Below are 60,948 nucleotides of genomic sequence, written 5' to 3' on the forward strand. Positions count from 1 at the left end.
CCTCTTTTAACCTGTTCTTGATAAAGAAACCCTTTTCTTGGAGATGTCAGAGATTGATTGGCTGTTACAGTACTCAGTGCTGCTCTGAAAGCTAAAAACAGAAGATGGATCACCTCTATTGGAAACCCATGGAGGTAACAAGCAGTCAAATATGCTGAAATTGAACTTGCCAATATCATAAAGCCAAGACCAAATGTGTTAGCATCATTAAAATATTTTCTTGCACAAATGCTATTGGCAGAGCATCTGCAAATCTAATGCAAACTTCTCTGTAAATATTCAGGGCTGGATTTTTAAAACTTGAGCTTGCTAAAAATTTTTGTGAGTTGTAGGGATAGCAATGGCAAAGCAATACAAATAGAATATCAAGCCCTGCTACTTACACTGGCTTTAATAGTGATCATGCAGTTCAACTCTTGATATGGTTACAAAATATTTTGCACAGTTGTCTCATGATTTTGAATATTGCAGTGCCTTTGCTGGGCAAAGGCCAGTACATTTTAAATTATAGTTGCTCCTTTATATGCAGTTAAGTTTTAACAATGCACACTGAAATTAATTACCATTAAAGCATCAATTTATTCACATTAAAGCCCTTATTAACAATGCCTTCCCATATAAACTAGGAATTTCCTTCTTGCTATTAAATTTCATGTTATATCCTTTTATATTTTTCCTCAAATGATGTAGAACACATGGTCTTAATGGCTATAGAGTTAGCCATTGAATTTAGCTGTACATACTAAGAATGTATATTTTGTACCAATCTGTAACCCTCTATAGTTTGACAAACACAGAAATCTTTTTTGCTTGAGAAAATGCAAACAATTGGCTTTTTAAAGGCCCCTTATATGTCTTTCTGCAAGTGACAGATTTATATCTTAAAGCACTTCATTATTCATATGATGTTTAAGCATAAGAACCATTCTATGGAAGTAATTACCTAAATTAGCACTTGCTCAAATGTTTGCATGAATGTAATTTTAATTAGGAGAGCATTGCATGCAGGAGATAGGTGACAGATAGTTTGCCTTGCACCAGTCTCTCATTTCTTCCTCATCTCTGCACCTAAGGGTTGGGCTTTGTGTTGGTATATGGATGTTCAAAAAATCTGACATTGCCTGTGTGCACTAGGTGCCAACACATGGGAAGTGAGGTTGCTCTCCTGGCCAGCATCAATTCTATGGGATAGGGAGATGATGTGAATGACCCTACTTTTTATTTTTCATGTGTGAAACTCCTGAAGTTTACAAATTCCCTGAAAACAAAATACGGGTAGGGGTTCCAGAGTAAATTTCTTTTACAGTTGTCAGCTTTAAGTTTTACATGTACCTGAATTTTCAGAATAATATTCTGGTCTCCTTAGAAAACATAGGAGATAGGCTAATTGTCCAGGTTGGCTGTTGTTTGTCTCTGCCCAGACACGCGTAGGATGGTTCTGTTGGAGATCGGGCTTCAAAGGACGAGTCTGGACTCTCTGATTTTTGGTCTTCAGAGTTGTTTATTATATCTACATAATTTTCTCTCTGCCAAGCTGGGGTCTGACCAGCAAGGCAACCAAAGGCACTCTGACCGCCCACGGGGCAGTCATGTCTTTTTATAGTAAGAACTACGTAAACCATATTTACCTGTCATTCCCAATACCTTTCACCTTTATTAACAAGTGCACCTTCACCATGAACCAACCCACAGTGCCAACATCACACAGAAGATGGATGACAAGAAGAAGAAAGAAGAACCACGAGACAGGCCCTGATTCCTCCATCTTGTCTCCATAACCCCCCTGTACCAAAACCTTAAAACCTATGTTTCACCCTATAAATATATTGTTTCTGCACCATTCAAACCTGAGTGACTCCCTTGTCCTCATACACAGGTGGCATATCCCTAGAAGGGTCAAAATCAAGCCACCAAGCGCTTTTGGCAACATTCCAGGACCTCTGAGCCCCCCAGGGGTTCTCTCGGTAGCTCTGGATGTCCGGAGTGATGTGCTGAATTCCCACAGCTAATGGCTTCAAAAGGGATAGGATCTCACCTGTACTACTCCAGTTCAAATAGAAATTCTTCTGTGCTTCAATATTTAATATTTTAAAAATAGGTTTCAGTAATTGCATATTAAAATTAAATATACTCTAACATTTCAGTCCTCTCTGTAGAAGAAGTTAATTTAAAGAATAATTATAAGTGTGAGTTTCCACTTTTTTATACATAATTTGATATCAGTGGGAATATTAAAAATAGCTTTTCTCATATTTGCAGATGTCCTGTGAGCATGTACTCTTCATGACAATCTATAGTAGTTATGGATATTTGTGGATACGTTTTTTCTCTGAGGTCCTACTCCTGAAGTTTTAATGTATTACCAAAAATACTTTTCCCCTTTAATTTGCCTTCAAGCTCCAGTTGTCATGTGTGCCTATTGGCAAGCATTTCTTTTGTTATGCCCACCAACTGTAACAGGCTTATGTGTGGATTAGCTGTGTCTCAGCTGTAAAATTAATTCAGGAGCACAGCCTGCTGTTCCAAACGAAGCCGTAACAGAAGGAAATGCTGTTTCCACGGGTTTGTCTTTTAAAGATTTGTATAATTGGTTAATGCTGTTTTGTCTTTTTGTTTTTTGGAGACAATTAATCAATACTTTGTCATGTGTAACTTTTATTTTCTATTTTCAGTACATTGCAATATACAAACAGCAAAGTCAGATGATCGTGTCCTCTAGTATGCAAGGAACCAGAGAGCCCTAATTAACTGATCTTATTGTATAGCAGATTTAGCAATTAATTTTGAGTCACACACCCATGAACCGAAGACTTCAGTTTTCAGCCTTCTGGATTCTTAAAAATTTAAATCAGTTTTTGCAGAATAAATGTATATTTTTTTGCCACTCTCAGTAGAACAGAAGGCAGATGGCTCGGTGCCTAAAGCCCTGCTTTTGTACTCAGGCGCTGCAGGCTCTGTCCTTCGGCCAGCGTTGCTGCCTGAATGTGCAAAGTCACCGCAAGGTGTGGGGAGAGAGTAGAGACTTCCTTTATGGATACTTTATGCACCAGATACATTTTTTTGGACACACCGAGCCTGTGCTCAGTTTTGTCAGGTATTGCTCTTAGCTGGGGAAAACCCTCCCTGCCCAAAGCAGTGAGGAGCCTTTCAGCTGTAACAGGCTGCGTAAGCACCCGGAGCCAATTTCAGTGCAAAACCCAAGAGATGAGTCTGAAGTACTTTGGACTTGCAGAGTTGAACAATTTGGTGCTCTGTGGACAACCAAGCTGAAGCAACACAACCTAGTGGCAGAGTGCAAATGCTTTCCTCCAGCCGAAGCCGTGGAAAGCTAAGCTTTGAACACAAACAGGACTGACTGTGCCAGAGCCAATTTAGTGCAGAATTAAAGCAGCTCAAGGCTTTAAATGGCTAAAGATTACCACTGAGTAAATTGTTTCACTCCTTTTCCTTCTACCAGTGCCCAAGCTAGTTCCTCGTGCAAGTTTCTAGGAAAATAGAAGGCAAATGCTTTGCAAAGGAATATAGCTGGACTGTGAAGGTTCTTTCTATCTATTTGTTATGACAGGGACCATTTTTACACACACAAAATGCAAAATAGATAGTACTTGCCTTTAGAGGCACTTCCCCAATTATTAAGTAAGTTTTCCTCCTTTGCCCAGCTAAGAAGTGCTGTATTTTTTCCTATGGTTCTTCCTCCATTTATCATATAGCTTGTACTAGGGCAGAAGGCAGGAACCAGCACACTCCTGGAGCGAACCCCACCATCTAACCACTTTTCTGTTGTGATGTGGAGGCCCTTTTAGTACACTGGATCTACAATTTTTGGAAAAGTTGCTCTCACTTTTGACCAATCCAGCCTGACTATCTTTATGTCTGCATAGCCTTGAGCAGTAATCTCCATTAGGAATAGTCCAGATTGCTTTTCCCTGCTATTCTGTGAAAAGAAAAAAAAAACAAAAAACCACTGAGTAGCTATTCCATGCCTTCTTTAACTGAGTTGCTACAAATAATCACTTGAAAGAAAACAAGGGAACCTACAGATTGCCCTCCAGAACTAACTCAAATAAAATACAGAATTGCAGAAGGCTACATGGGAAAGAAGGGACTGTCTAATGTATGGGGGAGGTTAATTATGTGGAGGGACAGGGGATACTCAAAGCTCTTCATGCTTCCTGAGGCAGGAATTGAGAGAGGAAACAGAGTGGAGTGGAGGAAGGAAGATAAGAGGGACTTCCAGGAGGACACAAAGGAGTGGACTGAACTGTGGTGTTTAGTTTCTTATAAAAGAAAAAAAAGGCGAATGGCTGTCCAGGTGATAATTTAATGGAAGCTAGCAACTTCATGAAGAAATCTTCATGCTAAAGCCAAAGTATGAGTTAAACTTCCTCCCACTTGCTATTTTGTGCCATCTTGCATTGTTTTCAATCTCCTCATGTTCAACCAGGCTATATTTAGCCCTGTGAGTTAATAAAATGAAGACATGCTCTTAGTCTAGCTCAGATTCCTGATACTCAAGTAAACCCCAGTCCCTAGGACTGAAACAACTGTATAGTGATCATTGACAGCAGGGCTCAAGGTCATTTAAAAACAGCACAGGGTACTCTAAAGTGAGTTATTAGAACCAGGCATCTTTTCAGGTGCTCATTAAGTATAAGTAAAAATAATTTTGGCAAGTATACATGTAGCTCAAGAGACTTGACTGGGTCTCACTTGCACAGGAGGAAAGTCCTAAAGCTTTCACACAAATGCATTCACACACACCTTATGTAAGATAAACCAGGGAAAACTGATTTATGCTCTGTAGTCTCCCTCAGGCCCTGACCCAAATCTTTAAACCACATGTCACAAAAACAAAAGCTTCACTTTATCGGACTAGCATTGACAAAAAGGGAAACTTTTGCCTGTAATGAAGGCCTCAATTTCTGTTCTCAATATGAGGACTCTGGTGGCATGGCTATATCTGCCAGAAGAGGAGAGAAATGTTTCTTCTCTCTACAGTGCTCAGATTGGGTGGTGTTGGACTAAACCCCAGGCTTCTGTCATCTGGCTCCTAAAATCCTGTCACTGTCTTTGCACATTGCACAGTACAAGGTGTAGCTTCTTGCAGATCTTCAAGAGATAGAAGAGCTGAATGGGTGAAAAATCTTTATTTTTCTACAAATATTGCATCTTCCCAACGCCACTGTGTGGGTACAGCTATATCACAAGCATCTCTGTAAAAGGGATGTAAGATGGCTTAAATGAGAGAGATATGACCTTATTGAAGGATCTCATGTATATGTCAGAATTTCATTTGTGGCCTTAGTTTTTACTATGTGTAGGTGGAAAGAAAAATACATTTTTTAGGCTTCTACATTTATTATTATTTATTAGCTCAAGCCCTGAATTACACTAACAGAGCTCATCTTTCACAAAAGAATGAAGCTTTTTCTCTGACAATCTGTCATGATTATTTCTTGAAATAATTATTATCTCTATAGTGATGGGTTTTGTAAATTCACCACGCAGTATTTCTGACATACATTCTATAAATTGCTGAGATTGAAGTGTCCAGGGCATAAAGATTTTGCTGCCAACATTAAATTGACAAAGGGCAACAAATAAAAATGTAAAACTGCACAACAATTCTGCAATCTTTCATTACAGAAATAGGCAATCCATCTCTTTTATTCCTGTTTAACTTCTGATATCTGCTGCTAAGAGGATAGTTTAATCCCAGGATTTTTTTTCAGTGAGATTATGGAAGGTACATCAAAGAGAAACTATAACTTTAAAGAGTAATTTAAGACAGGTTGGATGACTTCAAACTGCATTAGGAAGAACCATTCATGTTAGGACAAAGGCTCTGTGTTTCCTCACTGAAAGGCTGGGAAACAAAAGGGTTTCACTGTTTCTGAAGGACTCATTTTACTTTTTTGCAGTTCTTGCATTCAGACTTTCTGTTCTTCTGTCCTCTTTGCAAACAGCATGAGAAATACTTTTAGGTAACAGAATCTCATTTTTATAACTCTTCCAGTTACAGCCCTTAAATATTTCAGTGGATCAGCTAAGACAATTCCATGCAGAACTGGGCATGGTCTATTCCTGGCCAGTCTATTTTCTGCATATGCAACAAAAATCATAATGTGGGTTTTAAGGTCAACCCCAGCTCCCACTTTGACCTGCTCAAAGAACTGTTTCAGAAGGTATAGAGACACTCTCTTCCAGAAGGACTGAGTCCCACATCAAGAAGGAAAAATTAAGAATGTGTCTTCCAGCAACTCCATTTTTCAATCACTTGAATTAACTTTCAACACTGTGCAGGTAGTCTGGGAGAACTCTGTGTCCAACAATATTTTAAATAGAAATTATTGAAATGAAGAATTAACTGCATGCATGAATTCCATTGAACCTCTCTGGACTGAGACAAATCTACCAGTTAGATGCACTCAAAGGTAAATTTTTGCTTATTTCTAGTATAAAAATAATGATTAAGCTACAAGTTTTTAGTTTCCACATAAAATATGATTAGACTAGGAGTTCACTTTTCCTTAGTGAAAAAGTATTTGCCCCTTCCCTCTCCTTTATCTTGTGTCAACAATACTCTCCCAACAATATAATTCTCCTGGGAAAGGACTGGTTGCACAAATTAAGAACTGGATAGAAATTCAAAGCTTTCAGTTTGCTGACAAGTTTTCCACTAAAGAAAATGATAAGTAACTTTCAGTGTAAACATTGTTCTGCAGCAAACTAATTTAATGGACCTTTTAGGTAGCTGCCAATCATCAGATGTCACACTGTAGGTGTGCAATGTGCTATGAAACATATCTGCATATATATACAGATCTGCCTAAATTGTCAATTAAAACATTGCACTGATTCAAAAGCTTCATATAAACTTAATAAAACTTAATAATAAACTAAATAAAACTTAATGAAGCATAAGATTCTTTGCCTTTATGATACATTATTCATTATATATTTTTAAATTAATTGCTTTGGTCTTCAATAAGTAAAAATTATGTTCACTTGTAGACCAATATGCAATATAATATCTTAGAAATTAATTGCATAGGAACAATTTTTTATGAGATTCTACCCATAGCTTAACATTTTTCCTACTCTTTTCTCCTACAATGGTCCATGAATCATCAGAAGGAAGATTTAATCTGACATAGGATTGACCAGGAACAAAATGTGAAGCAAGAAACAAACTCTCAATCTGTGAATTTCTAACTGTGTTTAGTTGGTTCATTTTCTGGGCATGTAGCAAGCTGGACACACCAAGCCTGTCCTCAGTTGAATTTCTCTACATTTCTCTACATTAAAATAAATTCTACAAATATTTTTATATTAAAGTTTTCCTTTAAAACATTTTTTAACTCTACATTTTCTGTTGGTGGATGTTCCCTTCTTGATCCATATTAGATGGAGCCTTTATTACCCTCAGCTGTTCTTTGCTTTCCTGTGCTACTCCCCACCTCTCTACTGAACAGCTTCTAGGAGCCCAGCCTAGCTTACCTTAATCAAAACCAGCTGGATTTATAGAAACTTCTTTCTTCTTTCTGATTACTTGATCTAAAGTAACTGACTTTGGTCATCCTGAGTTGGGAATTCACACACTTTCTTTTACTGGGTGGGGGAGCAAGGGGTAATCTACCATAAAGGGCACTGAACAACCGAAGGTGGAAATTTCTTTAGCAAATACATAAGCTGCTGATCTGTAAATCAGAGGATCCAGACACATGTAGGAGCTTACAGTAATGTTTCAACACTGAATCAACATTCAGAATTGATCTAGCTGGAAAAAAAACATCTTATACCACTGGGCTTCAAGTGAAGGAGGAGCAAGAACAAAAGAAAATAAAGGCAAAAGATTAGAAGACAAGATCAGGCTGACCTTGTCCCTGTCTTCATTCTCTTCAGTCTTGGATCTGGGTACACACTGAGCTCCTTCAGTAAGGTTCATGTGTGCTTTTAGCCACAACACTCACATAGAAATACCAACAATCAGAGGGATCAAAGGACAAAAGGAGGCAGTGGAAGACAGTGACAGTGAGTTAAAGCTCCAGAATGCCTTGCTATTATCTCCCTGGCAGTGGCCACTCTTCCTCTACTGCAGAATGATAGCACAAAATAAAGATGTTTCATTCCTCTGATAAGCATATTATGAAAAGAGGCTGATTATAATTTTCACTAAAAAATATTATGTAAGAGCACTGTTTCCTTGACTACTCAGTCAGCAGAATGGTCACCAAAGCTGCATAACATTGCTCTTTCCTGGGTCAGGTAATATAATAAGATGAAAATGAATAATACCTTTTCAATATGAATTTTAGACAACATTCAAAAATACTAGAATTAATGAAATCTTTGAAATCTTTTGAACTCAGCAGTGGCTGATTATTTAATAAGTCTCAGAAGACAAATCAATGTAATGCAAGAATTGCTGATATTAATCATTTAGCTCCAACAATCCAGCAGATTTTTTTTATGGTCAGAGCATTAAAACAGTTGATGAGTTGAAGCTGCAATGAATAGGGATTGCAATAAAGCATTCACCTTTAAATGGAAATTCAAGAAACAGGTAAATTTGTAGTAGAACACTGTCTAATTTCAAAGAAAATATTTGGTGTGTTAGAATGACATCTAGTGACTAGTTCAGGATCTAATGCTGAATTATAAAAATAGAAACAAAGAATTAATTTCATATTCTGATTCTTTATTTGCTGCCCCCTAATGAAAGACATAAATATAATGAACAGTAAATCTATCCAGAGAGAGTAAAACTTGAAAGAATATCAAGTTAAATTAGGGTTAAAGGCAAACAGTGCATTAATGTAAGGGGGAAAAGCAATAAAAAGACTTCATGTTTTGGAGATCCTAGGAATTCAAAATTATGATTGCATCCCACGCTTCAATCTGAACTTATTCTTCAGGAAATAAAAATTTTTATTTTGTATGGAACAAATACAGTGAAAAAATTTGTTAAAAGCCCTTGAAAATAAGTTTCTGATCAGAAATGTAAACTCACCTGCATTGTGAAAAAGGTTTGACAGAAGCCCAAAATATACCTTTGGAATGATAATCAGCAGCCTTCCTCCATTCAACATAGTCCAGCTACTGACTCACAGAGCACAGCACAACAGGGAAAGAGTTCAAAAGGTACCTTATGCTCATTCAATATTCACATATTTAATCATTCCTAACAAGATGCAAACATTTTCATTCCATGTCTAATGCTGTGAACACAACCTCTTAAGAAAGAAAAATTTTAGATACAAATGGAATGGTAGTGAGATAAAAAGTAATTTCTGTGGTGAAAAGTGGAGACTAGAAGTAATTTTTAACCTTACTGTTGATTTTTATTATTTTCATTAAGTATATGATTTCATTAAGTATATAATTGCCTGAAAAACATTAAACTGTGCTCTTTTCACTGAAAACTGTGAGTACATTCATTAGATTGAGATTATTTTCTTTCTCTGGTGACAAATACACATCAGACCAGTGTTCCTAAATAAGGAGAATGCTTCCTTTATAGGACAGGACACCTGCCAGAGGTTTCCTCTGACAGTAAGCTTCATTTCACAAGGAAAGTTAACTCTTTAATTGCAGTGTTTCAAAGCAAACTGTGAGGATACAATGGACACAGAATCATTACACATATATCTTTCTCAATCTGTAAAGAGCTGAAAGAAGTGAGGTACAAATGTCAGTCATGATCATCTAGAGGTCACTGTTCTGCGTTTTAGTGCTCACGACAGTACAAGGGAAAGGATATGCAAGAGAGGTGTTGCTTTCAGATTCATAGAGCACTTGTACTCTGATTCATAATGAAAATGTCTTGGGGATAAATTTCTAATGCATAGGAAAATATGCTGAAGTTGTGGAAGACCATGAGGATTGGTTTTGTGTTCCCCAGATAGTTTATTGTAATTTTAGGTAATGTTGTTCTAACTTCAAACTTGGAAGGACTCAACTATACAGCTACATCTGATGTTGCTAAAGTAACTAAAGTTTAGTACTTTGCCCCGAAATTGGTAAACTCTGTAGCATCTAGATTTTACCTGGGATCTTTCTTAGTGAGTGAAATATGTGTTTTGCTCTGGATCTTCCAAGTCTTTTGATAATGTATCATTGCTCTTGTCCTATGATAAATTTCAACCTCTCATTATTTGTTTAAGATGTGGAGATATTACCAGTTGCTACAGTGTTTTTGGTACTGGAATTTCTGCAGCTTTGTATCTGATGTGGCTCACCAATCAAGAGTATCCTCACTGTTCCCAGCCCTTTCTTAGTAGATTTATCTGGGAGCAATTTGTGGAACACAACCCCATAAAAACCTTGGAAAAACATTATGTTTCTGAACCCCATTTTGTGTCAGGATCCTAGCTACTTGGCACTGGAAACGGTTGGATTATTTAGGGCATCCTCAGGAAAACTTGGTTACACATCTATTGACCTTCATAGTGCAAAATTATTTATTTAGAGACTATATGTGTTTTAGGGTTAGGCAGTGATTGAGATTCTAAACTCTCATCATGTTTGCACCCTGGCAGGGCTGCTGGAACAGTATGATATAAAGTTCCTTTGGCAGATCCAACCTCTATTATTTCTATACCTCAAATTTCCGTCTGTGGAGGAGGGAGGGTTTTAAAATGTAGGGCTACCAAGGATAAATATATTGAATAACAGGATACACATATACAGCAAGGCTGGGGAGACAATATGTGCTTCAGATAGAGGACATTCTGTGCAGTCAGTGCACACAAAATTGTTTTTCACCCTTATTAATTTCCTAATTGACAGCATTGAACACTGCAATGTATGAGAGACAAAGAATTTACAAATGAATAGGCAGGAACACAGAAAATGAGATTTGAACTGGAAGTCTGGAAAGAATATATTGTTATTATGTGTGTTTTAATGTTTGGTTTGATTCACTTTGTGTGAACATTTCTTGCAAGGGAACCAGTTGCAGAAAAGGTCAGAAAATGTCAGTGTCAGATAGTAAGGGTCTGTCCTGACAGGTTTCAGAGAAAAAATAGTGTTCTGTGTTAAAGGCATGGGCAGAAAACCCCTTAAAATTTCAATGAAAATATCCTAGATAAGTTTCTGTTCTGCAAATCTAAAGCTGAACTTAATGAAAAATGTTTCCCACGGGATATTAAAACTTCATGATACAGATCCTGATGAAATCAAGAGTTTTTGTAAAGCTTTTAAAAATAGTTACTACACACTGCCCTCCAAACAGTTTGTTCTGCAACAGCCCAATATGTCTACACAAATTCTAAAATGTATTTTCAGCATTTGCATGCACTGGTTGGCTCCTGTAGAGGTTTCATTTGGATAACAAACACAAAGAAATTAGTAGAGTAACACTATGAAAACACAGAGGCAAAAGAACACCCCAACATTTTGCTCATCTACCCACCTAATTGCATGATCCTTCAGCTCCCTGCAGCACTCAGCCTTGTGCTGATAACAACCCAACAGTGTATCACACTCCATTTTACAGTAAGAAATGTTTTAAATAAAAATTACACTTGGGTATGTATGCAATTGGTATAATGTCTTTTGAGGAATTAATCTCTGGCTAATCACGGTGTCTGGAAACTGCACTGGCAAAAAGCGTGCTGTGTTGTTACTGTGTCTAGAAGAATTCCATGAAGTTTTCTGGTTCCTCAGCTAATCCTTTTCTGCAGTACAAGCAAGGGCATATGAAGAAGCTTGACTTTAGCCCAATTTCAGTCATGTGATGATGGCATCAAAACGAGATGAGGAAACACCTGCACCACAGATCACACTTGGGGATGTTCCAAGGGCCCTTTGAGTGCAAACCTTTCCTGCAGTTCATCAGCTGCGTGTATTGCCCCCCTTAACTCAGAGCCCTGACCTGTTTCCCTGACAGGCAGGACTGCTCAGGGACATCACCCATCTGCTGCACCTTGCTAGGAGAGAGCAGCAGAGGGCTGCACCCCTGCACAGCAGCAGCACGGGGTAAGGTGCAGGTGTGGGCAGGGGGGAATCTAAGAACACAGACAGCACCAAAGCTTTCTTTAAGCTTGTGAAGCCCGACAAGTCTTCAGCAGCCAGAGAGAACTGATTCTTTATTTCAGCCATGATCCCTTCTTTAGAAAGAATGCTGGAGTTAATCACAGAACTATGGGATTATTTAGGTTGGAAAAGACCTCTAAGATGATTGAGTCCAACCACTAACCCGGCACTGCCAAGTGCGCCACTAAACCATGTCTCCACGTGCCAAATCCACACATCTTTTAAATACCTACAGGAATGGTGACTCCAGCACTTCCCTGGACAGCCTGTTCCAATGCTTGACCACCCTTTCAGTGAATTCTAAACTTTTCTTGGTGCAACTTGAGGCCATTCCCTCTCACTCTATTGCTTGCTACTTGAGACAAGAGGCTGACCCCAGACTCCCTTCAGGTACTTATAGAGAGTGATAATACACTTTATAAAAAAGGATTCTGAGAGTAGTTCCTAAAAAACATGCAAATGTGACTTATAATAGAAGAGATTCTATATTTATCTGTTTTGATTTTATGTTTGTTTGTTTTCCTCAGACAGATACAAATTACTGAGGTTTGAAGAGAGTACAATATAATCCAGGAGGTTCATATTAATAAATCCTGAGTTGCTGGCATAGTGTGGGTCTCTGCTCTCTGCAGTGCCTTGCTGAAATCAGCTAGACTATGTGTGGGTGTACAAAGCTAAAATTAGGGGGTTTTGACTGTCACAAAAAGCAAAGCGAGTGAGTGGGTTTGTCCCAATTGCCTGCAGATAATTCATTATGAGTATTTACTTCCTTTAACCAAAGTCTGGAGTAAGTGTAGGATTTTATTGGAAATTTTTCTGACAGTTCATGTCAAGCACTGTTTTATTGTTTATTTTAGTCTTCTTACATTGCTAGATTTTTTTTTTTAATAAGCTGGAAGGAAATGAATGACCTGGATTAATTTTTATTCTCTGACCATGGAAAATATTTATTGCCAGAACATTGTACTAAAGTAGAAGATTGCTAATATCCTGGGCTTATGCATATTAAAAAAATTTGCATATTCTTTGTATTTTACAGGAGAACAAGATCAACTACATCCCACCACAGTACTGCAAAGCTATTCTGCTATACAGGCAGGCAAGTTGCCTAGCTGCAGCTGTCTTAAATCATGACTTGACAGTTTTTTAACTCAGGTGGGAGCTGTTTGAAACCTTGCACAAAAAGTGAAATAAGGTAATAAGCATCACATGCTAGGCTGTACTTTATGTTCAGCACCTCAAACAGTTTGAAGCAAGTAATATGTGATTTTCTAGTTCCCATGTCAAGTAAAAATACTGTAACTGAATCTTCTTAGAAAGCACCTGTCTTCATTAATTTCAGCCAGCACATGCAGGTTTGTCAGTTACCTACAGGTATACTCTAATCAGAACCACATTGAGCTGCTTCCAGAGATCCTTCTTATTTTCCATTCTTGATCCATGATTTTGGACAGATTTTTTGTGACTGTAATTCAGGGTTTCTCACGGTGTTTATACCTGTAGGTACAGCAAATAAATAAGAAGAAGTATAATTTATCTCTTCTTTTTTCCTCCTTTAATCTGTCTAGGTATGTTGTGGCATTTCTTAACAGAAATACAGATGTAGAACCTGTCATTTTCTATGAAGTGTGTTCACCTTTCCATATGTGATTTTTAAGTCAGATTGGTTTTATTGAAAACTAGTGGGATCCAAAGTGACTGGGAATTCAACATGTTTTATTTCCATATAATGACTAAGAGCAATCCTTGTGCAAGGTTGTATCATTTAGATAGATGTATCAAGATCTGTGAGCCATCTACTTAAAGAGAATCACTGGAGCTGGCAGCTTTCCTTAAATCTGATAATGGAATTAGCTCTTGTACTGCCTTTGACAGGTACTAAATGAGCAAACTTCATCTGGGAAATATTGATTCTCTTGTGTACTATGGATATAATGGAGGTAAGGCTAAATTCCCTTGTTTTGGTAAGTGGAGTGAACTGTTCTAAATGTAATATTCCCAGTTTCAAAGAGAATATTTGGCAAAGAGAAATGTACTTTTAGTAAAGCAAGCAACACCTTGCACTACTGCTGGTATCTCATATCTACCCTGCTATGTCAGATGGAATTGGAGGATGTTTCCCCGCGGAGCGTGAGCAGGAGCCCATCTCCAGCTCACTCCCTGCTCTAATGGAGAGGGAATGAAGGGAGGATGTATTCTTTTCTTTAGAATTGGAAGTAATTCCACAGAAATTAATGGAGCTTCCCAGCACAAGATAAATGTGAAAGAACCTGGCCTAGTGGTTATAAATTAACTGTAAGTGGAATTCAGAGAGAGAGTTTTGTGCCATAAGAAGACAAATAAAATGTATTCTACTTGACTGGCTGAGAACAAAAATGAATCAAATTATTAATGAATACTGCAGACCAAGAAATAAGATCTGCTTCAGTGCCTCTTTCTTTCCTCTTCTGCTGCTTTCCACTGATTGAGGTTATTGAGAAAGCTAACTCATATGATCTCCTTTTCCATGCAAGTGATCAGGAGAGTCCTTTCATACACAAATTATAATTTCTGTAACCTGGAAGCAAAGAACATCCTAAATACTTATTTTAAATAAGCTCCAAATTATGAGTCTAATTCTTTAAAAAGAAACGACAACATTCTAATTAAAAACTTGTGTCTTTTTGTTCTAGTAAATTTCTAGGGTAATTTCAGGTGATGCTGAAAGTCTGAACGTTGTGTGGTGTATGCCAGACATTGTACTCCACTAATAACCAGCACTCAGCCTGATGGGAATAGGGAAACACAAGAGACTGTGAATCAGTGCTTCTAAAAATAGCCCTGGCTACCCCTTTCCTCCTCAAAAGAAATATAAAACCTTGAAAAAGATGAGGCTGAGAGCAAGGTGAAGTAGCTGAATGGAGAAAAGCAGCTTTTGCAAAAACACACCACTTTTCTAGAAGTGGTTCTTTTCTGCCTGCCTTGCTTGCAGTAAAATAAGTAGCCTGTGCTGATTTAGTTGCTGGAGTAGTGTTGAAAAGGAAAGAGAAGTCATATAAACCTAGAAAGATGTAGAAAACCATAGAAAATAAAAAATTCTTTTTTAGCTGGAATTGGTTTATATAGAAAATTTTCTCTGCAGTGATCTGGTGCTCTCCTCTATGAGATAATGCTGAGGAACAACTCTTGCTCCAGATGGGCATCCTTAGCTGAAGTTCATTTTTTGTCTCATAGACATTGAGGGTTGATTACTATGGGATATACTCCTTCTGAGTGACCATTCAAGCTCAGGACACACTGAAGTCTTACTTCCCTATGAACAGATGAGCATATACAATTACATTTAAGATCTTTCACTGTGTTACCATCTTAAAATGCATCTTATAAAATTTTGTCAGTTAAAAAAATAATTTTCTCTTTTATTTCAAGGCTACAGTTGATCAGTCTTTGATGTGATTTTGCTCTTCCTAATATGTGAGGGTGTGTTTGTCCATATACCATTCAGCTTGTGCAATACTTCCTCTTCATTCCATGTGTGCCTAATTGCTCACTGGCCACTGACTGAAGAGGGGAGGAAGATTGTGCAAGCAGGGTAACAAAACTTGGTTCCCTTCCCAAAGTCAGCTGAAAGGGACTTTCCTTCAGAGGTTAAATATACCCACTTCACATAGAGGGAGTTATTACTTCTCCACAGCTCCTTTTGCTTATTTACACTTGGAAATTACAAATGAGTAGGAATATATTTTTTATGGAACCTAATTCTGTAGCTATTTCAGGAATTTGAAAATACCCTCAAGCAAGCATGTTAAAACCCCTAATTTTCCTAATGCCCCAGTTGTGTAACCAGTGTGTCATCTTTTGCTATGTGTAATACCTTTGTAAAAATGTTTTGAACGAGTGGCTTACAAGTCCCTTTATAAATGATGCTCAATCTTCTAAGCAGGGAGAATGATTTTTTTGTTCTTCCTGAATTTGCAGAAAGGGCAACCAAATTAAACACACATGATTGAGAGATGGTATTGCTGTTCTTCTCAGTTTCCATGGATGATTAGAGGAGAGTTATCTGATCCGTTTCACAGCTGGAAAATGCTAGAAATGCCAGTGTTACATTTTCATTACAGGGTTAATCTGAATAACTGGTTAAACTGAGTGAAAAACAGGTTTATGACCTCAGTGATCTTCTGAACTATCCACAGACTCACCCACCCTGTTGCCTGGGGCAATACTGGGGACCCCGAATCTGAAGGAGTTTACAGCTTGTTTCGGAGGACTGTTGACTCCTCACAAATACTACACCTTCAAAACCAGCAGCACTCTAAACTTTGAACCTGGGGAACCCAGATAGTCTAAACCAGAAGCTTTTCAGTGCCCAATAGCCAAGTTTTGGACAACATGCAAGCAACATCCCAGATTAACTTCCTAGACAAGAAAGGTATTAGTACATTTGGCACTGTGCCTTAAAACCGCAGAGGGATTTTCTCAATTACTGGAATTGCCACTGGAACATTAATTGCACATTCCACTTTCATATAATAACCAGTGTTTTTGCTGTTCATTACCTTGGCCATCAAGGTTTATGTGCCATTTTGAAATCTCCGCTCTTGTGCCCATTGTGTTACACACTTCAGTAGTGCTGGGGCTCAGGTTAAACATTGCACCATCACTACCTTTCAAAAGCTTCATTTAACAACAAAGGTCTGAAAAAAACATAGCACCTGCTTGAGCCAGTGCTTTTCTCAATCTGTAGTCCCAATGCCACAGGTGAATTTTTTTCACAGGAATTCACCTGCCAATCAAAGTGCCCAGAGTGTTTTTGCCACACTTTCCACATTTGGGCATACACCTTACCTACTTTTAAATTAAAAGTTTACCTGTGTCTTCTTTGAAGCTGAGATAAACACAATCCTTGTCAAACTCAAGCATGCAGAAACTTTTCAAAAAAAAAAAAAAAGGTCTCACCTTTCAGAAAAGTATAACAATTACCTGAAAAGTAGGGAATTCATTTGTAGTGCTATTGCTTTTACATATAAAGAGCTCCCACACAACATGGAGCATCTTTGTTTCTAGAATTAAATCCAGAAAGAAATTATTGGATAACCATATTATTTGTATTTAGGGAATTTCCTTCAATCTATGTTTTAGGAAAAAGGAGCAAGCCCCATTTATTTGAAAAGGGGGTTGTACAGCACTGAGAACAATATGCTTTGTCAGTTGATAGCATTTTTTTTAAGCAACAAAAAGGAAGAATGAATTTACATGTGGGCTATTTTTTGAATACTTTATATACTTCTGATCTGCTCTGCCTTTTCTATTTGTAAAATAGAAATAACATTCCTTTGGTTTTCAGCTGTCTACAATGGTGTTTTCTTCATGACAGGATTTTGCTGAACAATTTTTGGGAGATTCTCCTCCCTCTGAATGGTGCTGAAAAGGGCTTTTTAAAAAAAAATAAAGAAGATACACAAGAGAAACCACAGGACAGTATGTATAGTTCTTTTCTGAAAGGAAAAAGAAGGTTACAATACTTGGGACTTATTTAACTTCCTTTTGACACCAAAAGGCATCAATAAGGTCCTTCACATTACACAAAAATTCAAGACAAATTCTATTTCCTGCATTGCATATGAAAATGACTATTTCAATGAGAATTCAATTTCCTTTTAATAATAATATAATAAATGTGATAAGCTGAGAAATTGGTCTTTTCCGTCCCTAACATTGTGAAGTACAAAAAACCAGACTTGTAGATTTGGGGCTAACCTAGGGAATTTTGTCACTTGCTTACTTCTCAGTGTACACAGTATCTCCAGCTACTCTCTTGATTTTTGCTAAAAACAAATATACGTGTGGGTGGATGTAGAAGTATATTTTAATGTAATGACAACCCAGTGGCAAATAAGGTAAGTGTTCTAAAAGTTGCATAAGGATACATGGAATTGGGATTAGCAACGTGATTCTAATAAATATTTATGAAGCATAATTTTTCAGTCAGCCTACAAGGCAACCTGCATCATTCTTTTGCAAATGAATTCAAATGACATACTTTCCTACTGTCTTAAATTACAATATTTCACAGGACTCTAACCATCCAAACCATGTATTAGAGATTTTTAAAGAAAAAAATCTGGCCTACATCTTATTTAATAAAATAAGAAAAAATATGGTCCTGCAATTTTAACTAATGATTTATCCATTATCTCCTAATAATTTTCCTTTGGGGTATTTTTTTTCTATGTATTAAAATAAGGACAGACTACAAAAGGATATTTGACATACAGCTAATGTAGAAGGTCCAAACTTTTAGGTCAGTTATCTGTTATTGGAATTAATTTTTTAGGTTTGTTTATTACTCATAACAGCACCTTTCTAGTTAAAGATTGAAATTTCTGTTCTAGGAAGAGTAATCAAAATTAGTTACCTAGGTTACAATGGTTCATTATACGTGGAACCAAAATGACATTTTGCGTTGAGTCATTAACAAGTGAGACTTGCTGCAAATAACTGCCACAGAGTATTCTAAGTGTGTCTTTTATGCTTTAGTCACCTTGTATTTTATTAAAGAGTGTGTTGAGGTTCTGAAGAGTGACCTATGACAACAAACTCAATGTTCTTTCACAGGATCTCTGCAACATCTAATTGAAATGGAACCAAATACATGTGGCAAATAAAACATGCTTTTAGAAATGATTCTGCAGTATGGGAATAGGTGGTAAATGCCATCTGAAAGCAAACAGTGGAGAAGTTGGGATCAGAAGAAGATGCTGTGAAAGAAAATCCTCATTTTATTGATAGAGCTGGCTCTACAATGAACTTCAGTCATTGTGCAGCCATTGCCAACTATTGCGCATAAACTTATTTTAGCCAATTTTAGTTTCCCTTCATCCTTACCTTGGTCTTTCAGAAGGGTCTGATATTCTCTGGCCATGTATTAGAAAAGTAAAAATTTCAGATGTAAAAATTTAAATTCTGAAGATACAATTAAATTCCTAATATTGCAATAAGTTGTCTGGGCTTGGCAGTGTGCAGAAAGACAGAGAGAGAGAAAAACTCCAAAACATTTCTTGAAGATTGCTTATTCATTCTAAGTTAGATATTTAAAATATTTCAAGATTCTACATGGAGAAATATGAAACTTCATTTCCCTGTTCATGGAAGAGGCAAATAGCATATACATGATTTGCATTTATGCAAGCTGAATTAAAATAATCTTTAAATTCAATACTTCTCTCTCAGTCTGTCTCTCCTGTTGACCTACATGGTGTAAGGTAATGGAGACAGACTGCTGGCTTCACATTGATTATTCACTACTAAATAATTTCTAGCTTTAGCTTTAGCATCCTGGCGAAATGAGGTACTTCTCTCTCCTTCTATTCTATTTTCAGCTCTCCAGTAAAAAGAAGGCTTTATTTTCTATATTTTCACTGCTTTTGTACTTATCATGCAATATTTCAATCTAAGAAAACAGTCTCTTTACACAGACTGAAAGCTGGATATCATATTTATCATCGATGATAAATGCTCTTTTTATCTCTGCTGGAAAATACAGCAGTATGTTAACAAGATGTTATTTCAGAATCCACCCTCATTTTGCTCCACAATACCTTTTCTTTCCTTTTCTCTTCCTAAAATGTGTAGTCTCTATCACAGGTTTTGTTCTTTCTCACTGGGAAGCATTCTGTAATAAAGATTATTAAATTTGCTCCTACCTTCTTTTTATTTTAAAAGGTTATTCCCTTTTGTTCAGACCTTATGACATTTTATTATTTTACAAACTGAGGCAACAGCAAATATTGACCCTTGCTAAAGAGTGAATTTCTGTTTGTCTTCTATAATCTGCTGAATAGGCTGATTGATCTTTGTGTTACTGGAACTCTGACACTGCACAGCAGCCAAGAAATTCTCAACAGTGGTTTCTGGTTTCCTGTCAGGAAAGCTGAAGCCATATGTCTAGGAAATGTCCCAAAATGCAATGTTTTCAGAAAAAATTTCAACACTTAGCATATAATTTAGGAAATGACAGCTAAACAGCATCTAATAAAGCATTCAGAAATGTAACTTAATGCTGTGCCCATCTCCGTGTGTGTTACAGCAATGAAATTACATTCATTTTGCAGATCAGAATCTGGTGTCCTGCAAAAGGACTCAGGGAAGGCTAAATTACCCATTCAAGGATTAACTAATTACCCTATAATTAATGTCTGAGGAATAGATTGAAAGCTTTGTTGAATCATGAAGATGTGACAGTTGTAATTCAAACTTTGATTTTCACAGTTCCGCAGCACTTCAGGTTTGCTTATTGGGAACACAAGTCCAGATTTAATTGCTTTTTAACAAAACAAAACAAAACAACCAAAAAAACATAGTTGAATTCTGCCTGGGATTTATTTTAATAAAATAAAAAGAAAAATCCTGATTAATTTTTGACTTTTTGATGGGATGGTGGTGAAATCATTAAAGGGAAACCCTTAAGCGTTTCTTAGTTCTGAAAATTTGTATGATTAAGAAGTAAAGGATAACTTTAAGAAGTAGTAGCTTCTCCGAGTTCACTGCCACAGATAAGACTGTATTCCTGGCAGGAAAAAGTTGATTGGGGAGTAGGATTTAAAAGAAAAAAGATAATAATCTGAGATCAATATTTTTGTTTCATCCACTCTCACATGTGCCTTTTAATGACTGGAATATAATCTTGTCAGAGAACAAAGAACTGAATCTGAAAGACTGAGATGTTTCTGGACATTTCAACCATTATCTGAGACCTAAAGTCTGTCCACTATAAAGGCAATGGGCTGAATGAACACTCACTATCACCTAACTGCTCCTGCAGCAACAAAAATTGTTTCCAGGAAAAAGAAAATTCAGAGAGCAAAAGCACATGCAGAAAAAAATCTGCTCTCTTTCTACTTCCCACCACTGAAATGTCTGAAGCCATCTGTCCTTCTCTTGCCTGGACAGGCCATCTGGAGCAGAATAGATGAGACTTAAATCACCAGCAAGGCTCACATGCTCACTTCATACCCTTGTAAGGAAATCAAATGCATTACGAGTGAAAATTGAGGGTTGAGAATTCCAAAACTTATAAAGAACCCTGCCCTTATTGTCAGTTTATTTCAGTGACAACCTCCTTATTTCCCCATTAGTGTAATGCAGTCCTGTTTTTAAAGAGAGATAGCAGTATGTAGAAGTTTTCATAGCAATAGATATCTTAATAAAGGTTTGGAAACATGGTCAAGACTAATTAAAAAGCAGGATGGGTTCAGAAAGAGTAAAAGGGAAGAAGGTCTTCTCTTGTCTATGGTTGTGATACTAGTAGAGCAACCACCTTACAGCACTCTGCTCTAACCAGAAATCCTAAGCACAAACAAAAACATACTATCAAAAGAGTCAGAATATTCTCCTGAATTAAAAACTAAGCATTGAAAAACTATTAATTTTAATTTTAATTTTAATAATGTAACTATTTAATGTCACTGCATCATTGGCATTTCTGTATCAGGTACAGGAAGTTCCTCTGTTATTTTATGGAAGTTTGGAAAACTAACCACAGTTTTTTCTGAAAAGTCATTGTACTTCCTCAGACTCAGGCAAGAGATAATTGCATCTGCAGAGCTTAGCAGAATTGATACTTAGACCTGTAAATGCCTGCACCCTATTACTGTGCATGGCTCTCACTAAGGTGATTGAGCAGACCTGCAAATCTAGAGGAAAGAATAGTCAGAGTGTCAAGAAAATGTATTAATTGAAGAGGCAAGTCTAAACATCAAGGGTTTTTTTTTAATAGACAAAAGAAGAAAATTGAAAGTGGAGAGGGACAAACACTTTTGTGACAGGGATTTGGAGATTTTCTTCTGCTGCTCCCCATTCCTTAGAAAAAACTGACACCACTTTTCTTTCTCTGCATCACTCTGCCATGCAGACTTGGGTATACCCATAGACTTGGAAGAAGGAGCAGTCATTTGACACAAAGATGACCCAAGACTAAGTGTTTAATCATGAATTTGAGCTTTGGCACCTAAACCAATTTCTAAACAGCAAAATGCACTGATGTTGCTGGGATTTTTTTTCAGCTGTAAAACCATGAGGATGGCAGGCCTGAACTTTAGCCACAGCTTCCCTTTCTAAGATGCTCTTTCACAAACAACCTCATCTTTTAAAGTGATTGTTTAGACATTGTTTTGTTGTGTCTGCTGAACTTAATTGTTCAATCTGAACTGTAGTCTTTAACCTCTATTTAAGTTCAGTAAAACTGTAATAATTATAAACTTGGGTAATACAGACTTTTAGTTGCTGATCCTTTCAAAGAAAAATATTTAAAATGAGCCTAGGACCAATCTAATCACAGAAGTCACAACATGGTTGATGGGTTCTAAGAGCATAAATAATACTGCAAAAAATTCTTTGAGGTACTTAATCCTGCTTCAAAATGCAGAACTTCATCCCTATATTTCTGCTCCTGGGAGCAGGCTGTCTGATAACTTCCACTGAAATTTGGGCTCTCCATATTCCAGATTTGTGGGGCAGACTCATGACATAGTTCCTCTCTATGGAAAGATCTCAATCATGCCCAAGCCAGTAAATATTTCACACATTTTTGTTCAGAGCTAAAACATCATGAAACTCTATTCCATTAACCAAATGTTTATTTGCTTGATTATATTGCTGTGATTGTTTAGGCTACAAAATGTTGAAATGCCCTAAATGGCCTAGCTCACAGCACTCTTCCAGACACAGAAGTTATTTCAAGAGGTGGGTGGACACATTTGCTTCTCCGTGACTCAATTTCTGCGATCAGCACGCTGGGAGTTACTAGAACCAGAAATGCAGGCCAAACCATTGAATCCATCAGTAATTATTAAATGTACCCCCTCTGGCTTTGATTATTTTTTCTCAAAATTTAATTTTTCAGTGCATGACAATATGCTTCTTTTTGTGTGCTTTAAACTTGCAGTCTGATCATTTGTTTGGAGGATTCCCAGTTTCTGCATTTGGAGAAAAAAAAAAAAAGAATAATCACACCCAAACTGCCTTATCCTAGCTGTTAGTTTCCAAAATGAAGTATCCTGACCCATTTAGTTTTCTTCATACAAAAGCCACCCACAGAGCTGCCTATCTTTATTTCACTTCTTGTTGTACTTTTCCAACTGTACTTTTTGAAGGTGCAATTATCAGAACTGCAACCATGAACTTATCTATTAAAAAATGGAAGTCTTTTTTATAAAACACTTAAAAAGTACATTTCTCACTTAATTCCTGATCTGTAAAGGAAACCTGTGTGCACACAAACAACATAAATTCTCTGCAGGACTGCAACTGGAATGCAAATATATTTTCTGGATATTTTCATCTCTCCTTTCTGCAAATCCCCTACACCTCTGAACAGCCCTGAACAGCCCTGGAAATTTGATAGTTTAGTGTTGACTCTTAAAGCATTTGGGTCATTTAAACTCTTTCTAGACTTAGCTGAACATAAGGAGCTCTAAAATCATCATCTAAGAATTTTGAACTAGGCCAAACCAAATGCAGGAATAACTAAAATGATCATATGATTTACAGGAAATTAAAGCCAGAAAGTATTTTCTGTTGAACCACAAACAATATAAATTAATAATTTTATTTTTTGTTACAGGACTATGTACTTTCAAATGTTTTTCTTCTTTCACTTATTTTTTACAACTGTCCATATTTACTAAAAAGACAATATAGGAAAAATAAAGAAGAAACAAAGAAAACAGAAAGCACTAGACATTTAAGTCATTAACAGGCTGTGTAAATATTGGGTAATTGTGTCAGTATTGGTTGGTCACTTTTGCACAGTTTCTCCAATATGAACTTTTTCCTGTGAATTTTTGTTTGCTTTCCACAGACGTTGAGTTGCAATTTTTTTTTCTTAGTTACCTTTATTTTTGCTTTATTTCAGTGATAAACTTTGGAAACTTTTGTTTAGGCAGTCAGCTGGGAACTATGGGGAGGGTACCCAATGATATAAAAGGGTAGCTGTAGAAATCCTCATGACAGAGAAAGAAAATGTTAAGTAAATAAAATAACCAGTTTGTCCCCAGTATAATAAAAAAAGAACAGAAGGATGTTAGTCTTTCAGTGTAGTACACGGTAATTTAATAAGTAATCTTGCCCTCCTAGGCTGTCAAGTCCTATTCTCTATCATCACTAAAACTCAGACTTCTCTTCTAATACATGTTAGAAAATAGATGCTAAGCAGCAACAATAACTTACATATATAGAAGGGATTATGAATGAAAAACCTATCCCTATCACAAAACTTATTTTTCCAGAGTGTCTGTAGGTGATTCCATGTGCCTTCGATTCCATGTCACTCATTCTAAATTTAAATATAATTTCATACTCATTCATCAACCTGTTTGATTCTCTCCAAAAGCATTCTGAAATGCAGAACCTATTTACCTTGCATTTTTTTCATTGTCTCTTCATTTCAGTTTGCATTAAATATTTACCATGTATTCTGTCAGAAGATCTTGGGGTAAGAAAGTAGACACTTGGTCAGAAAATGTTCAGATCCAAGATGATGTTGATGTTTTGTGGATTTATTTGATTCTTGTTTGTTTGTGGTATTGTTTTTGTTTGTTTTAATATTTATTCCTAAGTAAATTTAAATATTTAAATATTTAATATTTACTTAGTGGTTTTGCTATATTGAGAACACAAAAAATAATTTCAAAATCACAGCTCATAAAACTTCAATATTTATTACTGGTTTGCCACAGGCACCAGGAAAAATTAATCTTAACAAGTTTTCACTTGTGAAAAACTCTCTGAGCAGCAATACACAATTAGAGCCCCTAATTAGATTTTGGCAGACTGATTTCCACAGCAGTTTTCTGTTGCTCTTATTAAGTATATGGAGCTCCATGAACTTCATTTTTGTTGCTGTTCTTCAGATCAAGATAAATTACCGGCATTGAGAAGTAAATTAAAATAGTCACATTTTTGCAAGATGTAGACACACGAGCATGTGTCTACATCCCTACAATGGAATCAGCAGGTGCTAAATGTAAAACAGATGTAAATTCCTGATGTAGGGATCATTTTAATTTTTTCATTTATACAGACTATAGGACTTGCATTCTCTTCTGTGACTGGGACCTTAGGTACCAATACCAGCAATAAATAATGTGAATAAATAGCTGTCCTAAGGCTGCCTTAGAGTTTTGGAGGATACTTGTTCTTTGCTGTCCTTGGGATAGGAAGTCAACTGGCAGGAAAAACCAACATGTTGGGTTTGGGGACCCTCAGACAGTGCTACAAACAGTCTCAGTTTGCTGTAGGTTATGCCAAAGGCTATTTTTGCCTTTTTCAGCCTTAATTTTTGTAACAGATGCTATGGCCTGGAGACTGGAAAGAAGGTCTTGTGGCACAATGCACCACATCACCACTAATCCATAAACACACTTGGAAACATACTGCAAGGAAAGCTACCCACTGAAGCAGTTTTTGCTAACTCTGACAGATGTAGCCTAAAACTGTGATTCAAGAACTACTTTAAATCTGGAACTTAATATGATTTTTAAAAACGCAAAAAAACCAAACCAAACCAAAACAAAACAAAAAAGTAAGCAAAAAAAATTCCAACAACCCTTCAAGATTAGTATTCTTTTTATGTAGTCTGGAAAATTCACTGGAATTTTAAACTATTTCTAGAATTTCAGTCTGGGTCTTTTTGTATCTGGCACAATAGATATATAACACTCTTTCATGCCAGAACACCTTACTTCCCCAAGGAGTAACTGCAACACTGTTATAATATTTGATTTTTTAATTTTTTTTTTTTTTGCCAAACATATATTTACTGTCTGTCTTGGAATTCTGAGAGGCTGGCGAATTCTTGGTCACAACAGAATCTTTAGAATTTCACTTGTTCTAAGAAATCAGCTTCACTAGCAATATTTGAGAAGGTGGTCATGCCTATGACTGAGCAAATAGATAATATTAAAGGCCACTATTTCATTTACAAAATATTGAGAAATTCAGTTGTGACCAAACGGTCTTGCTCTTTTTCTCTCAAGGACCAAGAGATATGATTTTTTTTTTTCCCTAATAGAGAATTTTTCCCTAGGTTTGGGAAAAACTCATCTTAGGAAAAAAAACTATACACAGAATTTTTTTAAAAACTGATCAAATTAATGGTCACTTAAAGGATAGTCAAATAAATGGAAATTTTGTTACAAGAAATAAAAGCAACAAACAATTATGGCAGCATCACTATCTCTACACAACTGTTATTACATGACCCTCTGCATAAATTAGGTTGTATGCATGAAAATACACTTACTAATTTTTAGGTCTCCTTTATTTTTTTCATAGCATAAGCAGAAAAGTAGGAAGATGACTCTTAAGAAAACATTAGATTATTATTTAGGTTTTCAAGACACTGAAGAGTTTTTCTGAGGACAGAAGCATTTAAGAAAGTTCAAACTATTTAAACACTATCTCACAAACTAAACAAAGCTGTTATTGAGAACTGAATAAAACAGTGGAATTCCAACAACTGTAACCTTTTCTAAAGTTATCTGTGACTTACGCAATTTAAATGAGGCTGTGGCAGAAACCTTAATCAGAAAACATCTGTCTTTTAAGACATAAGATTCTTGTTTCTCTCAAGTCTGTTTAACAAACTCTGATTGCTTTTTCCTAATTGCAGTAGAATGAGTGAGACCAGATTGTTTCTATTTATATATGCAAAGGAATTGCATCTCTGAGGATAAGATTTTAGCCACAAAAACAAAGCAAAGCAAAAGTCCTCAAGCCTTCCGGAAAATCTTCTATCAATTTATTCCCCCACTGAAGTGATTACCACCCAAACGGCATGATTTAGTTTTGTGCTCTGTTTTTTAAGACTTGAATGACATTTTAAAAAGTGAGGTTAGGGAAGGAATCCAAGAGTGTAAGCTTATACTGCAATCCTCTCTTAGTATTTCTTAGTCACTCTCCATCTCCAAAAATGTTCTAAGGAACAGCTATTAATCCAAATGCAGCAAATAGAGGTTTCAGACTAGTTCTGATGTGAGTAGTTCAGGCCCTAAAAATTCTGATTTCCATAATAAAAGTATTTGATGTTAGCTAATGATGATTATGTCTCCTGCTGCATTTATTTTTCACCTGTACAAGTTACAGTGAAATAAATCCCATGGCTCCCAAAACTACTTTTTTGTTAATCCTTTTTCTTACTGCACTTACACAGCGATAAAAATAATTTTTACTTGCACCTTATCCTTGCTATGAAGATTTCAAACAACTGCACATGCCCCATTTTAAAGGAACATGAACACCATCTAATGCCAGATATTGTCTTTTCCCCATAAGATCCTCACAACAGTATGGTATAGCCAATAGTTATATTCATGATGCAGCAAAAAAGACAAATTGCCTAATCTCAACAGATAATTATAGAACCATAGAATCATAGGTAATCCTGATGTCAGAGGGACCCATGGGGATCACTGAAGTCCACCTTCTGGCTGTGCACATGACAGCCCCAAGAATCAGACCATGTGGATGAGAGGGCAGGAAGTTTCAGGCTTGAAGGTGTAGTACACAAGAAAATACCAAACTTTCTCAAAATACTTCCCATCTGGTATTTGATTTAATAGTGGGATTACAATGGATGTAATGAGGTTAGGTCACACGGCCCAAAATTTAAGTGAGGTGTTATATTTTTCATTATTTATTGGTGTGAGTTTTATGTGTTTGTGCTACACACTGCAGAACGCTAACTTTCCCGGGGTCTAGATCACCCTGACAAAACTTGATTTAATCTTTAATCATAATTAATCTTTATAATAATCTTTAAAAATCTTACACAGACTGTGCATTTTCTTGGAATTGTCAGGCCTCTTCTCATGCTTCTTATCCTGAGCTTTTTAACTCCAGGCATTTTAACACCTCGTTGACATTACAAGAAGGGTTACTTATAAGTTACTGTGCAGGATTTTGGAATACTGCTGCCCTGTATAACAAAGTGTGACTAACAAAAATCATGCTGCTAAATCCAAATAAATGAGAAACCAAAGGTATTTACAAAAAATACCAACAAAGTAATTACTACACATAGGATTAATAATGGAACTATGTTACGCTCATTTATCAATTTTTATTACTACAATTAAGGAAAACAGAAAAGACAAGGAAGAGAGCTGAAGCAGTAATGGCAAAAGATTTAAGAAGGAAAACCACAGGGAATATTTCATGTAATTCTCTGTAGTAAAGAGAAAGCTGGTCACAGAATTTTGCCTGTGGCTCCAAAGGGGTTGCTTGGAGCTAAGGGAGGTTTGTACCTTGACTGCAGCTCACAGGGGTTGTTTGGGGAACAGGTGGTGTGAGTAGGAAAGAGCTCTTGTAAAAAAATGTGAAAGAATCATTCTGCTTCTTCGGCTGTCAATTACAGCCTAAATAAGGCAGTTGGGCTGGCTTAGCTAAAAGTGAAGACAAAGTGACAGTCAGCAACCAGAGAGCAAAGAGACGTGACTTGACAGTTCCAGAATGTAAAGGTAGGGTGTAAGGAAGACAGAATGATGTTTGTATTGATGATTATACTTGCAGTAAAAAAGAAAAAAATGCAAGAATTTCAGGATTGAAAAGGTACTTTAGTACTTTACTGTTGATAAAAAGTGTTTAGATAGATAAATGACAAAAATTGTGACAAAAACAAGCAGGCTTTCTGCCTGAAATATACAAACTGTGGAGGCAGCCAGGTGAAATTTGGTAATGTGTGTAGAAATATTGACTGGAGGAGAGAATCTTGAGACACATCACTATGGAAGAGATAAAACAGCTAGTTAAACAAGAGTTTACGACAGCTCATTCAAAGACTGGGTACAAGCAATAAAAAATAACATGAGCACATGGCAATAGATGACCTGAGGAACAAAATGTGAATTTTTAATTTAGTATTGCAGACTGCAAAACTGGATAGGCAGCACATTCATATGTGTATTCTTTTAACAGCTGGCTCTAACAAATGATCTAAGCAATGCACCACTCTCTACCTCCCTGGATAGGCTCTGACACAGCTTCAGTGATGCTGGCATCAGGCTCAGTTCTTTCACTTGATGACAGCAGTAGTGTAAGATACTTTTGCTTCCCTCAAGGTCTTCTGGCATTCCTTCTTGCCTGAGGTCTTACAGCACCCTATGTCCACAATTATAAAGCCACAATAATGTAATGTGTCTCTCTTTCAAATGGGTTCCAGAAGGCAATCCAGATAAAAAATCATTAAACCTCTCCTTCCTCCCCTATCAAAAAAAAAAAAAAAAAAGAAAAAAAGAAAAAAAAGAAAAAGTGCTGTTACTTTTCTCCAAAAGATCAGCATCTTGGTTTTGTTCCACAACTGTGCCCATGCAATATAGGAAACCTGTTAATTTTGCATATGCAGTTTCTGTGGCAGCATTTGTTGGACTTCATGAAATATATGAACTTTAAAAATGACTGACAGATGTGTTTTTTATAGCAGCTTTGCAGACGTTGATGGTTTTGCAGCTGTTGCTCTGATGAGATCTTGTTTGATTTTGTGCTTGCTGATCCATAGAAAATTCGCTTTGGGATGCTTAGATTGAAAACAGGAATGAGGAAGGAGTTCTCATCTTCTTCCACAATAACTTATAATTGTTTAAGGACCTACTGAAGAAATTCCATTGCAAGAGGAAACACAGCACAGCAATACACATGCAATGGAATTTCCTTTTCTTACAATAATAAGTGCAATATTGCTGACTATTCAAAGAAGGGATCTACATATTGTGCAGTAATCTTTTAACTGAAGAAAGTAACATTTAAAGGAGAGACTTCAAGTAATATGATCAGAGCAGACACCTGCATGAAGTCATCTACACAACTGAGAATTATGCTGCTGCTCCTGCAGCGTCCTGTTGCTGGAGATTCAATTAAACACAATATATCAATCTTCCAAAATTCTATTTTTTTATGCTTCCACAAACATTTCTATATATATGAGTTAATATACTACTCCACAGGTTGTCTCATGCTCATCACAGTAGTCTCTTAAACTCTTACAAAAGTGTACCTAACAGCCCAAGTGATCAAACCAAAATTCATGTTGAGCTGGAGACATGGCATTTGCCTTTACTTATGCAGAGACAGTGCTGTGCAGGGCACCACTTAATGTTCCTCCACACAAAAGTTAGGGCCAGTCTTAGGATTTCTTATACCATAGATCTCACTCCTGTATCTGACAAGATTCTGTGAGTTGTCATCATACTGATCTTCTAATGTCATTCCCTATGCTTGCAGCATAGAAACAGATCTAAAACCATATTAAAAAATCTAATAAAAGTGAAATGTGGGAGAATCGTGAGCCAATTAATACTCAGTTATTCCAGTTAGAAGAGTAAATCAATAGCTTTAATACATAAAAATAAAGTAACAATAATGCCACTTCACATATAAAATAAATTCTACTTTAATGTGAGACAGCAACAAGACATAAAAATAAAGTACAATTTGCTCCATAAACCCAAGATAATGTCCTATATTACTGTCAGCTTAAGCTTCAAATTTAAATAATATATGTAAATAACTGTTCATTGTTGTATTCCTAGGGCTAGTTTTGCATTCTGCTCAATAAAATAAATTACATATATCAAGTTACATAGCTGTTACTGGCAATTCAGAAACAATTTTGTGACAAAATACATCACACAATCTATCCCTCTATCTGGTACTGCAGTTGCTCACTCATCTTCCCCCCCAGCAGGATCAGGGGGAGGGGTGAGAATTGGAAGGGTGGAAGTTAGAAAATTCCTGGGCTGAGATAGACAGCTTAGCAGGGAAAGCAATTGCTGTGCACACAAGCAAAGCAAAAAAAAAAAAGAATTGATTCACTGCTTCCCATGGGTAGTCAGGTGTTCAGTCATCTCCAGGACAGCAGGGCTCCATCATGTAAAGGTTACTCGGGAAAACAAACACCGTCATTTCAAATATCCCTCACTTCCTTCTTTTCCCTCCACTTTGTATATTGAGCATGACTTCATATGGTCTGGAATACCCCTTTGGTCATTTGGGGCCACCTGTCCCAGCTGTCTCCTCCCTACTTCCCATGTACTCCCAGTCCCCTCACCATGGTGGCAGTATGAAAAGTAGAAAAGGCCTTGGCACTGTGCAAGCCCTGCTCAGCAGTAAAAAATATGTATCTGTATTATCAACCCTGTGTTCAGCCCAAATCCAAAACATATTCCCTATGAGCCACTGTGAAGAAAATTAACTCCACCCCAGCTAAAACCTGCACAGATGCTCATTGCAATAACATCCATCGAAATATAACTGACAAGTCTGTGTTTCAGAGCTGAAGGAACAGAATTTCTCTCTCTCCTATGATAACCCTTACTGGGAAATCCTTGTCTATGCTCTGCATCAGTGATAATCAGGGAAGCCCATGATGTGACTATAGATTGCTATTGGGTGTACTGTGTTCCACTGTGCAAATAAATGTTCAACATCCAGCAAGATTTTGACTAAGTAAGCATTTGCTTTTATTTTTACTATCAGTTATTTGCATCACTACCTCACTGAATAACCAATCATTTTGTATTTCTAGCCCTGACGTTTACATGTCAACTGACTCAAGGTTTTATATTTGTGGTTAAAAAATACTGATATGTCAGCCTGCAGAGTGTTTTGAAGCAGTTTGCCCGAGACTGAAGGAAATGGTAAGGTTGCTCTGTCAGTCTAAAGGATAAACTCTACTTGACCACGAGCTGTGCTGGATGAACAAAATAATTTCTCTCTGTTATTACTGAAACAAGATGAAGAGCATGTATCAAAAGGATAAGGGAAATGGCCTCAAACTTTAAGAGAACAGGTTTAGATTAGATATTAGAAATAGCTAATGCTTAATATGAGAGTGGTGAGGCACTGGAAGAGCTTGTGAAGTTGCTAGCGCTCTTGAACTCTGGAAGAATTCAAGGCCAGGCTGGACTGGGCTCTGATCAACCTGGTCTGGTGAAACATGTCCCTGCCCTTGGCAGGACAGTTGAAACTAGATGGTCTTCAAGGTCCCTTCCAACCCAAACCATTCTATGACTCTTTGATATGTACTGAAACAAGATGAAGCCATTAGTAATATTTCTTGCATAAAAACCATAGTGCAAGTATAGTGACTGAGACAAAATTGTATTGTGGGGAGTGGGGCAATTCTGTATCGCCATTCTTTTGCCCTGTGTCTGACTAAACTCCACACACACTAACAACACAGACCTGGATTCTTGTGCAAGTGTATTCTGCTGCCACATCAAGTGCGCCCAGGCACAACCTGGCCTGCTGCCAACCCCTTGGCACACATTTATCCATGACAGCATTCTCCAGAGGAACGGAACAATTACTGGCTCAACCCTATCACCCAGCAACTTGTGGCAGCCAAGTTCATTGCCAAAGCAAGAAAGAGCAGAGAATCGATACAGAGCTTCTGTCGCCAACTTTTAAAGGATACCTTTTTAAAGCAATGGCCCTGGGAGTGAACTGGTAATGGAGTGTGTAGATCATCCCATTTAAATTCAGCAAATCCTAAAGCACAAGTGTAGCCAAACCTTCAGGCAATGCTTCCTATTCTGCTCTATGGAGAACTCTTGAATGACAGAAAGACAGAACCACATAATTGTTAGTGTTGGCAGGGACCATCTTCCAAGCCAGGGTCACCTAGAGCAGGTTACACAGGATTGCATCCAGGTGGGTTTCAAATGACTCTCTGAAGAGGGAGCCTCCATGACATCCCTGGGCACCCATTCCAGTGCTTGGCCATCCTGAATGTAAAGAGGTTATTCCTCTTTTACATGTTGAGGTGACGCTTGTGTTTTAGCTTATAGCCCTTGCTCCTTGTCCTGTCGCTGGGCACCCCTGGGAAGAATCTGGCACCATTCTCTTGACCGCCACCCATGAGATGTTCATACGCATTGAGTTCCCCCCTCAGACCTCTTCTCTAGACTAAGCAGGCCCAGCTCCTGCAGCCTCTCATAGGAGAGAAGCTGCCAGCCCTGACTCGCGTTTCCAACTTCTCTGCATTAAAACAGCTGGAAGCACAACGACATCCACCCGCGGCACAGGGGCAGCGCCACCTGAAGAAGGGAGGGGAAGGGCTGGCACCAGCGCTCGAAAGTGGGCACGGGCGGGGCAGGAACCCGAGGTGACTGGACACGGAGAAGGTATGCAGCACGCCCGCCGGCCGGCCGGACACAGCGGACGGGCGGGGCAGGGCGGGACGCGGGGCCCGGCCCGGCCCGGCCCAGCCGCCTCACGGCTCCCTGCCCCCTTCCCGCAACCCGCTGATACCAACGGTGCGCCCGCAACAGCCAATCGGCGGCCGCGGGCTCGCTTCTCCCTCGCCTCCCATTGGCCCGCGGGGGCGCGGGGGCGGGGCAGGCGCGCGCCCGCCCGCCCGTCCGCCCGCCCGCTGCAGTCCCGCAGTGCCGCCGCCGCGCCGGGGCTCGCGCGCGCCACAACCGCCGCAGCGGCCGCGCGGCTCCTCCCGGTGCGGGGCGGCTCCTCCCGGTGCGGGGCGGCTCCTCCCGGTGCGGGGCGGCTCCTCCCGGTGCGGGGCGGCGCGGGAGCCGCGGGGCGGGCAGGGCTGCGCCGGGCTGGGCGCAGCGCGGAGGTGACTCTGCTCGCCCGCAGCGGGGATGCTGCTGCTGCTGCGGCCGCCGCCGCCGCTAGTACGGGGACTGCAGGCGGGACAGCGGGTGGCCGTGGCGCCCGGCGGCATGTGAGCAGCGGCGGGAGCGTTCCCCGAGCCCCGAGGCAGCGCTAAGAGGGCTCCTCCCTCCGGCGGCAGTTCAGCCCGCCCGGAGGCGCAGCGCGGAGGCGGGCGGGCATCGCCGCTGCAGCCGCCCGCGAGGAGACAGCAGGACCGGCCACAAAGCGCCGCCGCCCGCCCTCCTCCGCACGCCGCGGCACTGCCCCTGCCAGCCCCGCTCCCGGAGAGGGAGGGCGGGAGCTCCCCTCGCCCCCTCGTCACCTTCTCGCCGCCCGATCCATGGGAGGAGCGGGCCGCCTCCCCCTAGGAAGCGCCGCCGCGGCTCGCCGGGACTGAGCGGAGCGGCCGGCGGCCGGCGCGGCGGGAGGATGCCACTGCTGCGGAAGGTGCTGCGCGTCTCCAACCGCTCCATGCTCGCCTTCATCTTCTTCTTCTCCTTTTCCTCATCCTGCCTCTACTTCATCTATGTGGCCCCCGGGATCGGTGAGTCCAGAGCCGCCCCCTCGGGGAGCGGGGGTGAGGGCGGTGTTGAGGGGCGCGCCCGCCTCCCCCGGGCTGTCACCGCGGCGGGGAGGGCACGGGCGGCGCCGGGCGAGGGGCGGCTCGGCTGTCGGAACCCGATCCCGCCCGCCCGGGAAGGGTCGGAGTGGCCGGCGGGGGCGGCGGTAACGTGCGCGGATCCCGCATCTTTGTTCTGCTGCTTTCAAACGCTCTAGAAGGTTCATCTGCATCGCGAGGTAGGTGGATGCTGCCCTTGCTTCTCCGGCTGGCGAAGTGAGGCATTAAAGCGGCTCAGCGTTTCGTCGTGTTACAGTGTATGAATTGGGAAAGAACTGCAAAACTGCTGGAGTATTAATACACTTAAATGTATTCATCTTTCAGATTGTTAGTAACTGCATTAATAATAAAGCCCGTGTGAACAAAAATGAAGAGCCCGTTTGAATATTTGTTTTTTACTTCTGTTAGTGGGATCTCTCTCTCTTCACAGGTTTTACAGTTTGGTAACTCTTCCACTTCTGAAGGAACCACTTCAGAGGGAGACAAACCGTTGATTTAGAAGAAGCTTCATAAAATAACTGCACAAGTTTGTTTCTAAAACAAACCAAAATAATGTGCTTGTTTCCTTAGTTCACTCTTCTGCTGTTACTGGGAGACCATCAGGCTTTTTCTCAGAGGATGACCGTTTTAGAACTGGTTAGCATTACCCCAGAGCTAAAGGCAGTGGTATCCTGTATGGTGCTCTCTGGGATTTCCTTGTGTTGGGTGTCCCTTGATTAGGGAACGTTTTCTTTTTTTTCCCCAGGGAACATTGCCACGTATTTCTGCACATCTCCTTGCTTATCAGGTGTTACCTAAATACTTGCCAAATCATCTCTCTCTTCACCCTTAGCGCTTAAAACTTCTCTTGCAGTCATTGCTACAAAATGTCCACACTGATGTGACCACTGAATCTTCAGGAATTGTTTCCTGTTGATTGTGTCTTTATGCTACTTGGCTCCCTCTTGTTCATTTTCTTCTCTTTAACTAGTAAACACTTTCAAGGTGCAGTTGTTGCTTCTATACTTAAATTGTTCTATATAGTTCACCTATCATTCTGTGGCTTTTCTTTACTTATGTACTTCCTACAATATTGACGAGTCTGCCAATTATTCTTCTAGTCCAAGTAAATAAAAAAAAAATATATTAGGAAATCTATAATATTTATAGGGTTAGAATTCTAAACTTTCTTGTCTGTCAGTGAAAGGGATGTGATGTAGTCTTGTCTGTCAGTTTCCCTGCTGAAAGGGATCTGATGTAGTCTTCCAAGTGAGAATGATGCTGATGTCCACTTAGGCATCTTAGGTCTTTGAGATGCTGGTGCAGGACACATATATAAAGTAGACTTTAATTGCAAGTAATTGATGTATAAATCATATATCAATTACTTGCAATAGCAGAGTGCAATTTCTGCATCTTTAAAAGTGAAACCTTACAACGTCTTACATAATGTATGCAGCTGTAGTTTTACTTTGTTACTTAAATGTTTCTTGCTAATGGGTACTTTGTTAGGAAGAACATTGTCTCACTAAGCAAGGCTTATGCAGTACCTTGCTCAGAATCAGAGCCTTTAGTGATGAGACTTTAAATTTCCGACTTCATCTTTCTGCTCAGCTATTGGGAATTACATATCTTTTCAGCTTCCTTTGTACCAGGAAAGAAATGAAATCAACAGTATGTACCAAAGGTGTTCTTGGGGTAGGTTATTTAGATCTGATCAACCCTGAGGGAAAAAAGAATCATATTCAAATGATTCTCTCTTGTTGTCTCAGACACAAATACTGTAGTTGACCCTTTCAAGATGTGGTTTAACAAAAATCTTGGGTAGTTACATGAGTTTGTGAGATTACAGCTCTTTCCAGCCCTTGGTCAATGCTGTGCTGCCCTAACTGTATCCAGTGGTGGTGTGAACTCATCCAGCTGAAGTCAAAACCAGGCAACAATGAAATCATTCCCGCTCTGTGGCACTTCTTAGGTCCATCTTGAAATGCTGCTCTCCTGTGCTGGTCTGAAGAATCCTGGGGAAGAGACTTTAGGAAATGGTGAAGGGCAGTAGGAAAGTTTTACATCTCAGCCTATCGGCCTGCAGATGTAATGCTGATTTCCCAGGAATTGCTCCTTAAAATGTTACTGTGTGGAATGGAGAGAAAGGTCAGATATTATCTAAAACCCAACAAGCTTCCTGGCAGTGTAGTGAAAATGTAAGTTGTAAGAACAGAAGATTCTTAAAGCACTTAGGAACACCTAAGTTTCAGGCAGATGATTCATCTAATAATCTTATGCTGTATGCTCATGGCATTATACATATTGTTATAGAATAGAATATTTCACTGTACTTGCACCTTTTTACCATGTGTAATGAAATAGATGCATCTAAGTCAAGGCTGATTGTGTGTGTGGAGAGAAGGAAGGCTAAAGATTGCTCATTGAAGCTCAGCTACCTTACCTGTTAGCAGCTTTTCATTAAAAATGTTCTGCATCTAAGTCATAAATGGTTGGGATGTGTCACAATTTATGTGTACAGATGTGTTTTACTGAAGATATTTTAGTTCACCAGAACTAAAATATTTTCTTCCTCAACAAGCTACAAGGCACAATGTCAGAGAGGAAGAAAATACTAAGTGTGTTGTAGGGAACTGGAGCTGCTCTGAGGCTGGCTTCTCTTTGTGGTAGTCAGAGGAATTGAAAAGAGAGGGAGAAGTTCGACTCCCAAATGTTTTATGGACCAGCAGTGTCCTGGAAGGTGGGAAAGGAAAAATACATGAGTTATGCAGCAGAATGGTTTTGTGAGATGTCAAAGTCGATTGAAATTTTGAATTCTTATGGGCTAATGGAGTGGGAATCCCCCTTGGCAAGGAATTCATGACTTATCAAAGGGAAAAGACATCTGCACATGTAAGCCCTTAGCACTGGAAGAATTTGCAAAGAGGTCACTATCACATTCCCTCTGTACTTCAAACTATTTAGAAAATACAGTTACTGCATTTTTTCTCACAAAACTGCAAATTTTGTAACAAATGGAGTTTAGGTCCACTTGAAGTATTGACAATTGTTTAGAACAAAGAAATCATAATTACTTATATTAAGGTATTTAATCATTTGTCCAATATTTTAAAGTTTTCATTTGCACCATAATTACAGATATTGCAATAATATCACTGTTCAGTTTGTTTTTTGAAGAGACCTCTCAGAATGTTAGTTCTTTGGGAAACAGAAGCTTTTATTATTCCATGTACTTCGGAATACAAGAGGAGGAAAACCACATTTTCTTGTTTTCAGACATGGTTCTGTGTTCTGAGATGACGACTGCAATTATAGTACTGCAATTAATATAAAATATATATGGTTTAAATGGTTGAGAAGAATTCATACACTAGATTTGGATTGTTTGTGTGCCTGCTTTTCCCTTTTCTGTAAGCACAGATGATTGGATGAGGTAGAGGTGATTGCAACCCCACCTCAGCACCCTGGTAGTCTTTTGATAATCAGAGGAGCTGAAACACAAGAGCAGATAGATTTCTAACTATTTATTAGAGAAGACAACTATTTTTCTAATTTTAATTTTTCCTGTTTAATTCAGTGGATATTTCAGAGGAAAACCTTAATAGATAGGATGGCAAGTTAAAATGGTCAAAAACATTTAAAGTGCTTAAAATTTAAAATTTTCATTTAAATGCTTAATGACACTTCTGTGAGATAGTCTCAAGTATTCAATAAAAGCAGATAAGAGGTGCTGCTTCTCCAGAGTGACCACTTTTGTGACAGTAGTTCATTTTGTGCTCCTCTGGTAAAAGCAGAAACTGAAATTTCTGATCTTGAATTAATAGCCTGTGATTCTGTAACTTCATTGAAATTTGCAAATATTCATGTATTAGTTAAAGACTGAAGAGGCTAGATAAGAGCAGGAATATTTGGCGCCAAAATGGGGATTTTTTCAGTATTATAGATAAAAGTAGTAATAAAAAGGACTCAAATAATTTGTGTCTGGTCCTGACAGCCATCCAGAACCCATATGTAAGTTTGAGTTTACATCGTGGAAAGGATCCAAAGATTAAGAGAATAAGACAAATTAACAAGGAATGGTGACCAAGGGAGAGCATTTGCTGGTCTAATTTCACTGCCAAACCAATCTGAGTATTGCAAGAGACAATTTTTTTTTCTTTTTTTCCTGTTTTTCCCATTTACTCTCAGTACTATAATTAAATTACATTGGACAGATCTCAGAAAATGATCTCTTATTCATCCCTGGGTTATTCCTTTCTGTCCTGTTCCAGCAGAGAACCTTTGCCAGATTAGGAGGAAGAGTATCTTAGAGCTCTCCATATCGTAGTCGATTGCAGTCTAGTTTTTCTGCCAGAGGGTGCTTGAGTACTGGAACAGGCTCTCCAGGGAAGAGGTCACAGCATCAGGCCTGACAGAGTTCAAGAAGTGCTTGGACAATATTCTCAAGCACATGGTGACGTTCTTGGAGTGTCCTGTGCAGGGTCAGTAGTTGCACTCCATGGTCCTGATGGGTCCTTTCCAACTCAGCTTATTCTGTGCTTGTCTGCCTTGGATGTAATGACCTATGCAGTTCAAATAAGAACTGGTTATGAAACAGTGCAGTGATCAAAGAAGATGCAGTCTGCTTTGACATCAGTAACTAGGAATCCTGAAGGGTGAAATGAGTTTGAAGAGGAAAAGCAGCTAATGTTTTCTCTCTTATGGCCTTCTGCTTCTTTTATTAAAATCTTGCTACTTTTTTGTCAGTCCTAACCAAAAGGCAGCTGTTCAGCCTGCATGGAACTTGAAAACAACTTTATTTGTTTTAGCTCACAATTTTATATAAATCTATTTCCTTTTCTGTTACTAGTTTTACTATTAGGAAGAATGATATCACTCCTTTCTGAACTTGTGCAGAAATGGAGAAGAGTGCTGAAAATGCTATCAGCAAGATAAATGCTTATCATGGCTTTCAGGTGCTGAGCCCATAAATATGGACACAGCCTTTGTGCTGGTATTCTTTGTTCCTGGCATCTGTGGCAGTTGTGGAATTTCTAAAGACTTGTTTGATTACAGAATAATTTAGAATGGCAGGGGCACCTGGAAGTCACCTGATCCAACCTCCTGCTGAAAGCAGATCCTACTGGATCAAATTGCTCAGGGTCATGTCCACTTGAGTTTTGGAATAAATCCGGGGATGAAGATTTTGTTGTCTCTGTGGGAAACGTGTTCCAGTGTCAGACAACTGTGAGAAAAATGTAATATGTAATTGTAATATCCCTTATGTTCATTGCCTTTTCACTGACTACTTTCAAGTGTCCAATTTAGTCTTCTCTTTACAAGAATACTGTGTCTGTGAAGACAGCAAAAAACAAAAAATGCACCCACCTCTTAGCCATTTCTATTTCAGACTGAGCAAACTCATTCATTTTAGTTTCTGACTGTCCATAATATGCTCGATTTTGGAAGGTTTCCTCTGGGCTTGTTCTGGTATTAATGTTTGGTTCTTACTGGGATGCCCAAACTGGACCTAGTGCCTCAAATATGATTTTAAAACCTGCTGAAGAGACAACAGTTGCTGGTATGGATGTGCTGGTTATACTGTTGCCAGTACAGGGCAGGATACTGTTGACTGTGCTTGCCACAATGGTAGGTGGCTGATAATACCTTGTCTGAGAGCTTTGCAATCGAACCTCTGTATAGGTTTACTGCAGCTCAGGGGCTGCAGTGAAACAGGACTAATACGACTTGCTCGTTTCTCATGCTGTGTGAAAGTATCTGATAAAAGGCTGATGAGTTTTGCAGGGTGTGGTAGATGTTCATGTTTGTATTTTTCTTTCCCTATTATTGCCTTCTTTTATTTCTTTCTAGGGAATTATTCTCATGGGTCTCTTACAAGTTGCTTGAGTAAATGAAACTTGTCTGTCCCATTGTTTTGTAATTTCTGCAGGGAAATGCCTGTACTGCAGAACTCGTTGTTGTTTGAGAGCTATTTTCAGCTATATTCCATTATTAAAGTTCACCTGTTATTAAAGGCTTCATTTGGAGCAGCAGTACTTTCATTAGCTGCAGAGTTCTTCTTGCTTGCATTGCAGTTTTTCATGTCAGTTGCACAAATTATCATCAAATCCTTTACCTGTGAAATTGTAATTTACTTTCTGATTAATAGGGCCTTTTTTCTCGTGTGCAGAGAGGAAATGGAGGTTTAAACACTCTGCTTGATCTCTGATTTTCAGTGATCAAATGTTCCTCTGCATTCTGACTAAGCGCTTGAGCTGCTTGAACCCACTGAACTCAGGCAGTATCATGGGTACATTTTCTGCCTTGGTCTGGGTGGTGCAAAGACTTTTCCATTATGCTGGCCCAGCACAGTCATTCCTCGCACTTGATGCTGAATAAATTATTGTAGTTCTGTTATTCATGGCTGTCTTTCACTTTTACCATCAGATTAACTTTGACTAAACATGCATATTTATTTCTGAATCAGTTCTGCATTTTTATCTGATAGTTTTCTTGAAGCCCTAAGGTGTTACTTGTTATTAGTCAGGGAACTTGCCTGCATAAGATTTCAATCAGTATTCATTTTGTGATGTTGTTCTTCGTCAGAAAACAGAAAAAACCCAGGTATTTATGGTCTGCAGCTAACTTCACAAGGACGAAGTAATTATGAGACCTCATGTGAAATGAGTTTTCACTTAAGCCACACAGTTATTTGAATGCATTCTTCTCATGGGTTGAGAAGGAGAGATTGTATACCCTGGGGGCATTTATCTGAACTGTGATGCCTTACGGGCAGGGCCAAAGCTTTAACCATTTCCACACCTGTCTGTGGTGAAAGATAGCTTATCTATGGCTTTTGATTAATAAGACTGTTTCTCCAAGTGACTATTTTTACTTGCTTTTCTTTAGCTCTTCTCTTAGGTAATCTTTTGTATTCAAATTATGCAATCGTATTATGGGGAGCAGCATGAAATAATTATGCTTTGTGTGGGATCCAGTGCTAGATTCTTGTAAGCACAGTGCAGAGATTGGTTTCAGGGCTTTAAAATACAAAAGCTTTTTTGCAAGGTATTACCAATGGTCACTTCACTTTCTTAGATTTGAGCTTGTCCTTCTTTACCTTCAGTTCACTGTGCATTTATTGAATTATTCTACAGTTTACTGGGTAATCAACTAATAGCCTGAGAGGATAGAATAGTATCAAATATGTTAGAAATTTTATTGAACATTGTATCCTTTATCATGCTTAAAACTACAGCTAAGGAAAGAAATGTTGATTCAATTTTTTCACTGTAAATGAAGATCCCCTCGTTTATTGTCTCTCAATAATAAACAGTGAACTGGTATTTATCCAATTCCTCAGACTTGCAGTCAGAGGACTCATCCATTTGACATATCCATTGTTGCAGAGAATATACAGAAGTTATTAAAAGTACAGAAGTATTAAAAAACCAGAAGTATTAAAAAAACAATTTGGAGCTTCTCTGTTGCGGCTGATACAGATTTGTCCATCTGCACCATTTGAATGATCACTCTTAGCCACCAGAAACACTGGTAGCTTTTGTTTTTGTCAACAGATTGAGGTGATTTATGTCTTTCTGAGATATTTTTCTTATAAGGAGGTAAACGTACACAGACTCAAATGCAGTCTCACTATTCCTGTGAAATAAGATAGGATTTATTATTATTTTACAAATAGTGCAAAACTGCTATTGAATATTGAAAAACAAACCAAGTAAAGAATATATTTCAAGGCACAAAGTTTTTTCTTTTCTTATGCTGTTGTATCTCTTTTAAAAACAACTTCTGATTAACAACAAATGTGTAAAAAGAAATACAGTGCTAAGGAAGTTGGACACTTGCAATGGTATTTATTGATGTTTGTTGTAGATTTCCATTTTTGAATAGGAACCAGTTTACAGCAGTCTTACATTACTTGGAGTATTGTCCTTCATTGCTAAATTGTTTAATGATTCAGTTTCACAGCCTAAAGTCATTATCCTGGAGAAAGATTCTAGCTCTGGAATTGTAACTGTGATATTTCAGAAGCAATCTCAGCAATCTATTTACTGTTTATTTAGATTACTCATAGAATTTAGTCTTTAACACTTCTATGTTAATTTGCCATGTGTGAACTCTGCCAATAACGTATTTCTAACTCTAGTATTGCTGAGAACAATATCCCATAACCTTGAGATAAGAAGAAATCCATGTGGGACTTGTTCTAGAAATGCCCCCATGAGATGATTCCCCATTATTACTAGTGGAGACCTTTCTGTTAACCTGTTTGAATCCATACCAATTTTTATGCAATATGTTGAATGTGCTTTTCAGAAGTCCCATGAAAGCAGGTGTTGACTAGCACATGAGTAACTTCAGGGGCAATGGTCATTTGTCAAGACCTATTGGCTGTAAAGCCAAGTTTACTGCATTTGGATCTCGCAGAATCCATGGGTTCTCTATGAAATATTTCCTATCTGAGTTTTTCAGCTTTTTTTTTTTTCCTGGAAAGATCAGTGAATAATGTTGCTATAACTTCTCTGATGATAGATCATCTTTTTTTTTTTTTTTTTTAAAAAAAAAAGGGCAGGTTAACTTTTTGCTAATTGCTTTGAAAATATTCTTGACATAGTGCTTTTTTCCATGTTGCTGGGTTTGTTCAGCCTTGGTTTTCTGGTTTTGCTTTGGCAGAATAAAAGCTGCATTTGAAAATCAAATTTGTGGCCTCTAAGTTTGTTCATTTTTGTTTGGCATTTCAAAATAATTTTTGGTAATAATTAATACTTTCTATGTTTTTAAAGTCATTGCATTTTTAACTTCCTAGTCCTGTTCAGAATGTCAGCCATTGACCCAGTTTCAAACTCACTTGTCCTGTTGCATATTTTACTACATTGGTTGCTTCTAAATGCGTAGCATACTTTTTTGGCTTTGCTTTGGTGTAGGAGTACAGCATGATAACTTACTAAGTTTCCATATAAAAATGAATCTTGTGCTTTTCCTGTGAAGTTGTGGGATGATAAACTAAATGCAATATTGTGAGAAGTGCTTAGATTTTTGGTGTACTGCTTGGAAGGAGCTTGATTCCCTAATGGAGAGGGATCTGTGAATGATACAATTTTCTTTAAAAAAAGGGGTAAATAGTCTTCAAGTGAATACATAAATAACAAAAAGCCAGCTGATATAAAATGTTGAGCCATTTTTACAGATTTTTTATACTTTCAGTATGAATGCATTGCCCCCCCAACAGACTAGCACATAAAACTATTAATAACTAGTGAGCTATAAAAATTTGAGAGAAAAAATGATTCATCTGATACTTTTAATATGTCCTCTGAAATACAAGATGATCCCTTTAATGCCCTAATGTGTGTTATCAGAATGAGTTTTAAATAATGCCCTAAAACTAGGACTTTTGATTACTGACATGTGGCTGTGTGTTCATGATTGCTGATGCAGATCTGGACCAATTGATAGGAGAACTTCATCTGAATTAGTTATGAGCTCTGAACTCACACACTGTTGATTGAGACGGAACACTGAGTATAGTATTGATTCCAAGGTGTACTATATGTGTGTGTTGTCTTATATTCCTCACTGCACTTTCCATCTGATTAACCTGTAAACTGTGTGACAGCCTGGATTCTATGTTTCTGGAGCCAAGAATTCTCTTTCTTACTTATTATGAACCATGTACAGTGAAATAATATGAATAAAATTGCTTCTAGGTTTTACATTGTTAGATGTTTTCTTTGGTTACGTGTGAAATTTTGCCTTCCTGGTTTGTGCTTTGCCTGGCACTGTGACAGTGATGGTTGGTACAAATGCAGAAAGACAAAAGTAGATGAAAAATCACAGATCACAGTTGAGGTTGGAAGGGATCTCTGGAGATTATCTAGTCCAAACTCCCTACTCAAGAAGTACCACCTGGAGCCAATAGCTCAGGCCCTTATCCAGAAGGCTTTAGAATGTTTCTGAGGATATTCTCCACAACCACTGTGAGCAACTTGTGCCAGGGCTCCATCCCCCTCACAGTATAGAAGTGTTTCCTGGAGTTCAGGTGGAACACCCTGTGTTTCAGTTTGTGCCCACTGCCTCTGGTTCTGTCCCTGAGCACCACTAAAAAGTGGCTGGCTCTGTCCCTTTTTGCACCTTCCCTTCATAGATATTGTGTACATACACACCTGCCCTTTGTGCACATGCATGTGACCCCCTGAGCTTTCTCTTTGGGGCTCAACAATCCCTGCTCTCTCAGCCTTTCCTGATTGAAGTGATGCTTCAGCCCCTTTGTCTTCTTCATGGCCTATTGCTGGATGGTCTCCAGGATGTCCATATTCTCTGTTCCACTGTGGAGCTCAGAACTGGACACCATACCAGGTGTGGCTTGAACAGTGCTAAGTGAAGGTTGTGAAGGATTGACCTGCTGGCAGCATTTTTCCTAATGCATCCCAGGATGCTGTAGGCCTTCTTTCCAGCACATTCCTGGCTCATGTTTCATTTGATGTCCACCAGGACCTCCAAAGCCTCTTCTGTCAAGCTGCTTTTCAGTTGGATGCCCCTAAGCATATTTTGGTGTCTGGGGTTGTTCCTTCCCAGATGCAGAAATTTGCACTGTTCCTTGTGAACTGTGTGAAGTTTGTGTCAGCACATTTCTGCAGCCTGCTGAGGTACCTCTGCACGGCAGTATGGCCCTTTGGCATGTCAGCTACTTACCCCATTTTTGTGTCATAAATAAACTTTGTGAGGTTTTGTTCTGCCTGTCATCCAGATTATTAATGAAGGTGTGAAACAGGAATGAACCTGGTATTGACCCCTGGGCTAGTATTCATCACTGGTCACTGACTCACCCTTTGGGCTCGGTCAGTCAGCTTTTGGTCCAGCTCACCGTTTGCTTAGCCAGCCTGTACATCAGCAGTTTGTCTATGAGAGTCTAATGGGATACAGTGTGAAAGACCTTACTGAAGTCCTGATAGACAATGCCCCCTGCTCTTTCCTTATCTATCTTTCATCAGAGAAGGTTCCCAGGTGCTGACTGTTTCTGATGATTTTCTTGTCATTTATGTACCTGAAGAATGGTTTCCAGGATTAGCTGCTTGATCACCTTCCCTGGGATCAAGCTGAGGCTAATCAGCCTGTACTTCTCTGGGTCTTCCTTCTTGAAGATGGGAGCGACATTTGCTTTCCTCTAGTCCTCAGGCACTTCTTCCACTCATCATGATTGATCAAAGATGGTCAGGAGTGGCTGTGCAGTGACATCTGCCATCTCCCTGAGCACTTGGTACCTCCCATAAGGGCCCATGGACTTAACCTGTGCCCTGTTTGCTTAATTCTTCCACCAAGGGCAAGAGTACAACTTCCTTGCCCCAGACTGGTCTCAGGGAGTTGGACTTTCTGAAGACTGGTATTGTTAATAAAAATTGAGAAAAGGTGACTTTGAGTATTGCAGACTTAACTGTGTGTCTTTCTCACTGAGCAAGGGGCTCACATTATCCTGAATTTTCTTCTTATCACCTATGTACTTATGGAAATGCTTCTTGCTGTCTTTGACATCCCTGGCCAGACTCAGTTCCATTTGGGCTTCAGCTTTCCTACCTGCATCCCTGGATGCTCAGGTGTTTTTTCTGTATTCCTCCTGCATTCCCTGAGATTACTTCTTCCCACTGTATTATTTTTGTGTTTGGTTTTTTTCACTGGAGGTCCTTGTTCCTCCATGCAGGCCTCCTGGCATTTTACCTGTTTTCACAGTTGTTGACATGGATCTCTCGTAAGCTTGAAGGACATTATTCCTGAATATTACCCATCTTTCTTGCCCCTATCTTCCCTTGAGGGCTTTATCCCATGGGACTCGACCACACAGATATTTGAAGAGGCCAAAGTGTGCTCTCTTGAAGTCCAGGGTTGCGAGCTTTCTTTTGTGTCTTCCTGCCCCGTGGATCCTGAACTCCAGCATCTCATGATCTCTGCAGCCAAGGCTGCCTTTGATCTTCATATCCCCAGTGAACCCCTCCTCCTTGGGAAGTACGAGGTTCTGCAGATCACTTCCCCTCACTGACTCTGGCGCTTGTGGCAGGAAGTTGCCATCAGGGAACACCAGGAGCCTTCTGGAATTTTATCTGGCTGCCTTCTGCTGTCAGTTATCCCCCACCCCAGTGGAAGAAAAGCTGCATTTCTCTGTTGCTGTTTTGTCTTGTGTGGGTTTAATACTTTGTTGCTGGTGCTGCTGGCTGGTGTGACACACGAACTGCTCCCTTTGTCACAGCTCTTTGCCAACAAACCTGTACCAGTAGATGAGATTTGTTTTTAGGACTAAATTAATATATTTGATTTTTGCCTGATGTTTTAGCTTCTGATGTAATTAATTGGCTGCTCAAGCATCTGCTGCTACCTAAGCAGCTGCTGAATGATAGTGGAATAAACTGAGGAGATCTGAACTCTTTGTAACTGTGATTGTGCTGGAGAGCCAGGTAGTGGGGAAAAGGCTGCCCAGAAAGGACAATGTTTCATTCCCAATTCATTCCTGTTGTATTTGTGTAAAGCTGGATAGTGTGTTGACAAGCAGCTCAGCAAGAAAGGAGGTAGACCGCAGGAATTACTTGATAAAAACATGGCAAGGCTGGATCTTCCTGGCAGCCAGAGCAGCTCTTGCATACTTCAGCCAAGGTGGCAGCAGGTTTTACCTGGTTGGGTTTTTTCAATTATGTCTTTTCATGATGTCTATTTTGAGACAAATGCCTTTTCTAACTTTCACAAAGGTCTTGTGTGTTTGTGTTTTCTCCTCTGTGTGAGAAGGGATAAGTACTTCACTAAAGGGAAGATGCAGGTGCTTTTGTAGAAAATCTTGTTTTTCCAAGGTTTATGTCTACATTATCTGGGCTGCAATAACATTTCCCATAAAAATTGAGAACATTTATGTGGCCTCTTGGTTTTGTTGTGGACTTGTTTGAAAATTCTTAATCTCAGTTCTTTCCTATATCAGGTTCCTAAGACTTTTGCCCTTTTTATTGTTTCCTCCATTTCATTCCAAGGGAGTGAGCAAGAAACTTAGTGGGGGTTTAGCTGTTAGCCACATCAACCCACCACACCTGGTTTATGGGAATTATCCTTCTATAAACCTGCTGAAAGCTCTATAAACCTTCTGCAGAGTTAAAAATTCAAGTGACTTTAGCTTTTGGTATCACATTAAAAAGAAGAAGAAAGCACACAGTCTTCCAGAGATTAGCTCTGAAATCAGTATTTACTAACAGATTTATATTAAAAAACCCACTTTATTTTAGTGTTAGAATAGGAAGATATTGAAGAGAAGAGCTGTACCTATGGGAGAAAAAAACTTACTTGGGGGAAAAGATTATACCAATTTAAAATATATTAAAGTTTGAAGAAAGAAATTTTTTTGTTAGTTAAGAATTTTTTGTCCTATTTGAAAGGCAAATATACACAAGGTTTTACTTTCAGGAAAACCTTGAATTTTGATTTCTTTTTGTTTGAAGGTAAATAATTGTTCTTGGAGGAACAGATGAAATTGCCTTTATTTTAATTCCAAAAGGAGGATGTTTCTTAAGTAACTTCATATATGAATTCATGAATTGTACAGATTCCTTGAAATGCTCAGTAGAGACACCCTAAAAATCCCAGTATCTGAATGGAAAACTACAAATGGAATGAAACACTTGGAACCACAATGTGTTACTTTATGTGAATTGTGTTAAAATTTTGAGAAGTTTTTGTGTAATTTTTGTGTAAGGAAATCTGAATGCTATCTGTTGTCTTGAATCCCGGTAAGAATCTTTCTTCTGGGATTTCCTACTTGTTGTCAGGCCAAGGTTGTAGCTTTTTTGTTTTGTTTTGCTTCTGTTTTGGTGGCCAGAAAGTGTTGAGACAACTTCAGGACTGTAGCAGCTGAGTAACTATTACACTCATGTAAACTCTTGCTAACACAGACAGTTAGTCATGCTGGCCAAGGGTTTAGAGAATTACATGCCATGCACAGCACCTGACATGTTCAGAGCCTCCCTTTTAGCTGTCAATATTCCTTGTTTTGGTAAGGAGTTCTTTGAAAGCCATCCAGGACAACCGCCCCATTCATTCATTTAAAAATTACAACATTATTGTAGGACTTTGAAATAGTATTCCTTGAAAGATTGGGCTGTTGTGGTTTTTTAAATCTCTGTGGGTGTTGGTAGTATTGTTTGCTAACGTGGTGGAATTAATCACTGTGTTTCCCTCTGGAAATGCCCCCAGTCCCTTATGCACAGCTCCCTGTAGCTCTGGACTCTCTGCCTCGGGCTATAAGAAGTTTTGGGTTGATCTGGAGTTACTTGTGTTGTGCCACTGGTGCTGGGTCATCTGATGGAGTTCCTGAGATAATTTTCTAACTTTTCTTTAATCTCTTTACTCATTTTTCATCCCTGGTATGTTTAGTTCTTTCCCCCAAAGATGCAGAGCATTTTTTTGTTGTTAGGGTGGTTACTAGTTACAGGGAGCCAAATATTCCCCAGAAAACTGAGTGCTTAATGACAGATGATCCCTCTTTGACCCTCTTTGCTACCTTCTGTTAAGGAAATTTGTCCTTCCCTTTGCAATATTTTTTTAGTTCTTTGAGGCCTGGGTAGACATTTGCTCACTCAGATATAAATGTAACTTCAATTCTACCTTACTACTTCTGTTGAACACAAAGAAATGTCTTGAGGTCGTATTTTAGGCTTTGGGTGCAAGACTGAGACAGAGAAATGTTTCATGCTGTTGTTGTTAGTGAGTCACTTAATTACTCAGAATGTTGATTTACTCACCCTTGATGCCTATAATAAATATTTAATGTATAATTATAAAACATTAATACTTTGAGATTGGCAGAGATTTGTAACAGTTGTATAACAAAGCAGCTGTTTGGAGTGAATGAATAAACAGTGCATTTTGACTGGAAGTTGTGTTAACTAGTGGGTAAAAAAGGGACCAATTTTTGGGACTAAAAGATTTTCTAGACATTTTTTTTGTCCTATAGTTCAATTATGTTTTCTAGATCTATATATGAGACATGTATCTACATATGAAAATGTTTTATTGGTAAATTACATTTTCTTGTCACTCTCAGTTGCATTTTGTTAGTCAAAGAGAAATGAAAGTGTCATATAAAATGTGTATTGATAGTCTTTAGTTTTGGGCTTTGAATAGAGCCATGGTTGTGAATCCATTTTATTCTTTTCTATTTTTGCTGTTAGGTTTCACTGTGTGGACCTTCATCTCAAAAAATTGTTGTTCACTGACCATGGATTCAGACACAGTAAAAAATCTTGAACACATTGCAGATGTATGTTAGAATAATTTGGAAATACATTATTTTAATACAAATTTAAAATTGCTTTTTTTGTTTTATCAGCAAACACGTATCTCTTTATGGTGCAAGCTCGTGGTATAATGTTGAGAGAAAATGTAAAAACAATAGGACACATGATAAGATTGTACACTAACAAAAATACTACACTGAATGGCACAGGTAAGAATACTTTTTATTTATTTTTTAAAAGACCTCTTTTGTTAATTTTAAAAAAAGGCCAATAATTAATGACATAGCTTGATTATGAAAATTTAGACCCAAATCCTACTTCTCTGAAATTGGAGTCAAGGTCAAATAGTTACTATTTATCAGTTCACTTCAGTAGGAAATATTTCTATTAGCTGTAACAAAGATACTTGTGTTTAATTATTATTCCTCTAGAGCAATAAAATGCTTTTTAAATCATGCTGCTAGGAATTTGTTAACTAAAAATTAATGCTCTCACCTGCATGATGATAAGCTACAATTTCAGTGGATAACATGGGATTTTACAAAAATCAATTCTTCTTTTTAAGATTATCCTGAAGGAAGCAATTCTAGTGACTGTGTTGCTCAAACAACAATGTATCTTCCAGAGAACTTCACCTACTCTCCTTACCAACCTTGTCCAGAGAAACTGCCTTACATGAGTAAGTTTTAAAGGGGCCCTAATGTTTATCTAGTAAATTAAATTGTATTTTTAAAAAAACACAGTTATTTTAATATAAAATATGATTGTAAGGAGTCTAAGTATATAACAGAAATGAATGAATAAAATACATCTGATAATGCACAATGATGCTTAGCCGAAGTTTACCTGTAACTAATGTGTCACTGATGTTTTGGTGTCTTTACTAATCACTTTTACTAATTTGAAATCAAATAATTGAATTACTGACTTGTAAGAGAGAAAATGTCACATCGTTTCTGAAGTTATGTGTAGTGCATTCCACAATTTTAACCTCTTGTCTTTTAGACATGGCTTAATCTGTGGGCTCTGATTCAGTACAAGCAATTAATTAAATATCTAATATACCAGTTCAGATCCATATCCTACAAAAAAATGTTGCTGGCAGCTGAACTGAAATCTGATCACATTTTCTTCAAAGAAAAAGAGTGGATTTTATTTGGATAATCTAGATTCCATTATAATATTTTTTAAATCTCAACTGAGTTTATCTGTTGAAGAAAACAGAAACAGTGCATGTTACCTGTGTTTCTTCTCAATAATGTCAGATTCTAAGCTTTGTTTTCTATTTTAAATACACAGACATGGAGCCAAAAGTATAGATCAGTTGCTGTTGCCTATGAAACTAAATCATTTAGAAAACTGTCTTAAGCCAGGTAGTAATTAGCCCCATGGTATGATAATGTACTTATTTCAATCTCTTTTCCTCCTCACATAGGGTCTTTCAACATCACCTTTTTGTATATTATTGAGCATCTAAACAAATAAAACCAAATTATTTCAATAGCAAATTTTTAGCTACTTTTGGAAACATAAAAAGTTCAGCAAATGGCAAATCTGGATAAACAGAGAAACAAGATATGATGTTTTTGCTGATTGAAAAATGCATATAGTTAGTATGTTTAATGCCACTTTCAGGGGATCTGGCAATTGTAATTCTGTCAGATTAATTCAAAATGAAGTAATTCTACCAGTAATTTCTCTATAGATCTCCTTGTTGCTGCTCTGCTTTTACCATCTTTTTTTGTTAATAATTGCTCTGTACTTCTATCCTGTTTAATTTAATAGAGAAATAATAATTTTAATAGAAAATAATTCTCTGGGCAACTTGCTTTTCAACTAAGGGATATGTGTTTCCCTTTTTGGTTTCCATGTGCGCCATTTTAATCATCATCTTTCTTTCTAATTATAATCTAAATAAAGCATCTCTGAAGATCTTTTAATTTAATGAAATGTTGTAGGAAGTGTGAGATAACCAGGCAAGAAAGAGTGTGGAGTCACGTATACTTTGACATCCTTAATTAGTCTAAGGTTATTATAGAAGTCAACTTCTCTTCTTTGCATCAACTTGCCATATTTATATCATGAAAGGGGCATGGCAAAATCATATCTGGTCCCAAGTACATATGCTCTTAAAATAGGAACAGCTATGGCCTTTTTTGTATGACTCAGGTTGGGCAGTGCTGTTGTAATTTGTAAGCAAAACACTTCTTCTTTGAGATAGAAGCAGTGCAAGAATCTGTCTTTTCCTTTGGAGATAAACTGATAATCCCAACCTTTCTAGACTGCATAGTTTCTAAAGCTCCTGTCATTCTTGAATTTTTTGCACCGTAGACTGTCCTTAATTTGATTTCTTTCTAAAGCATCATAACTGTCTTAAATCCTGGTTACAAAACAAATTAGTTTTGGAGAACTTTTTTTTTTTTTCCACACAGCAGCAGTTAATACATTCCAGGATGAGATTTTCTGGTTTTGTACAATTACATTGTGTTGGCTCATATTAATGTGCAATCCATTATAAACTGTAAAACTACCTGGCAGCATAGCCAGGCATTGCTTGTTTTGTTGTGCATGCTTCATTTTTCCTTCAGTAAGAAACCATCCTTTATTATTTTAAATTAATTTTACTTTATTGGTTTCTGTGTGTACCTCATTTGTTGAATTAATTTTTTTCTGATTTTCTTCAAAATGTTTTTTTTCTTTTTCAGTTTTCTTATTTTGTGGGTTGTATAAATATGTTTTATTGCAGCCTGCTAGACCCTGATGGAACTAGTGAATAATAAGTGCAGTTATTTACAGAGATGCTTTCTCCTGCCCCCCACTATTGATAAGGAAAAAAATGCTGATTTCCAGTCACTCATGTCATGTGTGCTTTTGATAGTACCCATACTTCAGGTTTTACTATAGCTTCTTTTTAAACTCCCTGGATGGAATTTCATCATGTCCCATGGAGTTAGAAGCACCCTTATCTAAAGGCTTTATCTAAATACTGTTCTACCATTCGCTGTTTCTTTAGAATTTAAACTGTGGTCATCTGATCACATCTGAACTTTTCTCAGAATACTGGGATATCTGAATCACATCATTTGCTATTTCCTTCCCTTGCTGGTGTAGTAATTGACCTTTATTTGTCTTTATTTTCCTTTTAGATTCTGTATTTGAACTGAAAGGCTCTTGTTGCTTTTCTGTCTTTTGCTAGTTGAAATTGATTTTTTAAATTTAGATTTTAAGTTTTAAAAATTTATTTTGTACATGTTTATATACTAGTCCTTTGTTGATTGACCTTGATTCTATGTTTCATATGATTTCTTTTTTGGGTTAGTGAAGAGTTTCAGGCACAACCATTATGCTAATGTAAACTTATTTTTAAATAATTATTTTTATTTTTAATTATTTTAAAATCTTTATTTCAATCTCTGTAGGACTAACTTGTTCTAGTGTCTATCTATACAGGATTTTTAGCAACTGCCAGGTTTCCTTTTTTCCTAAAATGATTAAATTAATATGGGTTTCTTTAAATATGGGTCTCTTGAAATAGCTCCATAGTGTACTGTTGTTGATAATTTTTCACCTATGATTTTACATTAAAAAAGTTGCCTTCTTCATTTGCAAGTAGTACTATATTTAATCATATCCCAAACGAAAATAGCTCTTGCAGTATCTTCTACCTTCTTCTGAAAACAATACTTATTCCTAGTATGTTCCAAAAATTTCAGTATTTTCAAAAGATTTACATTACTAGTCAATTTGGTGACACAAATGATCTATTTGGCACAAATAGGATTTTTTGTGTATGGACACATGGGAAAAAATGGGACTGATTTTTGGACTGACCTTAAACCATCCCTCACCAAAATACTTATCTTTGTAGACAAAAATAAGAATAATATTTTATGGTGTTTGTCAGAAAGTTCTTGCAAGATTTTTATGTGATAATTTAGAGTGTAGTAATTGCTGAAGAAAAACTTGAGCTTCTGGTTAATGAGTATTACTTAGTCTTCTCCCCAGATTTTCTTGCTTCTTTCTGTTGCTTTTGAGGGTATTTACTCTGAATCATTATTTCCAGTTTTTAACTTTTTACACATGCATAAGCTAATGACTGACAACTTTCAGCTGTCAACTGATGTTAATGTTTTCTCATAGTAGGCACTAACCTGACTTTTTTCAAATAGTATTGTGGTCTTTATTCAATAACTTACTGGATTTCAGTTTCATGCCTTTGCAAATGCTTTTCCCATTGGGGTTATTAGTTCTACCAATGGTAATTCTCAAATCCAGCCCATTGCTATGAATTGCTTTGAAGCAAATAGTGGTGAATTAGTGGATGAAGACTCTACATGAAATGAACATATCATCTAAAATTGAGGAAGTTTGTTGAGTGTAGTGATGATACATTTTCCTTTAATGTGGAAGTGGAGCAGGAAGGCACCCAGAATTTGAGTAAAGGTTCAGTAGTGCAGATGATGTAGAACTGTTGACAGTGGTGCTTGAAAGGCAACCCAAATTTTCTGTAAGAAATGCAGAATTCAAATACTTTGCTTGTTCTGTGTCCTTTGAAATGAGTATTTTGTTTATAGGTTTCATGGAAGGATTGTTTAGTTTTGGAAACACTAAAACTTCATTCTGTAAGAATTAAAGATTAGGAGGGTAGTATAAATTTTTCTTTTTTTTCTGTAGGTAGTATAACTACAAATTTCTGATGCCATTTGTCCATGATATTCCTTGTAGCATTAGGTCAATTTTCTTAATTGAAATGAATATATAAGTTTTTTTTTCCTCTCTTTAGGAGGCCTTATTGATGTTAATATGAGTGAAATTAGTTTTGATGAAATTCAGCGACTGTTTTCAAAAGATTTAGACATTAAACCAGGAGGACACTGGAAACCAAATGACTGTAAGCCACGGTGGAAGGTTAGATGCTGATTTGCTGTATTGGTTTATTTTTTTCTTGTTAGTATATAAGAATAATTTGCCATTGCAAACACTCAGTCTTTGGTGCTATATATGTAGTATCATAGTATTTGTAGTATGCCATCTGTGCTCAAGAAGAAACTTCAGCTAGAAGAAAAATTTAAATGGATCATCAAGAACTTTTAAAGGTTCATTAGCTGTAGTTACTAAACATTTCATCATATGGATGCAAATCTGTCCTATGTGTCTGTTGCTTGAAGTATAACTAGAAGCAAGTGAACATAAAAGGAAAATCTTATTTATGTTTTACTCAATTTTTTCTTCGTAATTATTTGAGCAAATAAATTTTCAGCACACTTTCCTAGGGGGAACCAACACGTAAAACACTGAGCCAATTTAAATGTAAAAGCTGAAAAGCCATGGGAAACTTGATCTGTATTGAAAAATTAAAATTTTAAAATGCTGATATAATAGCTTTTTTTGTTTTTCTGAAGGTGGCTATCCTTATTCCTTTTCGGAATCGTCACGAGCATCTTCCAATTTTTTTCCGTCACCTGATACCCATGTTGCAGAAGCAGCGGCTGGAATTTGCCTTCTATGTGGTTGAACAGGTAACAGCACCTACTTGAAAAGTGACCTCCAAGATTCCTTACTAAAAGGGGTTTGATATTCTTACCAAGGTTTGGATGAATGCAGAATTTAAAAATTGTTACTCTACTCTTCTACTCCTTTAAATAAAAAAGGAAAGCTCTATTTCCATTCCTGATCTTGAGCAGTGGGCAGATACACAATGCTTTTTTTCAAATGTAGCCTGTAGAAGGTAACATAGAGGTAATGAGATGGCCTCTTAGAATCTATTGTAGTTGTAAATTTTCAAGGCAAAAATGTAGGTCAGCAGCAGTGTTCCTCAGGGCTCAGTTCCAGGGCCTTACGTTCCGTGGATGCAGGAGCCAAACGCACCATCAGCAAGTTCCTGGTGATATCCAGCTGGGTTGTGGTTGACTTTTAAAGGATGGGATGCCTTGCAGAGGGTTCTAGATAAATTGGAGCACTGGGCAGTGATTAATGGGATGAAATTTAATGAGTTAAAATGCCAGACTCTACAGCTAGGGTGGAGTAAAGCCAGGCACAAGTGTAAACTGGGAGAGGAGCGAGTGCCTGGAGAGCAGCCCTGCCCAAAGGGATCTGGGGGTGCTGGTTGGCAGCAGGAGCCAGGCTCACTCCTGGCTCACAAGAGTCAGCAGTGTGTGCCCTGGCAGCCAGGAGGGCAAACCCATCCTCAGGTGCCGCCAACCCAGTGTGACCTGCTGCTCAAAAGAGGCACCCAAAATTCCCTACTATGAGAAAAATATACTCTAACACACAATTTTTTGTGTGTATGTTAGAGTAGGTTTTTCTCATAGTAAATAGGGAATTTTTTGTCTCCTCTTGATTTTTACAATGTCTCCTTTGTTTTCTGTGTGAAGACAGGTACACAACCTTTTAATCGTGCAATGCTCTTTAATGTTGGCTTCAAAGAGGCTATGAAGGATGCTGTCTGGGACTGCATAATATTCCATGATGTGGATCACTTACCTGAAAATGACAGAAATTATTATGGATGTGGAGAAATGCCGCGCCATTTTGCAGCAAAGCTGGACAAGTACATGTACATGTAAGTAAATGGTTTTACTCACATTATTTCTTAAATACTCAGAAATATTTAAAAGTATGAATTTTGTGACACTATATATATATACAGGAGGTGAAAACAACAAAGCATCCTCCTACTATGCTATTTATAGAAATGAATAGTTAATAAAAGAAAGATTTAAATTTAGTTTCTACATTTGATGTGTTACTAATTAGAAGATATTGTTTATGATTTCCAATCTTGTGTTGAGCTTGTTGCAATGATGTTGATCTCAAAAAAAAAAAGTCTTTGTATGTAAAGGAGGAAAATCTTACCTAACTTACTAGAAATGATTTCTGGCTGCATAAACACTTTTACTGGCTGTTACCAAAGAAAAGCAGATAATCTTTGGTAAAATATCACAGGAAAAGTGTCTTTATCTTCTGATAAATGTACACTTTTATTTCTGCTTTTTAAACTGAAAATTTTCTTACTGCTAGACAATTTTGTATGTTGTCTCTCAGTCTCTATTGACATTTGGTGAATGTAGTGGGACCTGCAGTTTTCTTACCTCTTTCTCTTCTGTCAGTTTACATTAATGATGTGTCACTTGCTTCTTAACACTCTGTTATCTCATGACATTCTTGGAATCACTTCACAGAAAGCTGTAGTTTATTGCTTGCTGCATGTATGTATTTGCTATCCTGGACTTTGTGAAATTAATCAACTTGACAACCTGGTCAACTAACAGATGAAAAGCAATGCCTTGAAACCATGGCTCTGTGTCTGGACTTCAGGTTGTCAACCAATCAGCAGTTAAATGTTTAAAGATTTCATGTGCATTTAAAAATAAATGAATTAACACCTATGGATAAATAAAAGATTTCATCTATCTTTGTATGTACTTTTAAGACACTTAAAGCATTTATATAATGTCTATATAGGTAAGTATTTACAAAACTGATACATTTTATATAAACAAAACCAGATTTATAAAATAAATTTAAAATCAGAAAGTCCCATTAACTGTCATATTCCAGTTGGTTTCGGTGGTCTGGTTTTGGGTTGGCAATGGTTTCTTTGTTGGTTATTTTGGAGGTGTGTATGTGGGGTTTTTTGAGAGGCAGGAGGGGGTTAAAACACCTGCTCTTTCAGTTACATGTTGAAAGGCAAATATAATTGCAACCTTCTCTACATGCCATTAAGATTCAATTGAATCCTGTGTTTCCACAGAGATCAGAAATTACATGATTGTTTATTTCTATTTTCTTTCCCCTTGCATTCTGGAGTTATTCAGTGTGGCAATTGTGTCCTAAGCAATGGTAAATCTTTTTGTAGGTGGTCTTAACTCCTTGAAGGTTCCAGATTTGGAAGTGTCTCCTGAGAGAGTTTTGTTTTATGAAATTGTGTGCTGAAAGAAAGCTACTTTACTGTAGCAGCTCCTGAGTTAAGGATGCAAGTTAATATTGATGGAAGTAAATATAGATACTTAAATGTTTTAAGGGGTTTTTTAGATTGAAAGTGTTTGGAGCACTGGAAATCACATTGTCTGGGGCAAAGTATGTTATATGGATAGGCTGTTCATGTTGGCCAACTGCTTATTGCTTAATTAGGTGTGTAAGCAAATACTGACAGGAAAGCCTGTAGATCCTTTTGATTCAGAAGTTTATCTTTTAAAAACTGGAAAATGATTTTTTTAACTCAGCATGCCATTCACTGTTTAATATATATTGTTAAATGGTTTCTCTCAAGTTTTACCAGTTCTGTAGAATATAGTCATAAATTAAAATTATTTAATTGATGCATTACTGATTTATAATTTTTCAGTAGATTAAAGAGGGGTTTTTCAGTGTCAACATAAATAGTTTGAGGGCTTCACTTAGCACTTCAACTGTAGGTCTAAGTCAGCCATGTGAAATTCCTGGTATACTTTTGTTCCATATGTGTGATGCTAATTGCAGCTACAGTTTAGGAGCACCTTTTATGCAAATCAGACACTACTGCAAACCTTTTGTTCAGCTTGGTGTATGTGACTTAATGCTGGCAATCCATGAACCAGCTTCCCTTGGTGAATACATTCAGCCTCTGATCATGTCATTAACTTGGGACTCTTGCTTTTTTGGAAAGGTATTGTTTAAAGAGAGGCCTACCTATCAAAGTTCAGCTAACAATATAGAATTTGTCTTTTGTTTCCAGCCTTCCATACAATGAGTTCTTTGGTGGTGTAAGTGGCCTGACAGTGGAACAATTCAAGAAGATCAATGGTTTTCCAAATGCCTTTTGGGGATGGGGTGGAGAAGATGATGATCTTTGGAACAGGTGAGCTTTGAGCGCTTAGGTCTTTCTGTACCATCCAACCTTTGAGACCATTTAGGTGCTTTTCGTTCTGTCACTTGTTACATTTTTGTAATTTGTTTTAAATGGACAAGTTCTACTTAGTTTGCTTCAGAAATATCAGAAAATACCATTTGAAGGAAAAAGTATGATGTTGTTTTTCCTTGGCCTGGGGACAACTAGTAGTTTTTTAAGATCTGGGTCTTTTAACAACAGATATAACAACAGGTGGTCACACTAAGCACATTACATCACTCTTACTGCTAACATAATGAAATATCACCCCACAGATATGTAGTGTAAGCATGAGTTTCATGTCTTAGGGGCAGTGTTTGAGAGAGAATTTAAGTTGTGAATATGTTGTTAGTCCCAGAGTGAACAATGGGACAGCCCTGCTCATGGCATTGCCAACTGCTCACAGTGAATGAGTCTAAACTGTTGTAACAAGCTGTTGAAAGTGTCTGCATCAATTTATAGGAAAAGAGATATCTTTTAAAGGACAGGTTTGATTTATACTTTTTTTCTTGCTATTTCCATGCTTTTATTCTGGAACAAGCAAGAAATATTAAATATGAAATTATTATTTTTCACTTTGTTTTGCCAGCTTTTTTAGTTGTTTGGTTTGGAGTGTTGCAGGTTTTTTTAGGAAGGGAACGTCAGTGAACATAAAAACTTAGCTTTAAAATATTTGATGTGTATTTTTCACTTTAACTTGTATGACAAGTTATAAAAAGATGTTTTTACAAATGTTTATGTGTTATACTGCAGGGTTCACTATGCTGGATACAATGTAACAAGACCAGAAGGTGATTTAGGGAAGTACAAATCCATTCCTCATCATCACAGAGGAGAAGTCCAGTTTTTAGGACGGTAAGAAAAACAGAGAAATAATCAAATAGTACAGCTAAAGATGTGAAATTTTTTTCTTGCATACACACATATGAATAAGCAGTCAGCTCTTATCAGTGCAATTTCCTCTTTGGTGCTAAAATTTGTATTTCCTTAAATACGTTACGTTTGCTGTTCAGATATTTTTTATTTAACTATGAGAGAGACTAAATTTGCGTGTCAGAAGATATTATCATCATAACCTTTGATCCATAATGATGATGTTCCATAATAGTTTGGGCATTAGTGCTGGCAGGGCTCCATCAGTTGGCTATTTTGAATATTTTGCAAAAGGAAGCAGTGCAGCTAGGGCAAAGGACTCCTGCATGAAAACTGACTTTGAAAGTCCTCAAGGATTGGTTTCTTCCCTTATATTTCATTGTTTTTTGAGATACAGGTCTTCTTTTTTCCTGCATATGTTGATTTAAACCTTTTGTTTTGGGATTCCTTTCTTTTGCTACAAAGATACAAAACACTTATACTTGCCAGTAGGTTCTGGCTGCCCTGAATAAAAACCAGAATACAGCAGATGAACTACACATAAAATTTAGAAGGTGAAGCACAAAATGAAGTTTTTATGATAAGTGTTTTCAGGTTATTAGAAATACTGCTCAGTTCTGTCATCTTTTTCTGGGAACATATTTTTTCTCTTTTATTCAGTTTTGAATTATGAATAAAATTATAGACACGCACAGTAGAGATAAGTAAATCAGTTATAGGAAATGAAAATGTATATATGGATAATTGGGGGAGGAGAACTTTTTTTAAATTACCTCAAATTTAGATGTTTGCAAATGCAGGAGTCTCAAGAGTGAAATGAAAATAATTTCAGACATTTAAATGTATAATGAAGAATAGTGAAGATTCCTAAATCTTCCCTGAACCCCTTAGTTGATTTTTTAGCAAAAGAACATGAAGAAATGGAATAATCTTTAAAAATCTATTTAGTTTGGGACCATAGGAGATTTATGTATTGAATGCTTCCTTTGTTATTTAGTCTTAATGTTAACTTCTATATGTGACCATAAAATCTAATTGTATTAAAAATCATTAAAAGCTTGTTTTTAAACCTAAGGTAGGTTATTTGGTAATTTCAAGGATCTGAAAAGTAGTTTCAGAATTTAAGGTATACTTCAAAATTAAATGACCGTCACAGTATCATGTCTAACATAACTGAATTGTTTCTTGCAAATCTTTCTCATTTTTCTTCTTCCGCCTCCTTCTGCAGATACAAACTTCTGAGGTATTCCAGAGAACGTCAGTATATTGATGGGTTGAACAATTTAGTATATACTCCTAAAATATTTGTCAGTAGATTGTATAAAAATATAACTGTTAATCTCCTACCAGAACTTGCTCCTGTTAGAGACTATTGATGGAAGTGGAATGGCAAGAATCCTGCCAGAATAAACTTTTAACACTGGAAGCTACTGATAAACACTGTAAAACAAAACAAAACCAACAAACAACAGCTTAGAATTAAGAGTTTTTTGACCAACTGAGGATGCATATTTGGGATGAGAAGTGATTGTATGTACCATGTGTTTTGATCTGAAAGAAAAGCCAGCAGCTACCACTCAGATGTTTACAGCATGAGACTACTGTTCAAGCCTTCATTCTTCACACTCTCTATCTAAACTACTCAACTATATAAACTGCAGAAA

The 60,948-nt window shown here is 37.7% G+C and overlaps 1 protein-coding gene across 1 annotated transcript; it reads left to right on the forward strand.

The window, feature by feature from the left end:
• Positions 1 to 34,113: 34,113 nt before the first annotated feature.
• On the forward strand, positions 34,114 to 60,660 carry B4GALT6 (beta-1,4-galactosyltransferase 6; the record flags this gene model as incomplete). The annotated part of the gene is made up of 9 exons (XM_084204896.1): positions 34,114 to 34,228; positions 49,635 to 49,751; positions 50,108 to 50,221; positions 54,326 to 54,450; positions 54,945 to 55,061; positions 55,917 to 56,104; positions 58,259 to 58,381; positions 59,165 to 59,266; positions 60,513 to 60,660. 9 exons carry the CDS (start codon positions 34,114 to 34,116, stop codon positions 60,658 to 60,660), a joined length of 1,149 nt encoding a protein of 382 aa, XP_084061022.1.
• Positions 60,661 to 60,948: the final 288 nt, after the last annotated feature.

This window comes from Fringilla coelebs (assembly GCF_963513975.1).
Source record: "Fringilla coelebs genome assembly, chromosome: 1".
Lineage (NCBI taxonomy): Eukaryota > Metazoa > Chordata > Aves > Passeriformes > Fringillidae > Fringilla > Fringilla coelebs.